This window comes from Vipera berus, assembly GCF_964194415.1.
Source record: "Vipera berus genome assembly, chromosome: Z".
NCBI classification, from domain to species: Eukaryota; Metazoa; Chordata; class Lepidosauria; order Squamata; family Viperidae; genus Vipera; species Vipera berus.
This window is the reverse complement of record NC_138205.1, coordinates 102,238,520-102,310,608: the sequence shown is the minus strand read 5'-3', so window position 1 is coordinate 102,310,608 and position 72,089 is coordinate 102,238,520. Positions and strand designations below refer to the sequence as shown.

Genomic DNA, 72,089 nt, shown 5'->3' with positions numbered 1-72,089 from the left:
GGACTTAGCTGCAGCCATCTTATTCTCCAGATCAGGGGTGTCAAACTCAATTTCATTGAGGGCCGCATCAGCATTGCGGTTGCCCTCAGGGGGCTGGGTGGGTGTGGCCTGGGTGGGTGTGGCCTACTGGGTGGGCGTGGCCAGCTCTACATTGTTCGCATCAAGGGTGCCTATGGGGTCCTGGGCAGGAGTGGGACAGATCTGAGGGTCTCTGGCAGGAGGAGGGTCTCTGGGCCAGGGTCAAGGCAGTGGGGGCCGTTCCTTCACTGTTTCCAGGATGGTTTCGCGGGCCGCATGAAACCACTTCGCGGGCCGGATCTGGCCCCCGGGCTTTGTGTTTGACATGTCTGCTCCAGATCATAAAAAGGCCTTGGAATTTCAATGCTTAAGAATAGTGTTTGTGGAGTAACAACTTCCCATCTTGTTATTTTTAATTTAAGCAATCTTAAAAATTAATTTGGGAGTCAGGTATCATGCTGAGTGCTGAGGGAGGGGTTTGGCTGCTTTATTGGCTCTTTATTGTGGACCACATTTTAGGAGGTGCAAAAGAGTTCATTGCAGAGACCTAGCCTGAAACGGTCTTGCCCCATTTGCATCTAACCCCGGCATAAACTTTTTCCAACTGTCCCCCCATCACCTCATCCAGAAAATCTTGAATTGTGCTTAATTGTAGTTCCTCTATACAGGTAGTTGTCTACTTACAACCACAATTAAGCCCAAAATTTCTGTTACTAAGTATAATTGTTTTGTTCCATTTTACAACCTCTCTCCTCACAGTTGTTTAGTGAATCACTGCAATTAAGTTAGTAACCTGGTTGTTAAGTGACTCTGGCTTCTCCATTGACTTTGCGTGTCAGGAGGTGTTCTCATGATACCGGCACACTGCAACAGTCTTAAATATGAATCAGTTGCCAAACACTGAATTTTGATCACATATCCATAGAGATGCTGCAACAGTTGTGTTATGTTGCGGGTTCTTCGCGCAAGAAAGGAGATGGGGCAAGTGAGTTCAACAAAGCTCATGGTTTATTGCTTGCAGGATCTGAACTGGGAATTGGGCTGCAACTAGCAGCAATTTATAGCCTAGCCCAGGGTTAGGCAACCTCGGTTCTTTTATGACTCATGGACTTCAACTCCCAGAATTCCTTAGTCAGCTATGCTGACTCAGGAATTCTGGGAGTTGAAGTCCATGAGTCATAAAAGAGCCAAGGTTGCCTACCCCTGGCCTAGCCCCTAGGCGGCAGCCAATAGGTTTAAAGCAACCATTGCTGCCTAGGGACAGCCAATAGCTGCAATGGAGACTGGATTCTGGGTTGCTGGAGAGCCGTTAGCTGTTACAGCTAACCACATGGTATTACAATTGAGCCCAATACATAACACCCCTCCCCTCTTAGATCAGACAACATCAAAGCAATAGTTGGCCTTAATACAATTAACAAGACTTAACATCATAGCAACCTTAAATAAAAAAACAATACAAGTTACAAGTGTTAACATTATAGCATCTGAATGAATCTTTCATTGACAGCACACTAGACAGTTATCATAGCATCTGAATGAATAGGCTTTCATTGAGAGTACGCTAGACAATTAACATCATAACTCCAGTTTTCAGTACAGCAACGAGTTACAGTACAGACAACATTATAGTTCTTTATTTTACAATGTAATCAGCAAGATAAGAAGGAGGCTTCAGTGCCCTTGTGTAACGCCACAGAGTTCCAGTCACTTCGTGGTCTACCAGCTTACCCATTGTACCAGGTAGACCATTGTCCTTTGATGCACCTGAGTCAAAGGAATTAGATGCTCTCTGGCTGGCCTCTCCAGGTTGGCCCACCCCAGAGTCAGACTGATCAGCAGAGTAGGCACAACGGTTGTTGAAGTCTGGTTGGCTTGCTCCTTCAGGGGATCCATGTTGCATTTCTGGACTCCCCTCTTCTACGCCCAGTTCCTCATTGGTTATGAAGGAAGAGTCTTGAGGGTCCATGTATGGGCTGGCTTGACCGCAGGTTTGCGGACCTTGGGAGGAACTCATGACACAGTCCTCGCTTAGTGGCCATTCTGGAAACCGTTTTCTGAATTGATCAGTGTGGTGTCTGACAACTCGCCCTCCCTCCAGCCCCACTTTGTAAGACGGGCCCAGATAATTTGGTAATTTTACCAGGAACCCACAGATTCCCATGACCATAGTTTCTGGCCCATACCCAATCGCCCATTTGCAGCCCCCTAGGGGATTTGGTCGAGAGGCTTCTGCTGCCACTCTGTCTGGATGCAACCTGTCCAGTTTAGTGATCAGACGCCTCCCCCAACACAGTTCTGCAGAACTTTTGCCTGTAGCAGTGCAGGGCGTAGAATGCTGGCAGAGTAGAAAATCTGCCAATCTGTGATGCCAGTCACCTGTTACAATGCGCTTGAGTGATTTTGTCCTCACCATACGTTCAGCTTGACCATTACTGGATGGGTGAAAGGGGGCAGACGTTGCATGTCTGATAAGATTTGCTCTGAGGAAAGCCTGAAATTCAGCAGCAGTGAATTGGGCCCCATTGTCTGAAACTAAGACATCTGGCAACCCATGTGTGGCAAAGAGTTTTCTCAGCACCTGGATGGTCCTAGCAGTAGTCATGTTTGCAACTGGAATTACTTCCAGCCATTTGGAGTGGCTGTCCACCACTATGAGAAAGAGCTGTCCCTGAAAGGGCCCAGTGTAGTCTATCTGAATTCTAGACCAGGGAGTGTGCGTTTCCTCCCACCTGTGAACTGGGGTGTGTGGCATCCCAGGCCTAGATTGCTGACATGTATAACAGCCATGTACCTGTGCCTCAATGTCCTTGTCAAGGCCAGGCCACCAAAGGTAGCTTCTTGCTAAAGCTTTCATTCTGACAATGCCTGGATGGCCCTCATGTAATGACTGTAAAACTCTGTCTCTCAGTGAAGAGGGAATTATGACTCTGTTTCCCCATAATATGCACCCCTTGTGGGCTGATAGCTCATGCCTTCTGACAAAGTAATTCTGAGACTCAGAACCTGGGCTTTTATCCAACCACCCCGTGTGTACCCAAGAAAGCACTCTCCTAAGTGTTCTATCTGTACGTGTTTCTGCAGCAATGTCCCTAGCATGGACATTAAGGGCTTTATTAATTGTACATTTATAGTCTGCACATATCTGAATTTCCCCGTTAGCTTTAAGTGGGGTGACTATAGGAGTTTCCCATTCCCCACCATCAACTGGTTGTAAAACACCCTGTTCTACAAGCTTGTCTATTTCTGAGCCAATTTTATGTTTGAGAGCAAAAGGGACTCTTTGTGGCTTAACCCTAATGGGAACTATGTTGGGGTCTAGCTTGAATGAGATAGGCGGGCTTGTGTATGTTCCTAGGGCTGAATCAAAAATGTCTGCAAAGTCCTCACAAACTGACGAGAGGTTTACAGCTTGTGTCTGGTTGATACCAGTAATCTGAATGCCTAAGGCATCAAACCAATTGAGTCCAATGAGACTTGTTCTCTGCCCCCCTACTACTATGACATCCAGGTGCCCATAAAACCCCTTAAATTTTACAGTCATGATGGCTTCTCCCTTAACTTTAACTTGAGCATTTTGAAAGTCAGTTAAAATTATGTCTGAGGGCCTCAGCTTGGCCCATTTGTTACTGCACCTGCACAGGTGTCCTGGGAAATAATGGAGACAGCAGAGTCCAATTCCATTTTACATGGGACTCCTTGTAGCTCTACCAGCAGTTTGAGTTTAGATTTGAGGGGGCATCGGGCCCCAGTGTGGCACACACTTCTACGGCTTCTGCAAAACCCCACACTAAATGGACTCCTGGTCGGATCTTCTGACTGGTGGCTGGGTGACCGGTCCCTCTGGCGAGCTCTGCAGACTGCTGTGATGTGGCCTGTCTTGCCGCAGGCCCTGTACATGGCTGACCAGAATCTGCAATTGGCGCGAAAATGGTTGCCGCCTCACCCTTTACATCTAGGTAAGAGAACTGCCTTGTAAGTGTTCTCTTGCTGTTTTCTGCTGTGTTGCTGCGCATCGGTTTGCTTGTGAAGCTTGTTGACTTCAGGATCTTCTTCCTCCAAAGATTCCTCTAAGTGCTTGGCGTCCTCGTGGTGGACTGTTTTTTCATGTTTCGTCATTTGGGCGGGCTGGACTGTTTGGACTGCGCCCATGGCAGCCTCATCTGCCATAACTTTGTCTTGAGCTTCTGAAAATGTTAATTTTGGTCTGGCAAAAAGTCTTTGTTGGAGCGTTTGGTTCCGCAGGCTGCAGATGAGCTGTTCTTGCAGTCGCTCCTCAAGGTTCGAAAATTTAGAGGTGTGTGGTCTGCCTCAAGGCCGCGATAAATTCTGATGCTGTTTCGCCAGGTTGATGTACTCGCTGATCAAACATTAAGCACCATGCAATTGCTGCTTTTGTGGCCTGGTCAAAAGATTTCAAAACAGGGAATGATGAGGTTAATTGCAATGCAACTCTTAGGAAAGAAAATGAATAGCGATTTTAGTTAAACAAACTTAGCTAGTTCAGACATGATTTTATATGATACAGGCAACATTTATGGCTGGTATTAAAGGTCTAAGTCCATTTCTGTTCAGTTAGCTCATTTATTTATTTACTAAGAAACAGGTGATATGTTATTTCTGTATTTAAACCAGCCTTTTGCAAGCTGATAACCATCTGAACAGTTTATGATATACATGCTCTAGTCTAAGAGTTACCCTTAAAGTTTTTGCAATGCTTTTCTTGCAGGCTGAATCATTAATTAACTAGGCACACCTTAATTTAAGGCACTAATCTTCTTCCTCCTATTTTCCCCACAACAACCCTGTGAGGTGGGTTAGGCTGAGAGAGAGTGATTGCTGCAAAGTCATCCCGCCAGCTTTCATGCCTATGGTGAAGCTAGAACTCACAATCTCCTAATTTCTAGGCTGGTATCTTAATCATTAGACAACACAGGCTTTCATCCTGAAGCTGAAGTCCCAATAATTCTTTATTCATTTTTTTTAATTTCTGTCAGTGCTTCATTTTTTTTGAGATAAAGTTTTAAATACAATGCATTACACAGGGGTCCCCAACCTCCGGTCCATGGACAAGTACTGGCCCCAGCATGCCAGCAACTAGTCCGCACAAACAAGGAAATTCCCATCTGCGGGATGCAGGTGCAGCACACAAAACCATGCCCCCTCCAGTCCATTGAAAAACCTCTCTCCACGTAACTAGCCCCTGGTGCCCAAAAGGTTGGGGACCTCTGCATTACACGTAGTCCTTGACTTACAACAATTTGTTTAGTGATTGTTTGAAATTACAACAGCACTGACTAAAATGACTTATGACTGTTTTTCACACTTAGAATGACTGCAACAGCCTCTTGGTCAGGTGATCAAAATTCAGACACTTGGCAACTGGCATGTATTTATGACAGTTATAGTGCCCTGGAGTCATTTGATCACCTTTTGCAACTTTCTAACAAGTAAAGTCAATGGGGAAGCCAAATTCACTTAACAATCATGTTGCTAATTTAACAACTGCACTAAGTCACTTAATTGTGACAAGAAAGGTAATAAAATGGGGCAAAACTCACTTAACAACCATCTGGCTTAGCAATGGAAATGTTGGGCTCAGTTGTGGTCATAAGTCGAGGGTTTACCTATACAAAAGAACACATGCAGAAATGTATTGCAATCCATTCTGAAGCGAAGGTCATGTCGTATTTCATAAAGAATCCATGAAGGGCAGGTATGAGTGGGTTGGAGTACAACCCAAAAAAATTATTTTCACGGCTAATCCAAACACACAACTGGGTGGATTATATTTGTCCACTCATTCTTCCTCAGTTGCCGACTTCACTCATTGTACTAAATCAGACATGTCAAACACAAGGCCCGGGGGCCGGATCTGGCCCGCGAAGTGGTTTCATGCGGCCCACGAAGCCATCCTGGAAACAGTGAGGGAATGACCCCCACTGCCCCCACTGACCCTCCTTCTGCCAGAGACCCTCAGATCTGTCCCACTCCTGCCCAGGCCCCCATAGGCACCCTTGATGTGAACGATGGAAAGCTGGCCACGCCCACCCAGTAGGCCACGCCCACCCTGGCCACGCCCACCCGGCCTCCTGAGGGCAACCGCAAGGCTGATGCGGCCCTCAGTGAAATTGAGTTTGACACCCCTGTACTAAATCATTGTTTTCTGAACTTGTTTGTATTTGCCTTTAAGTCAGCATTGCTGTTGATGACTGAACAAAACCTTGCAGGATTTTTTTGGCAAGATTTGATAAGTGGTTTGCCGTTGGCTGATGCTTTCTAGGGCTTAGAGGTATAGTTTACATACCATAGGTGTTGGTTTTGCCTACTGTACTACACTAAGCCAAGACAAACCAGACCACATTATGTTTCAGTGTAGTGAACAAGCTCAGACAACTAAGCTTTGTCACAAGACTGTTGTGAAGATGAAACAAGATAGGAAGAGAAGAACTTTGTAATAAAGAATCTATTCATTGAAGGAAAAAAGTATAATGAAAATCAAAATACATTATCTGGGCACCAGATTGTGTTTTGAGGCTGTCTGTTTTTATTGATAGATGTGGGACCATTCAATGGAAGTGTTTCAAATTCAAAACGTCCTATTTTGGGTTTAAAATGCCCTGTTTTGAGCCACGGAGCTTGAATGCAAAACAGACCATTCCCAGAAGTTTGGTAGTGTTTCATTCAGGTTCTTTCTAAAGGGAGATTTAAAACTCGAAGTGGGGACATTTGTGTGAAGGCTATTTCGGTCCTTCGCTCTATTTGCCACTAGTGAAGGACACACTCAGATACAGTACTATCAGTATGGGAGAATGTGTGGTTACCTGTTTATGTTTCACATTAAATGCACCAGGACATAATTTACACAAAGAATTGATAACAAAATATCATGTATTTTTTCAGCCTTGGGAAAAATCAGCTTTTTGTTTTTGATTCCAGATCCAAACTTCCCGTGAGTTGTACATGCCACATCTCAAATCCTTTTTCTTTTTTCCTTTTTTACCGCTCCTAGCATTGGGATGGCAAATGATGAGGCCTCGGTGAGGCCTAAAATTAGCTGCTTAATATCTAGATAAAACATTCCATTCATTTATGATTTTGGGTGAAAAGTCACAAAGATAATAATCTCCCTACCTGCCTTATATCATGGCATGTTTTCAAATGAAATTTCTTTTGTACAAACATCTACATGCAGTATAACAAGTAAAGCAGAGGCAAAGTAGCAGGGAGAAAAATATTTCTGAATTAAAACTTTCAGTTGCATACATGAAATGCTAATATTATCTGTAGTAGCTGTGTCCATGCAGTAGAGGAATAATTGAAATTATACTTTTAAAATGTGTTTTGAATTTTCCCCATCCTGCAAATGCTCGCCAGAAATTATTGCTTCCATTCTGTACTAATCACCTTGGACAATCTGATTTGTTTTATCTGAAGCTATTATTTTCAGATCAATCTGATTACACTTGTTTGACTACAGCTAGCTACTGTTTTTTATTTGTACATAGCTTCTTTTCTAATTCTCTTAGGTATTTTAGAAGGTCTTTATTCTTTTTATCCTAATTAACTGCAATTTTCTTGCTTTATTTGCTGGTCTATAACCACATAAAAACCAATTGATTGATTGATTGATTACCCGTAGTAAAGTAATGCTTTATCAGGGGCTGCATGTTTTTCCCCTTCCATCAACATGAGTATGACTGCTACTACCTGTCTGGAGAATTGTGCTGACAAAAAAAAATACAAGAGATGTCAACTGCACTTCTATAGCAGAATCATGGAATCATAGGTTTGGAAGATGGCAACAGCAATAGCACTTAGACTTATATACTACTTCACAGTGCTTTATAGCCCTCTCTAAGTGGTTCACAGAGTGAGCCTATTGCCCCACAACAATCTGGGGCAATCCTTATTTTACTGACCTCAGAAGGATGGAAGGCTGAGTCAACCTTGAGCTCAGTCAGGGTCAAACTCCTGATAGCAGGCAGAGTTAGCCTGCAATACTGCATTCTAACTACTGTGTCACCAAACTCCTAGTTCTTTAGAGATTAATCTGGCTCAAGGCAGGAGTCCAACCCAGTTAAATGGTGTCTAGTCTATTCTTCAAAACTTCCAGTGATGAACACCAACAACCCCAAGTTGATTAATTCCATTGATTAATTGCTCCCACTGTCCGAAAATCTCACCTTACTTCTAATTTGGATCTCTGTTTAACAAGCTTCCACCCATCATTTCTTGTCCTGCCGTCTGCTGCTTTGAAGAATAAGTCAACCCCTATTTCTTTGTGACAGCCTTTGAAGTACAGGTAGTTCCTGACTTACAACAGTTCATTTAGTGACTGTTTGAAATTACAATGGCATTGAAAAAAGTGACTTATGACTATTTTTCATGTTTATGACCATTACAGCCAGGGCTTTTTTTCTCATAGAACGCTCAGAACGGCGTTCCGGAACCTTTTTTTTGCAAAAACAAAAAACAAAAAAACCACCAACCCAGCTCCCTTATTGGTTTTCCTAAGCCTATTGCAGGGCTAGCAATCTTGGCTCTTTTTTATGACTCATGGACTTCAACTCCCAGAAATCCTGAGCCAGCCATGCTGAGGGGAAAGGGAGAGATTTCCAAGCTGAGCCATGCTGGCTCAGGAATTCTGGAAGTATAAAAGAGCCTGCACTAGAGGAGGACATTAAAATTATTTACAGGATTACTTCTTTAGGAACTAAACTTTTAGAATCTAAAACAGCTAATTCAGAAAAGCCAACAGGAAAGAACCTCACATTTTTCATCTGCTTTTGTCTTTTGGAAGGTAAAATTAGATAACAAAATAATCTATTTCTTATGTTAACATCTCTGCAATGAAATCAAAGGTAACAGGAAAGAAATGAGAAACATTTTTTCAATGTAATATGTCTAATTTAGCTGATTCTAGAAAAAAAAAGTATCTTGAAAACTATTTTGAATCTAAACAATTCTTAAGAATGAACAACATTTATTAAAAAGGCTAAAATAATTTCTGGGGGTATTATCTGTATAGCAAAATTTTGGACAAGCAGTGATCATGTTACATATGTGCATAAGTGTAGTCAGTAGCATATGCCTTTTTAAAAATATCAAACATGCAAAGAAACAAAAATAAGTCCAAAATATCTGCATTACATCCAGAAATGCCAACTTTGCAACCAATATTTCTCATCCATAACTATGGCACCCTAAGGATACCTGCATACATGCAAATGTTTCTCTGGGATCTGTAACACAACAGGGATTGCTTTTTCTTTCCAGTAACATATACCTAAAACCAGTTTATTGCATTTGGCAATTGTACTAAAAAAAATCTCATTCATTTAATTTGAAATCAAGTGAAAAATTGATTTAAATTATTTTATTAAAACAAATTAATGGCAATTCTTTTATAAAATGTTGCCTCAAACAAAATGAGTTTGACATGCCTGCTCTAGATAGTTGAATGCTCCAAAATAAATTCTAGACCAGGCCTGTACATGCAGCCTATCAAGCACCCTTGGACAGAGCACAGACTTTTTTTTTAAAGTAATAAAATCACCACCACTGCCCTGAAAGTCATGTTGCCTAGTGCCTCCATGGCTTACCATGACCACAAGCTCCAACACTGTAGATGCTCCTCTAGTCACCAAATCATTGATTAGCCCACCAGCATTCCTTTGCAGACCACAAAGATTTTTAATTTATCAGTGTGGGCCTTTCCTTTCTAAAAGATAATAATAATAATAATAATAATAATAATAATAATAATAATAATAATAATAATAATAATAATAATAATAATAATAATAATAATAATAATAATAATAATAATAATAATTTGGAAGGGACCTTGGAGGTCATCTAGTCCAACCCCCTGCTCAGGCAGGAAACCCTATACCATTTCAGACAAATGGCTGGCCAGTCTCTTCTTAAAAACTTCCAGTTTTGGAGCATTCACCACTTCTGGAGGCAGGTTGTTCCACTGGTTAATTGTTCTAACTGTCAGGAAGTTTCTCCTTAGTTCCAGGTTGCTTCTCTCCTTGACTAGTTTCTATCCGTTGCTTCTTGTCCTTCTTTCAGGTGCTTTGGAGAATAGCTTGACTCCCTTTTCTTTGTGGCAGCCCCTGAGATATTGGAACACTGCTATCATGTCACCCCTCACCCTTCTCTTCATTAAACCACATACCCAATTCCAGCAACCGTTCCCTATATGTTTTAGCCTCCAGTCCCTCAATCATCTTTGTTGCTCTTCTCTGTACTCTTTCTAGAGTCTCGACATCTTTTTTACATCGTGGTGACCAAAACTGCATGCAGTATTCCAGGTGTGGCCTTACCAAGGCATTGTAATGTGGTATTAGTACTTCACACAATCTTGATTCTATCCCGCTGTTAATGCAGCCTACCACTGTGTTGGCTTTTTTGGCAGCTGCAGCACACTGCTGGCTCATATTTAAGTGATTGTCCACTAGGACTCCGAGATCTCTCTCACAGTTGCTAGTATTGAGCAAGGTACAACCTATACTATACTTGTGCATTTGATTTTTCCTGCCTAAATGTAGAACCTTACTTTTTTCACAATTGAATTTCATTTTGTTAGATAGTGCCCAGTGTTCGAGTCTGTCCAGATCCTCCTGTATCTTAAGCCTATCTTCAGGAGTATTGGCTATTCCTGCCAGCTTGGTGTCATCTGCAAATTTGATGAGTTCCCCATCTATCCCCTCATCCAAATCATTGATGAAGATGTTAAAGAGCACTGGGCCCAGAAGAGAGCCCTGGGGCACCCCACTGCACACTTCCTTCCATGTAGATGCAGTTCCATTGAGGACCACACGCTGAGTACGGCCTGTCAGCCAGCTACGAATCCATCTGGTGGTGATGCTATCTAACCCACATTTTTCTATCTTATCTAGAAGGTTGTGATCTTTATCAAATGCCTTACTGAAGTCCAAGCACTGTTCATGATCATTGATCGAAATCTGGACACTTGGCAACCGGGCATGTACTTATGATGGCTGCATTGTCCCAGGGCCATGTGATTGATTGCCATTTTTGACCTTCCCAGCTGGCTTCTGATAAGCAAAGTCAATGGGGAACCTGGAATTTGCATAACAATCTCATGATTCACTTAATTGCAATTATTGACTTAGCAATTGTGGCAAAAAAGATCATAAAATTGGGCACAATTTAACCACCTTGCTTAGCAATGGAAATTCTGACACCAACAGAATTGGAAAACTAACTGTATAGTAAGGAGCATCAGCGTTTGGAACCTAATCAAGAAAGTTAAGTGCCAGGGCATCTGTTTGGTCCAGACAGACGAATGACTCAGTGAGGGTTAACAGCAATAAGGTTTATTATTCACATATGTCAACTGACAACTGTCAAAGTAACTCCGGCTTATATACTCGAGCTGTATGAACTGTATCCAATCCCTAGCCCGGGTTTTCCCGCCTTTACAACATTAACCAATAATTGCACCAGAATCTCCCGCTTCAAAGGAACCTTCTTTGCAACGAAGCTACTGACATAACACCCCTTCCCCCCCAGTTGATGTTATTTGTTGACGTAATCTCTCAAGTACTTGGGTGGCCTATGGACCCTAGATGGGTATCTATTGGGTTGGCTACGTAAGTCATTGTTAACTGACTGCCTGATTGGCTGGCTGATATTTAAGGGTCTGGAATTTTGAATTACAGGCTCTGAAACTTCACTACTGACTGATTGAGATTGCTGTTGTGTTTGTTGTTGTTGCTCAGGTACTGTTGGTCTGTTCATAGGGGACAACTCCCAATCAATTTGACAGTGTTGTGAGTTAGCTGCAGTCGCACTGGTTTGAGTTTCCGCTTCTCCGTTAACTGGCAAATTGTTTTGATTAAGCCAAGATGCAGTATCACCCCCGAGTACGTTTTGACCCCCATCAACTGGCATACTTCCGGCAACCCTCTTCCTTAATTGATCAATATGTCTTTTACTTACTCTATTCCCTTCCCCCTCAATGGTGTAAGACAACGGCCCCAATATGTCAGTGACTACCCCAGGAACCCATTTGTCCCCCTGTCCATAGTTCCTGGCCCAGACTAGGTCTCCAATGTTGAAGGACCTGTTTGGGATGTCAGGTTCAGCACTTGAGGATAGTTTGTCAGGATGTAACCTGTCCAGTTTAGTGGTTAGCCGTTTGCCCCACCTCATTTCCGCTGGGCTTTTCCCGGTAGCCGTGCAAGGGGTTGTGTGTTGAGTCAGCAAAAAGTCTGCAAGTCTTTGGTGCCAGTCGCCTCGGATGATTCGCTTCAAGGCATCTTTGGTGGTTCTCACGTTGCGTTCAGCCAAGCCATTGGTGGACGGGTGGAAAGGTGCTGATGTTGCGTGTCTAATCGAGTTGGCCCTGAGGAAATCCTGAAATTCAGCAGAGGTGAATTGTGGCCCATTATCCGATACAATCACATCAGGTAACCCATGAGTGGCAAAGAGGCCCCTTAAAACCTGTATTGTTCTACCAGATGACATTGAATTAACAGGCACTACCTCCAGCCACCGAGAGAAACTGTCCACCACAACTAGGAAGGTTAGGCCTTGAAATGGCCCAGCAAAATCAATGTGAATCCTAGACCAAGGATTCCTGGCCATTTCCCACTTATGTGTGCGTGCGTGTGCCAGCTCTGGTCTAGATCGCTGACACAGATAACACCCTGAAACGCATTCTTCAATATCTTTATCAAGCCCCGGCCACCACAAATGACTTCTGGCTAATGCCTTCATTCGCACAATTCCGGGGTGCCCTTCATGTAATTCAGATAAAACTGTATTTCTGTGAAGTTCAGGAATAACAACACGGTTACCCCACAATATACATCCCAAATGGGATGATAGTTCATTCTTCCTTCTAAAATATGGGATGTACTTGGGATCAGGGTTAGTGCTTGGCCAACCCCCTAGAACCCAGGTCATAATCCTCTTGAGAATATGGTCTTTCTTTGTAGCCTCAGCTATTTCTCTAGCTGTTACTGGGCATTCAGGAATATCATGTAATGACATAATTTGTCCAACTGGGGCAGGGTCCTCCTCTGTGTTGGTTAAAGGAAGTCTGCTAAGGGCATCCGCATGGCCCATTTCTTTACCTGGTCTATGTTGCAGTGAAAATGAATATGCTGAGAGGAAAATTGACCACCTCAGCATTCTAGGAGACATTATTTGGGGTGTCTGCTTATCAGTGGTAAACAGTCCCAATAATGGTTTGTGGTCAGTGAGTATGGTAAAGTTCCTACCATAAAGGTAATCATGGAACTTTTTTACTCCTGCCACAATAGCTCATGCTTCTCTATCAATTTGTGCATAATTCCGTTCGGCTTTAGTAAGCGTCCTGGAATAGTATGCGATTGGCTTTTGAATGCCCTGACTATCCATGTGGCTGATAACAGCCCCCACACCATAAGGTGAAGCATCACAAGCTAAATAGATCGGTTTGTTCTCAATAAAATGAGTAACTGTGGATTGGCTTGATAGGATATCTTTTAAAGTTTGAAAACTGACTTTATGTTTTTCTTGCCACTGCCATGGGGTTTTTCTATCTAATAGTCTATGTAATGGTTCCGCGATGGCAGCTTTATGTGGCAAGAATGTATGATAGAAATTGACTAATCCTAAAAAGGCTTGTAATTCAGCCTTGTTTTTTGGTTCTGGTGCCAATTTAATTGCCTTAATTTTATCAGCTGTAGGGTGAATTCCATTCTTATCAATCCTAAATCCTAAAAATTCTGTGGATTTAACTCCTATACAGCATTTTTCCCTTTTTAATTTAAGTCCAGCCTCCCTAAACCTTCCCAATACCTGTTCCAGACGCTCAGCTAAAATTTCTTCATTTCTTCCAGCTATTAGAACATCATCAAAGTAAGGGCATACACCAGGTAAAGATGCTAGCCATGGCTGCATTGTATAGGTTGACATCCCTAGTTAGGAGAATAGTGTTTATTTTTTTCTATCCCAGCTTTTCCTCTTCCTCCTCTTTCACTACTTTTGATATAAGCAATAAAGCAGGGGTGTCAAACTGGCGGCCTGAGGGCTGGATGTGTCACGTGCAGGCCATGCCCACCCTGGCTCCATAAAGGTAAAAAATGTCGCGATATGTCACAATATGTCACGTGATGCGATTGAGTTTGACACCCATACAATAAAGCCTATAGAATATAGTTGGGTTTATTGACTGCTGGGTTCCTTCTAGACTTTATATCCCCATCCATTGATACTGATCTTAGAAGAAAATGCATAATTCATATTCTAGTTTTAGAGGGGGAGAAAATCTTTGGAAAGAGTGTTTCATCAAAGGCAGTAATTTCAATATTAAAAAAAGTATTTCCTAGCTAGAATTTCATCATCTAGAGAACTTGGTCTCCATTAGCTAATTGACAGAAGTAAATAATATAGACTAGTAAAGGTATTTCAACATATATTTATACTAGCTCTCACAGCTATTTTTTCTCTTTTATAATGTATGGATATGAAGGATGATTCATATTGGCAATAGGATAAAGATAAGGTTAGCATTAGGCTTCCTTGAAATCTGTGATTCAGTTTAGTGTGAGAGATGGCTTTAAGTCAAATGTTTTTGTAGTTTTATACTTTGGTAGGAATTGTTTACTTTTTTTGTCTTTAGGTTGAAACTAGGGTTAGGCTTCTTTGAAAACTGAGATAATATTTAGTGAGAAGTCAGCTTTTAGATAAATTATTACTTTTATTGATAAATTTAAAAATTAATGTTAGGGATTTCAGCATAAAAATGTTATTGGCAAACCAATGAAATCAAGGAAAGGATTAAGTTTGTTTAAGGGCTATGACTTAACAGGAACATTAAGTGTGGAGTTAGTTTTTAAGATTAATAGTGGTTTTACCTTTATGGAACAGTAGTGGTTGCTGTTAGAGAAGCTTTAAGGATGAAAATTTGTATTGACACAAGTCCTTAACATGTTTCTTTAGGAGAGGTTATATCTCCTTTTCCTTTAGGTATAGATTTATATTAAATTATTAGCTAGTATTAGGAATTATTTATATTGATTATTATACTGTATTGTATAAGAAAAACTCTTATCCTCATATTGTTTTATTGTGATGATGGCTTTATATGATTTTGGTTCAGCTGTACTGGTCATATTAATGAAACTACTACTACTGCTGCTGCTGCAACTACTACTACTACTACCAGGGCTTTTTTTCTCATAGAACGCTCAGAACGGAGTTCCGGCACCTTTTTTGGATGGAACCATGTAGGGTAGGCAAGGCGGGTTGTATGACATGTGTGAGTTCCGGCACCTTTTTCTTTTACAAAAAAAGCACTGACTACTACTACCACTACTACTACTACTACTACTACTACTACTACTACTACTAATAATAATAATAATAATAATAATAATAATACTTGGATGTAATACATGTACAAAAACACAAATCTAACCTACAAATATTGCTTAGTTAGAAGAAAAAAAATGAAATAATTCTTGGATTCTCCATTTTGGAAATCTAAAATTCAGTTATAAAAGTCAAATCTATTTCCATCTTCAGATGTTTAGATATATACACAGACATAGAAAAGGAAATGTAAATAATGGGATCAAATGGCAGTAAATTCCCTTTTCTAATCAGCACTACTACAAAATAGGTATTCAGCAGTTCACTTTTCTCTGGCCAACCCAGAGCCACAAAACAGTGTGCAAATACTTAGGATCTCTTCATGAAGCAAGGTATGTTTACCAGGCAATAAGATATAAGGAGAATGATAGAGAAGGCAAAACTGCCATTGTTCCAGGCATGAATCAGCATTTACTTGAATGAACCTTTATTTTCAAAGTACAACCATGTATACATTGAGATTGGCTGAGCCTCCCTTCGTGCCCCCACCCCCAACTTACAGTGACACAAACCCTCCATCTTATTACAGCATGTGAGCTAATTGCACAACACACCGGCCTCGCAAGTCAATCATGCATAAAGTTTATAACATTATTTCCCGTTCAAAACCCTAACAGCCCATGGATAAAAGCTGTTCTTCAGCCTGCTGGTGTGGCTGGCTATACTCCTATATCTCCTACCCAATGGTAGGAGAGTAAAGAGATACCGTCCAGCAGTGCTTTTTTTGTAAAAGAAAAAGGTGCTGGAACTCACACATGTCATACAACCCGCCTTGCCTACCCTACAAGGTTCCATCCAAAAAAGGTGCCGGAACTCCGTTCTGAGCGTTCTATGAGAAAAAAAGCCCTGCCGTCCAGGGTGTGAGTCATCCCTGAGAATTTTCCTCACTCTTTCAAGGTAGCGAGCCCTGGCGATGTCATCCAGTGGTGTCAGGAGACAGCCTACAATGTCGTGTGCTGTGCTCACCACCCTCTGTAATGCTTTCCTATCCGCGACTGTCAGACCAGGATACCAAACCACAATACCATACGAGAGGACGCTCTCTATAGTAGACTGGTAAAAGAGGGTCATTAGCCATTGTTCCACCCTGTTCTTCCACAAGACCCTAAGAAAGTGAAGCCTCTGTTGGGCCTTTCTTATAGTCTTATACTTATAGTCTGGTAGCAGAAATATAGATTTTTTTGGTGTGTGTTTGTGTGTGTGTGTGTGTGTGTGTGTGTGTGTGTGTGTGTCCAAGAGCTAACAATGGTTCCTGATTCACTCCCATGAAGCAAAACATGTCCTCTTTTTTTAACAGGCCGGCTATCAATTTGTTAATTAATAAAAACTGAAAAGGCCACATGTTGTTTGTTCTGGAGATGGGCAGAGAGGAGCTCTGGAGAAAATGTGGCTGACTAGCCCCTCCCCCCATCTCTCCATGGGACAGCGAAATTCCCATCATGCAAAGGATGCTACTGCCTCCTCTTTGTTGCATCTTGTGGGCAGTGTACCAAGAGTTGTTTTAAATAATCAAACTGGGACAAATTTGAAAATCTCCCACAATGACTTAAATATAAACACATTAATGGCATGTTTCAATGTGTAATGTCAGACAGTATCGTTCTTAGCCAATCAATCATTACTATGATTAATAGTTAAGCTACTATGTTGGCATTAAATCTGAATTGTAGCTGGCACTGATGCAGGCCAGGAATATTTCAGTCTTCTGGCTAGAATAAATTAAATAAATAGGAACACCAAGCATCCTTGACAACATACTGAGAAGTCTTTAGATTTCAACCACATGTTGTCCTTGCCATTTCCTTATCAGAAATAGCTCTCTGCTTTAACTGTGGTATCAGGAGCCGCTTGAGAAGCTATGTTGTTATGGTTTACTGAGCTTAAAAATAAAAGGATAACCTAGCTTAGCATTTTGTTTGCATTTCAGTGTTCTGTCACTTCACTTGCAGACATGATCTTGAAATTAAGTTATACACCGTGGATAATTGATTTGTCTTAGAATTTTAGTAATATAAAAATTATTATTAATTAAATCAGAAGACCTGAATAGCTAATAGTGAGTGTTCACTGTCTATAAAATTGGTAATTATAGCTAGATTATGTTATTTCTTTCAGGAGAAAGCATTGTCTTAATAAAGATTTGAAAGACATTAAAACTGTATTGGTGTCACATTTCAAAATGTTCTACTAATTTTCAGTTTGAACAGTGTAAACACCTATCTTACATAACAGCAGGAGATTGTAAATAATTTCCTTCTAGTTCATAAAGTCATCAAGCAACATTAAAACACTACCTGAAAACCAAATTCAGATTGGTTAGAATATAAAATAAATAATAGCAATACTTTGATTAGTCACAGTTTTGGTCATCACAATACAAAAAAGTTGTTGAGACCCTGGAAGGTGTGCAGCGAAAACCAACAAAGATGATAAAGGATCTGGAGGCTAAATCATATGACACAGGAAGTTGAGTATGTCTAGTCTATCAAAGAGATTAGGAGGGACATGATAGTTGTTTTCCAGTACAGGTAGTCCTTGACTTATAATTAAATTTGTGTTGCTAAGTGAGAAATTTGTTAAGTGAGTTTTTCCCCATTTTATGACTTTTCTTACCACATTTATTAAGTGAATCACTGTAGTTGTTAAATTAGTAACCCGGCTATTAAGTGAATCTATTTTTCCCACTGACTTTGCTTGTCAGAACATTAGAAAAGATGGTCACATAACCCCAGTACACTGCAATTGTTATAAATATGAACCAGTTGTCAAGCATCCAAATGTAAATCACATGACCATGGGCAATGCTACAATCAGTGCTTTTTTTCTAAAAAAAAAAAAGGTGCCGGAACTCTCATCTTGGCGGGCGCAGGAGGCAGGTGTGTGTGTGTGTGGGGGGGTGCTGCTGCAGTCACAGGTGCGAAGGGTGTTGGCGGCGGGCTCCCCTCCTTGGTGCCGGAGCTGGCGTGGCTGGTGCTGTGGGAGCAGCAGAGCCCACTCTATATGGCGGGGCTACGCAATGCAGGCAGCAGAGGCGGTGCAGGCCAGGCGATGTTTTAATCTTATGATTTTAAAAATATATTTTTTCTATTGTAAGTTTCCCCAAACCTCGCCATGTGGATTGCATACAAATATTATATAATTGGTAAATAAAGGTAGAACATATGTCAAATCTACATCAAATGATAATATGCTTCCCTACAAAGTGAATTCTTGCTCAATGACAGACCAAGGAGTTAACTCGGAAAGGCAAGAGGAAAATCTAGAAGAGGTCTGTGCAGCTCTTCAACATCTTCATCAATGATTTGGATGAGGGGATAGATGGGGAACTCATCAAATTTGCAGACAATACCAAGCTGGCAGGAATAGCCAATACTCCAGAAGATAGGCTTAAGATACAGGAGGATCTGGACAGACTCGAACACTGGGCACTATTTAACAAAATGAAATTCAATTGTGAAAAAGTAAGGTTCTACATTTAGGCAGGAAAAATCAAATGCACAAGTATAGTATAGGTGGTACCTTGCTCAATAGTAGCAACTGTGAGAGAGATCTTGGAGTCCTAGAGGACAATCACTTAAATATGAGCCAGCAGTGTGCTGCAGCTGCCAAAAAAGCCAACACAGTGCTAGGCTGCATTAACAGTGGGATACAATCAAGATTGTGTGAAGTACTAATACCACATTACAATGCCCTGGTAAGGCCACACCTGGAATACTGCATGCAGTTTTGGTCACCACGATGTAAAAAAGATGTCGAGACTCTAGAAAGAGTACAGAGAAGAGCAACAAAGATGATTGAGGGACTGGAGGCTAAAACATATAGGGAACGGTTGCTGGAATTGGGTATGTGTAGTTTAATGAAGAGAAGGGTGAGGGGTGACATGATAGCAGTGTTCCAATATCTCAGGGGCTGCCACAAAGAAAAGGGAGTCAAGCTATTCTCCAAAGCACCTGAAAGCAGGACAAGAAGCAACGGATGGAAACTAGTCAAGGAGAGAAGCAACCTAGAACTAAGGAGAAACTTCCTGACAGTTAGAACAATTAACCAGTGGAACAACCTGCCTCCGGAAGTGGTGAATGCTCCAACACTGGAAGTTTTTAAGAAGAGACTGGCCAACCAACCACTTGTCTGAAATGGTATAGGGTTTCCTGCCTGAGCAGGGGGTTGGACAAGATGACCTCCAAGGTCCCTTCCAACTTCTTCTTCTTCTTCTTCTTCTTCTTCTTCTTCTTCTTCTTCTTCTTCTTCTTCTTCTTCTTCTTCTTCTTCTTCTTCTTCTTCTTCTTATTATTATTATTATTATTATTATTATTATTATTATTATTATTATTATTATTATTATTATTATTATTATTATTGTGCTGTTGTAACTTCAAACAGTCACTAAATTAATGGTTTTAATTTGAGGACTAACTTTATATGAGAGGAAGGATAGTGCACCTTTTTTCTTCCAAAGAAATTAAAATAGCAAGGCCATATTGGACACTTATGTCTTCTACCATTTCCATTACATTATTCCAATTCCATCAACAGCAGTTAGAAGTTGGAGCCTTGGTGGAGCAGTGGGCTAATGCCTCCTTAAGTAACACCATCTGCCTGCAATTAGTGCAGGTTCGCATCCCACCAGGCTCAAGGTTGACTCAGCCTTCCATCCTTCCGAGGTAGGTAAAATGAGGACCCAGATTGTTGGGGGCAATTAAGCTGACTTTGTAATAATGCCGCTTGGGGGGGGTGAAAGCCCTAACAAGCAGGCATATACATAGAATGAAGGCTACTGCTAAGCTTGTAAGCCGCCCTGAGTCTTCGGAGAAGGGCGGGATATAAATGGAATTTAAAAAAAGATGATCAATGATTGTCTTCAAAGCTGTTGATTTTGCAGCACAAAAAACAAGGAGCAAGAATCACTGACCCACAAAAACTTTCCCCATGGTCACTGGACTCCAAGTGGAAATAAACTGTTTGAATTCTCAGGTCCTTTTTTCAGATGATGTTCAGTACCATGAAAACAAACAAACAAGTAGCAGTCCCATCAGTTCTCACAAAGGGGAACAGCGTGTTGGCTGAAGAATTCTGGAGTTGAAATCCAGATATTTTAAAGTTCCCAAGGTTGGACTAGATGGCTGAAGGATGGTCAGAAACAGGAAAAGATCCTCAGAATAAAGCAAGAATTCCACAAATGGGATACAACTCAAATTTATCCACAAGATTCACAGAATTGCACTATAACACTTCAAATAAAATACAAGTTTAATTGGGATTTCAGATATGCTATTGTTAAACCAGAAATTAGTTCAACTCTAAAAATATAATGTCACAGATTCATAGAGGTTCAGAGTTGCTTTCAAAGTACTGAAGAGTTTTCATATACCATTCATGTTATACAAATGTTAATATATCCTACATTTTTGTATCTCCTCTTCCTTCCTTATAAATCTTTATAAATTCACACATGCTTTCAATTAAATATCAATTTGTGAATTTTGAAGTATGTGTTTCTTTTCGTAGAGTCCTAGATCAATAAAAGATAGCTAATTTTAAAAGTACATGGTAAACAAATATTTAATCAGTAATTTAAAAGGAGTACAGTATCAATAACTTCTGAATGCATAGTTATTGCTGAGAGAATAGCAATTGTTGTAATAGTTGCCCATTTTTGGTGTACAGGAAAAACTAAAATTTCTAACAATCAGGTTTGTAAAGACATATGTCATGGGTGATAATAATCATGAGTTACTATCTCAACCTCTATGTCTAAATATACATAAATACAAGTATTATATGGAGGAAGATATACTGTACCTGCGCTTTTCAAGCTAAAGTAAAAAATGTCCTGTGATGAGCATTGAAGTGCCCCACTCCACAATTCAGTGTGTTATAGTAATTGGTAGCTTTAATGCTAAAGCAGTTCTTCTCCAGCACTATAAAATATAAACTTTCTTTTTAACTGGTTACTCTCAGAACTTGAAGGCTAAGTTTTCTAGAGAAAATATAACAACTCTGATGTCACCACAGGAAAAAAAAGTCTCATATCTCCTTCAACCAAGCTTCTTCTGGAAGTAGACCATAAAGCCATTTCTCAGATTATGTATCTTGTTGCAAACCCTTTTGAGGCTCAAACAGTCTGATCTTCCATCTCTGGACATTTGGCCAATGATGATAAAAAACCTTGAAGCTCTACTGAAACACTTGATTTTCTTCTACTTGCAACAAACCTTGAAACATCGGGGTGGGGGTGGGGAGTGTAGCCATGTCTCATGATTTTGTGTTCATTTTGTCTATGGAGATTCTCAAATCATCCAGATCATTGTTGTCCCACAGGTGCTTTTTCCAAAAGGTAACTGGACTTTTTTTTTTGAAAACTGAAGAAGCTTCTTGGATGAGAAGCAAAAGGCTTTCAATGGGAAAAAAACCCACATGAAAGTCTAGTTGCCTTTTGCGAAAAGCACTTTTGGGTTGTCTTCTACTTGTTCTCAACCCATGACTGACACAAGCTTAAATTGCCTGTAGCCATACCAGCATTACAGTACTATTTACCCCTTATTGCAATACACTCAAAGGTAACAGTAATGTGTAAAGTGTCAAGGGGGCAGAGGGAAAAACAAACTTTAGAGAGGGTAATTTGAGTTAAAGACTTTTTTTTTTAAAAAAAAGAAGTGAGACAGGAAAAACAACATATGACCTATGCCATTTGCAATTTGAGCTCCAATTGTGCAACAGCTTCATTTGGACTATCAGATTAGTTTCACAAACCTGAGTCTGAGCAAAATCAGAAAGTACTGTAAACATTCCAAAATTTCATAGCCAAATACTTGGAGAGAAGGAAGATAATTCAGATGCTTTACCCTCCATTTACATATTGTATTTATAAACTAGCAGGTGCAATACAACAAAACCATTCAGTTGTTGTGATGTTCTATATTTGCCCACAAGAGAGAAATGTCCTTCACAGGTGCTTGAAAAGGCTCCATCTTACCTGCCTACAGTAATAATCTAACCAGAATTCCACAGAAAGTTGCTTAGTTGCTTCCATTGTAGTAAATGGCACACCAAATATTCCAATTCATTTGGGGATAATCAACAACTGATTATTATTTCATATTTCAAAGCAGAGTTTACATATTTCTATATATCTTTGATGCTGTTTCTACTGTTGCTATTATCATTATTATGGTTTGTCACACAGTCAGCCAAATGTTTAGACTTGGGTGAGCTTTTTTGTCAACCTGTCGGATAAGATGTTGTTTCATGGCATAAAAGGAATTCTCACAGAAAGATTATAGTGATGATCAGCAAGGTCAGCAAGATGTTTAAACTGTATGTGGCATTTTTATCTACCTTTTGAGTCCTTCCCAAGACCTGAAATAGGGAGAAGTTCTTTTTTAAAGTTATCATCGCTTGATATACGCTCTTACAAATAAAGTCATCATCATCATCATCTACAGAAATATGGGTCTATGTTTTGCTGTTATTGGACTCTAGTATTGAGTAGATTTCCACTTACACATCAGTTTACTTCCACACAATACACTCAAAGCTATTCTGAAAGTGAAAATTTTATATAGGGAGGAGCACCTTTATTATGATCATAATGTTTCCACTTACAGAAATATTATGCCTGCTATATTCAGTCAGTTTAACTTTCCACATATTATGTCCATTTATATAGCATTTCTTCACATTTATAATTTTGCATTGAATATATTACCTCAGTTACTTTTCCACTCAGGGACAGCATTATTCTAATACAGTGTAAATAGATACAGTATGTCATGCAGGAGGTATCAAAGGACAGTCATTTTGGAAACAAATACAACTTTGTTTAAAAGATGGCTACACAATTACTGACTTGGATTGACTCAAAATGTTTGAAGGTCCTTCCCTGATTGGTCCCAAAAACTGAAGTGAGGTAGGGGATGGAAGAAGAGAGAGCCTTTTCAGTAACTGATCCTTCTTACCAGAAGGCCTTCTCCAATGGAAGACATTATTATCTTTCTGGATTGAATTAAGGTTTTTTTTCTGTTCTCTTACTATCTTGCTACTACAGTTGAACTAAGATAAAAGAAGAGAGCACCATTTTGTTCTGCACTTTAGAATGGCAGAAATCTTGAGTCACCTTGATTTTCATCCACCTTAATGGACTAATGGACAGTGTGGGTAATTGTGGACAGAGAAAATAACATACATAACCAATGAAATCTCTACCTAATGGAGAAAATGATAACGGTCTATGTCAAAACCAAGCTAAGAAATTAGGTTTCCAGAAATGAATATGATTAGTTGCTGGTTTTGTTGAGAAATTATATCTGCTTTAAGAGCTTTCTTAGTTAATTTTAACAAATTTATGATGGGTAAAGTTTTGATGGTTACCTAATTCCTTGAGTGTATTTCTTCATACTGGCAGCATAGGTCTGCTTTGGTTTCACTTGACAAAATTAAGCATGTCAGAGAGTGGCTGATGTTTGCTTTACATAAATAGAACAGGCAGATCAGCATTGCTTAGTGTTAAAATTATCTTTGGGCTTGCAGGCTAGCATGCTTTGGGTAACTTAAAACACTCGTTCATGCATTTTATAAACACAGTGCTTGACCACTGAAAACAAGCATGATACAATCCCCTGAGGAAAACATGGGAGAAACCATTACACGGACGGCAACAGCCAAGCTAATGAAGAAAGCTTTTTTGGAGGCTCTACAATCAAATGACTATAGAACTCTGGAAGAGCTTTTGGCTCAAAAACAAATAGATGTGGACACGGTGTTTGAAGTGGAAGATGAGAATTTGCTCCTGGCCTCTTACAAACAAGGTAAAAAGCCATGGCAATGTTTCAGTTGTAAAATATTGAAAGAAGTTAACTATTGTGTGTTATGAGGATTTGCCCTTTGTGGGTCTTACTGTATTCAATAAATTTTCAGATCAAATCTGATTAAGCTGTATTCTTGAAGCAAAATTACTTCTATGGACTGTATATACACAGCATAGAAGAAATTGGCTGGACCCAGAAATTTTAGGACACCCTCAATATACAACTTCCATAAAATGCAAACCATTAAAATTGAAGCTGAACAAAGGAACTTTTAATAGTGATAACACTAAGACAGAAGAGAATTTGAGTGCCCAAGGATTTTTTTTCCTGGTGCTATTCCTGAAGAATATTTAGAAAAATCAGAAGTATGATATGTAAAGATTAGAAAGTATATCAATGACCAACAAATGCTTTGGTTTGGCTGTTGCTCCCCATCTTTGGTCAAATAGTTTTGCTCCAGGTCATATTTAAAATAGTTTAGGTAGAAATGCAAGAACCAGTTTGGTGTAGTGGTTAAGGTATCAGGCTAGAAACAGAGATATTGTAAATTCTAGTCCCACTGTGGGCACAAAACAAATGGATGATTTGGACCAGTCATTCAGCCCTAGGAAGAAGGCAATAGCAAGCCACTTTTGAAATCTTGCAAAAAAAACCTGTGGGAATTTGTTCAGGCAGTCATCAGGAGTCAAAGGCATGCACATGCACACACGCTCATGCACACACACACACACACACACGCAGAGAGAGAGAGAGAGAGTACACAAGGAAAATTGGCAAGAATAGAGGGTAGCAATTTCACTATGATTACACAATGTGCTCTAACATGCTGCAAATACCCTCTAGAAGTAAAAAGAATAGATGTAATGGAAGGTACTCTTACAATATATTACGGGGCATTACCTTTATTCATATGGAGACACACATACTACATACAGGATTCCTAAAATACTGTAGGATATGAGCTTTGGAAAACACAGCAGATTGCATATGTCACTTAAGTGATGTAATCATAAGGGAGGGAGGCTCACCCACCTTCTGAGGTGATACTCAACTACCTTGGCCTGATTCAGTTGGATCTGGCCCATTTTTAGCTCAAACTTCCCCCCCCCCACTGGCCTCTCTTACCAGATCAAATATGTATTGTTCTGTTTTCAGAAATGTATCTTGTTGATTGATAGCCAGACAGAATTCTGACCCTCTTACATTATTTTTTCTAGTATCCCATTGGGTTGGAGAAAATTAGCCTCTCTTTATGAGGAAGGATTTTTTAATCATAATAATAGTTCTTCTATCATACTATTTTCTTCAGTTAAAGTATTATTTAAAAGTTAAGAAGAAAACCATGTGACACAAGTCTGTTTACAGTTATCTAACCTTAAAGCCTGTGCTGTGCAGGTAATCCTCGACTTACAACAGTTCATTTAGTGACCATTCAAAATTACAAAGGGACTGAGAAAAATGACTTATGGCTGTTTTTTACACTTACAACTGTTGCAGCATCTCATGGTCAGGTGATCAAAATTCAGATGCTTGGCAAATGACTCATATTTATGACGGCTGCAGGGTCCTGGGGGTCATGTGATCACTTTTTGTGACCTTCTGACAAGCAAAGTCAATGGGGAAGCCATATTCACTTAACAACCGTGTTACTAATTTAACAACTGTAGTGATTCAATTAACAACTATGGCAAGAGAGGTAGTAAAATGGGGCAAAACTCATTAACAAATGTGTCATTTAGCAACAGTAATTTTGGGCTCAATTACAGTCATAAGTCAAGGACCACCTTTATCTTATAATTCAACCTTTAAGATACTGGATTGGAAATCAGCTATTGATCAGTCTAGTTTTGCTTGTATTGACTGGCAATTGAAAGCATAGTGTTATCCCAAAGGGTAGTAAATTACATAGCCTACCTCTTCATCATGATGGTACAACACTATATCTTACACCACTGCCTCACTGCCTAATAATCAATTTTGGTTTCTTGGTTTTTCTCCCAGATGTTTGAATAATTTCACTGTTGTAAATGTTTTCTATTTTTAAAAAAGTACCAACATTTATACATAGTTTAATATAAATTTTCTCCAAAGTTGCTTGTAAAACCTGTATTCTTTGTGGATTATTCAAATATTCTGCTTGCAATAATCTCCAATGCACACAGGTTTTTCAAACAATTTTCTCCAAAATAATGCATTTTTGAATATTAATAATATGAGTACAGTATAAACATTTCTCATGTAACGGAACCCATAAGCTTTGGTTAGCTGCCCTACAAAATTTGGCAAAATGGACAACTTGAAAGATAATTGAGTTTTGTTGTTGATCTTGGTTCAACAATGCAAAATTAGATTAGATCACATTCCAGTGCAAGTTAAACAAAATCCTATTTCTACTATCAACCCACCTGAAATATTTTCTCAGATTTAAAGGAATGAATGCACATAGCTTTTATCTATAACTCTGTAGAACTACTAGGCTGCACAATATTTATGCAGTCTTTTCTGGGATGAGGAATAAATATTGCTTCTCTTCTAGTAAACCACTGTGTTTCTCTGGGATGGGTGCAGAGACTAATGGAGCCCTTCTACTCCTATTCTGCTGACTTCCTGTTTCACTTGCATACTATTCCTCCTCACTGGGAAAGAATAGTTGAATATGAAGATATCTTCATTTATGTTTCCAGTTTTAGGAAATGAGATTTTTCTATGCACATAAGAGCTCTGTGTGCGCAGCAAAATAACACGGAACATGGTTAAGGGAAAACATGTAGAAACACATAAAATATATTCAGTTGCATAGTGAGTATAATTATATTCAATATTGCAAGGGAGGCTCATCCCTTCTGTACTAATCAGTAATCTGAAGATTTTGGAAAGCTATCATTCAATCACTTTTGTTTGTTTCTCAACTGAAACAGGATATTGGCTGCCTAGTTATAAATTGCAGCATTCCTGGGCAACAGGACTACATCTGTCTGTTCTGTACGGACATCTGGAGAGTCTGAGAGTCCTGCTGAAGCACAAAGCAACCATCAACTGCAGACCCAATGGGAAAGCAGCAATCCACATAGCATGTGAAGTTGCCAGTCTGGATTGTGTCAATATACTCTGTAGCCATGGAGCAAAAACCAACTGCTATTCATTGAGTGGGTTTGCACCCCTGCATTATTGTACTACAAAGATCTCCTTGTCTTGTGCACAACAGTTAATTTGGAGAGGTAAGTTATATAAAAACAGTCATAGTTTCAAGCTGCTGGAACAGACCTGCTTGGATGATGATGGAGATACAAGCAAATGTTGCATAGGAACATTGAATAAGTTCTGGTATCTTAAATTTGTTTTCAAAATATGACTGTGGATTTGGGTTTCAGGTAGCATAACATTAGGCTCCTTACCTCTGTTCCTCAAGAACACAATCCTTCCAAATTAGTTTATCAATGATCAAATTGCATGTTTTGTTCATCATAGTCATAGTCACAATCACAATCAAAACCATAGTCATAATCATAGAGTTGGAAGGGACCTTGGAGGTCTTCTAGTCCAACCCGCAGCACAGGCAGGAAATATATACCATTTTAGAAAAATAGCTGTCTAGTCTCTTCTTAAAATCTTCCAGTGTTGGAGAATTCACAGCTTCTGGAGGCAGGTTGTTCCACTGGTTAATTGTTCTAACTGTCAGGAAATTTCTCCTTAGTTCCAGGTTGCTTCTCTCCTTTGCTTCTTGTCCTACCTTCAGGTGCTTTGGAGAATAGCTTGACTCCCTCTTCTTTGTGGCAACCCCTGAGATATTGGAACACTGGTATCATGTCACCGCACGCCCTTCTCTTCATTAAACTAGATATAGCCAATTCCAGCAACTGTTCTTTATATGTTTTAGCCTCCAGCCCCCTAATCATCTTTGTTGCTCTTCCCTGTACTCTCTAGAGTGTCAACACCTTTTTTATATTGTGACGACTAAAACTGGATGCAGTATTCCAAGCGTGGCCTTACCAAGTCATTATAAAGTGGTATTGACACTTCACATGATCTTGATTCTATCCCTCTATTAATGCAGCCTAGCACTGTGTTGGCTTTTTTAGCAGCTGCAACACACTGCTGGATCATATTTAAGTGATTGTCCATTAGGACTCCGAGTTCCTTCTCACAGTTACCACTATTGAGCAAGATACCACCTATACTGTACTATGCATTTGGTTTTTCTTGCCTAAATGTAGAACCTTACTTTTTTCACCATTGAATTTCATTTTGTTAGATAGTGCCCAATATTCAAGTCTGTCAAGATCCTCCTGTATCTTAAGCCTATCTTCTGGAGCAGGGGTTTCAAACTGCTGGCCCATGGACCAGATGCGTCATGCCGAAACTGTGCCCACCTCAGTTTTGGCAATGGGGGAAAAAGTTGTGATTTGTCACAACACATCACATGACCTGGCAAGTCTGTTTTGGAGTGTTGTCTATTCCTGCCAGCCTGGTGTCTGCAAATTTGATGAATTAATGATGTAGTAGAGTTTGCTCCACTAGAAGGCAAATGAAGCTGCTGCCTCAGTTGGCATATAAAGTGAATCAGGACAGCTGTAGTAACTCCTCTTCCAGTTGGCAAAACTGTGGGTGTGCTGTGTCATTTGTCTTCAGACAATTTAACTGAATAAGTGGCCTACTGCTAACAGTCAAACAAACTTGACTGCTAGGCAGTTGCTAATATATCTTTTAATGAAAGGAGGGCACCATTTTTTTCCTGTCACTAGCAGCTCAATATTATTGGTTAACGTACATGACTTTAATGCTGCTAGCCTTTCTCAAAGTGTGATTTCCACATTGCTTGAACTTTGCATTCCATCAATTCTAGCTTGTGTGGCTGCAAGGTTGTACAAAGTTGTTGTGTTGAGTTCTGATAATGTTAATATTTAACTGTAGAAGATAGCAGTAACCAGAGATGAATCAAGTGCTCCAAAATATTTTGCTCAAAAATAAAATAAAAAGTCTACATTTTCCTATATTCTGTGCAGGTACGTGAAATGCTAAGCAAATGTAAAACTAAGAAACAAACATCATCAATAGAATGATACTGAAAATGGAGAAATTATCTTTACTTCTTCAGATCGTAGAATTAACTTGTCAATTTTCAGTTACTTTGAGAGCTTCCTGAGACTTAAAAATATAGATTTCCCCTGTCCAGTAATGTCCAACTCTAGGGAGCGGTGTTCATATCTGTTTCCTAGCTGAGGTAGTGTCAGTGTTGTCTGAAGATGCTGCTGTAGTCAGGTGGCCAGCATGACTATGTCCCAAAATGCATGAAACACTGTTACCTTCCCACCAAAGTGATACCTATGTATCTACTTACGTTTGCATGCTTTCCAACTGCTAGGATGGCAGGAGCTGGGGCAAGAACAGGAGCTCACTGCATTGTGTGATGCTTGGGTCTCGAACTGCCAATCTTCGGGTCATTAAGCTCAGCGTCTCAACTGCTAAGCCACCATGCTCCCTTCCTGGGATTTAGGGACTGAAATGTTTTCCCATTTTTCCATCAAGGTTGCTCATAGATCAGTTTCCCAGGAATAAACTTCTAAAAAGTAATTCTAAAAAAAATAAAAGAAAACTAATGAATAAAATGGATTTATTTATTTATTTATTTATTTATTTATTTATTTATTTATTTATTAGTTTTTATAAACCGCCCTTCTCCCGAGGGACTCGGGGCGGTGTACAGAGGAAGGAATGTATACAGATTGAACAATAAATAATAAGAAACACTAATGAAAACAAACTGGGACCCCAATTAACGCTATCATGCCAGGCCAGACTGCTGGAACAGGAAAGTTTTTAAGTCGCGACGGAAGGTACGGAGGTCAGGGGCCATCCGGATTTCGGTTGGTAAGCTGTTCCAGAGGGCTGGCGCGCCCACTGAGAATGCCCTCCCCCTGGGGGCCACCAGCCGACATTCCTTGAGCGGTGGCACCCTGAGGAGGCCCTCTCTGTGGGAGCGCACAGGACGGTGGGGTGCTGACATTGGCAGAAGGTGCTCCCGTAGGTAGTCCGGACCCATGCCATGTAGGGCTTTGTATGTCATTGTTAGCACCTTGAACTTCACACGGAAGGCAACCGGAAGCCAGTGCAGCGCACGGAGGAGAGGTGTGATATGGGAGTATCGGGAGGCTCCCAAGAGTGTCCGTGCCGCCGCACTTTGCACCAGTTGAAGCTTCCGAGTGGATCTCAAGGGCAGCCCCATGTAGAGAGCGTTACAATAGTCTAGGCGAGAGGTCACAAGGGCATGGGTGACTGTACGTAAGGAATCCAGGTCCAGATAAGGCCGTAGTTGGCGGACTAGTCGAACCCGGGAGAAGGCCCCCTTGGTCACAGCTCCTATGTGGTCTTCCAGGGAGAGCTGCGAGTCTAGGAGGACACCCAGGTTGCGGGCCCTATCAACAGGTGGAAGTAACTTGTCCCCAATGTTAAGCAGTGGGACGTTCTGAATATCCTGGCTTGCCGGTACGTACAGCCATTCAGTCTTGTCTGGGTTCAGTTGAAGCCTGTTTCTCCCCATCCATTCCCGGACCGCTTTCAGGCAGCGGGACATCACGTCTAGGGCATCACTGATATTGTTTGGAGTTGAGATAAAAAGCTGGGTGTCATCAGCATACTGATGGTACCCTACTCCAAAACTGCGAATGATCTCACCCAGCGGTTTCATGTAGATGTTGAACAGGAGAGGCGAGAGGACCGACCCCTGAGGGACTCCGCAAGCGAGAGGCCTCGGGGTCGACCTCTGTCCCCCTGTCAGCACCGACTGCGAGCGACCCTGGAGAAAGGAGGAGAACCAACGCAGAACCGTGCCTACCACTCCCAGTCCCCTGAGGCGTCGCAGCAAGATACCATGGTCAATGGTATCGAAAGCCGCCGAGAGGTCTAATAAGACTAGGACAGAGGAATGGCCCCTGTCCCGGGCTCTCCAGAGATCATTCATCAGAGCGACCAATGCCGTCTCCGTGCTGTAGCCCGGCCTGAAACCCGATTGGTACGGGTCTAGATAAACCGCTTCATCCAGGATCTGAGGAAGTTGGTGCGCCACCACGCTCTCAACAACCTTCGCAAGGAAGCGAAGATTGGAGACTGGACGAAAGTTATTCAAAGAGGATGGGTCCAAGGTGGGCTTCTTGAGGAGAGGTCTCACCACCGCCTCCTTCAAGGCGGTGGGGAAGTGACCCTCACTCAGAGAAGCAGAGATGACCGCTAGGAACCAGCCTCGTGTCCCCTCTCGAGCTGCATAGGCCAGCCAGGAAGGGCACGGGTCCAGTAAGCAAGTGGAGGAGCTCAACCTTCTCATAATCCTGTCCACTTCCTTAGGAGTTACAGGATCAAATTCTTCCCAGATGACGTCGACAAGACTGTCCATGTCTTGTTCTTCCATCTCAGCCCAGTTGGAGTCCAGGCCAGTTCGAATCCGAGCAATTTTATCCAGCAGATATTGACCAAATTCCTCGGCTCGACCCTGCAAGGGTTCCTCCCTCACCTCTTGGTTTAGTAGGGAGCGAGTCACCCTGAACAAGGCAGCCGGGCGATTATCTGCGGACGCGATGAGGGTGGAAAAGTAGTTGGATTTTGCCACCCTTATCGCAGCGAGATAAGACCTGGTGAGGATTCTTAGTCGCAATCGGTCGGATTCGGATCGACTGGATCTCCAACGGCTCTCTAGGCCCCGTCTCCGACGCTTCATCTCCCGGAGCTCCTCGGTGAACCATGGGGCTCGCTGGGATCTGCGCCGGGTCAGAGGCCGCAAGGGTACAACTCGGTCCAGAGCCTCCGTGGCTGCCTTTTCCCAGGCTTCCACTAAGGCATCCGCCGAGCTGTGGGCAGGGGGTGCGTGCGTGTCCCTAAGCGCTGCCTGGAACTTATCGGGGTCCATTAGGCGCCTAGGGCGGTACCATCTGACTGGCACCGTGCACCTACGGTGGGGGGTGGCAAGGGGGAAGTCTAGCCGCAGGAGGTGGTGATCGGTCCATGACAGGGGCATAACAGTTGTGGCACCCCCACCGATATCATCACGCCACCGTCCAGACAAGAACACCAAGTCTGGGTTGTGGCCTCTCTCATGAGTCGGCCCAGAAATTATTTGCAACAGGTCCATGGCCGCCATGGAAGCCATGAACTCCCGAGCCAGTTCGGACGATCCTCCCAGGGACGGTAGATTAAAGTCACCCAAGACCATGAGTCTTGGGAATTCCACCACCAACCCTGAGAGGACATCGAGTAGCTCGGGTAGGGCCGCCGCTGCACGATTAGGTGGTAGGTACGCCAGCAGCAGGCCCAACTGCGCCCCTGGGCCGTATCTCAGTAGGAGAGACTCACACCCGACCATCTGAGGGACGGTGGTCTCTCGCGGGCTAAGGGATTCCCTGATGATAACTGCCACTCCCCCGCCCCTCCCATGAGCCCGAGGCTGGTGCAGTACCTGGAAACCTGGCGGGCAGAGGTCAACCAGAGGAACACCCCCCTCTGGGCCCAGCCAGGTTTCTGTGATGCAGGCCAGGTCCGCATGCTCACTCTCCACTAGGTCACGAATGAGGTGAGCTTTGTTAGCTACGGACCTTGCATTCAGGTAGACCAGCCTTAGCATGGGAGGGTGCGCACCTTTGCTCCCGGGTCCTCCGGGGGAGAACAGAGGGTCGGAGCGTCTCACCGCTTGTACAGAGCGGAGATGACACTCCCGGTGACGATACGGCCCTCTGTCTGTGCACCTTCTGCCATTCCCCACCATCCTAGGGATGGGACGTATGTCAGTACGCCACTGGGTGTTATCGGCGACTGGTCCTTGTTGTACGCCGTCGCGAACGGCCGTGGGCCTGGCATGCGTTATGGTGGCTGGAAGGCGTGCCTTTCCCGCGCAACCATAGTCTTCTCCCTCCCCCCTCCCTAACCCCACAAAAAACTTAACTAAGAACTTAATCAGGGGCCTCTTGTTGGGCTTATGCTGGAGGCCCCTGACCCTGCCCGGCCATCTCTCAGAGGCCCAGTGGTTGGGCCCGTCATCAAGATTGGATGTGATGCAGGCGGGTCGCACCCAGGAGAGTGGGGAACCCCTGAGGGCGTGCAGTACTATGCTAGAGTATTGAACGAGCATAGTCACAGGTGGTTCCGGGAAGGCTGTCCCCTGGATGGTGAATTTGCAGGAGGGTCGAGTCGGGTAGGTGCGTTTCTGGATCGTCGCCCTGCCACTGCCACTTGGCCGGGCGAACCCCCAGAAGCAGGCCACTCCTCATCCTCTCACGATGGGTTGTGTCTCTGCTTCCGGAGGTGGTCCAGAACGTACTCTGGGTGAAGCATACCCCATAGAGCTCTCACCTCTATGGGGTTGCAGGTGTAAGGCCAGCCACTCTGCCACCGTGGCTAGCACCCAGGCCCGTTATGTCCTGTGGGGAGAGAATGGGCAAGGATGGTTGAGAGTGGGCAGAAGGCAGGATTGAGGGATCCATTAATTGGTGTCAGCTCTGGTGGTTCAGCCGCCCAAACAGTTCCCTCCCTGATCCTCTGGGCGTTGTTCCCGGCCGCAGCTCCATGGCCCCTACTGGTTGGGGACCGACCGGAGCGTGGCCTCCCAGAGGTATGGGAGTCCCTGGTGTCATGCCCCTGCTGTTGCCGTCTCCGATCCAGGTGTCTCGAGGAGGTGGCTCGGGGTGTAGGCCGCAGATGCCTCGCCTCGATGTAAAGCTGGTCTGCGGTGTCTCCTTGATCACTCGGAGACGCCGCCGCCATCCGGGAGCAGATTAGGCAGCCGAGGCAAAAAACAGCAGCTCCGGCCCCGCTCAGGATTGTTGCAACGGCCGTAGCGGTACAGGGGGCGGGCCGGAGATGCCACGCCGTCAGTGCTACCGCCGCTGTCAAGGCCCCTGGGTGGCGAACGACTAGGCCTGGAGAAACAGTCCCGGCCGCCGTCGTCTTCGCTGCCGCCACTTCCACCGCCCAGCTGATCCGCGGCGCCTCCTCTGATCCTCGGAGACGACGCCGCTGCCCGCTGCTGCTGCTGTTGGTTTCGTTGCCGGCGTCACCGCCGCATAGCAGATCTGCGGAGATGCCGCCCTTGCCCGGTGATCGGCATCGGAGGAGACCGCAGACCAGGGCTCGCTGGGCTCTCACCGCCGAAGATGCCGCCGCCACCCGGGAGCCGGTCAGGGGCAGAGCAGAGCCTCCGGCCCCTCCTGGATGGCTGCGACGGCTGTTGTGGTCCAGGGCTGTCGTGGTCCAGGGGCGGGCCTCTCGCCGCCGACGCCGCCGAAGATGACGCCGCCTCCGCCACCCAGCTGGTCCAGCTGGTCCGCGGCATCTCCGTCGATAGCCCGGAGACGCCGCCGTCCCCGGGAGCCGGTCAGGGGGCCGGGGCAGAGCAGAGCCTCCGGCCCCTCCTGGATGGCTGCGATGGCTGTCGTGGTCCAGGGGCGGGTCTCTCACCTCCGGCGCCGCCGAAGATGCCTCCGCCTCCGCCACCCAGCTGGTCCAGCTGGTCCGCGGCGTCTCCGCTGATAGCCCGGAGACGCCGCCGTCACCCGGGAGCCGGTCAGGGGGCCGGGGCAGAGCAGAGCCTCCGGCCCCTCTTGGATGGCCAGGGGCGGGCCTGGAGACGCCCCGCCGCCGCCGCCACCGCCGTTGCCAGGCTCCCTGGATCAACGACCAGCCTGGGGGCTTGAAAGTCGTCGCCGCAGCCGCTGCCATCCTTGCCGCCGGGGCCTCCGCCGCACAGCTGATCCGCGGAGGCGCCGCCCTTGCCCGGCAGTTTGACAAGCGGTGGAGGCAGGGCGGAGGTGCTGGCCCCGTTTATAACGGTTGCCAACGGCCCAGGCGGCGGGGCGGGGATGTCCCGGCAGCTCTGCAGCTGTTTCGGGAGGCAGCGGGCGGCATAATTGCCCAGCTCATTTGCCCGAAATTCTGGCCCCACCCCAGGGGTCCATTGACATCCCTGGGGGGCTCCTGGGGGGACGCCTTACTGTTGGGGGCTACGGAGCTCTCCCCAGCGCGTCCGCCATTGAAGCTTGTTGCAGAAAATAGAAAAACCATTAGGTGAATAAAAAGAATAGAATACAAAATGGACTATCTTCCACAAACCTGTGATAAATAATAGATTAGAAGAAGAAAAAATACCTATCATGCTCTCAGGAGAATGTATGATCTTGAATCCAAGTTTCTTTAGTGGATGGATTGCTAGATAAAGAGGAAACTGAATATATTTAAAAGCATTAATGTACATATTAATACAGATTTTCCTGCTGATAAATAGTATTTACTGAGTTTGACAGAGGACAAATTAATGATATTGTTTTTTCTTTTCATAAAGTTAGTAAAGTTCTTCCCTTGTCCTGTTATTATTAATAATCAGGGGAAAAAATCCAAGTGATCTGTGTGCATTTGCCAAATGTATTTATCCTATTATTATTAAATCAGACTGTATCTGTGAAGTATCCTGTAAATGTAGAATGTAGACAACCTTTTAGTTAGGCCCTCTGATCATATAAAAGAAATCTTAGCTGGTTACTCCTGTCATATTAGTTGGATTGATTTATCAATTTATATGTGCAGTTTAGTACACAATTTTGGAATCACCCTAATCTGGGATCTTTTACTTTGTTTGGATGCAGCCAAACTGCTTTCTCTTTCATTCTAAGTTATTCTGCTCACTAGAGCAGGGGTAGGCAACCTCGGCTCTTTTATGACTCATGGACTTCAACTCCCAGAATTCCTGAGTCAGCATAGCATAGCTGACTCAGGAATTCTGGGAGTTGAAGTCCATGAGTCATAAAAGAGCCGAGGTTGCCTACCCCTGCACTAGAGCAACCTAGATTTGGAACCTGGATTTTGAGTGGGCATTTTTCCCCTTTGTGTAATTAATTGCTCATTCATGCAACTTGCTTTGTTGATGGGCACCTGATGGTGAAATGAACTACAGTTTATTCCTTGTAGTTTCAGGTCTGTCAGGCCTGGAGTTGCCCCAGATCATGTTCTACATTGGCTTAGAAAAGAATTAAAGTGGTATAACAAGTTCTGATCTCAGGGCTGCCGTAGGCTTTTTTCACCATGGGTGCTGTTTTCCCATGCAAGTACATTCAGTTAAGAAATAAAAGAAAATTAAAAAGTTAACAACATAATAACATATGCCATTTTCCCATTTTTAGGAAGATATGAACTCATAGGAATCTTCCAGTCTTTTCTTTCTTTCTTTCATTATAGACAACCACCCAAAATCCCTTTGAATTTTGCCACCTATTTGCACAACCAGCATATCAACTTAAAGCTGCAAAATACTGGAAAGCAGCAAAGAGTTTGGATTTTCTGTATCTCTTTGTTTTTGTTCTTTTCTTTGTCTCCATATCAGTATTCACTCTTGGCAACTTGCTAAACAAATTCCTGCAGTTTTCTTGGCAAGGTTTTTCTTAGAAGTAGTTTGGTATTGTCTTCTTCCTAAGGCTGACAAAGAGTGAATGGTTTAACTCAAGGTCACTCAGCGGGCTCTGTACCTATGTCAGAACTACAACTTATTGTCTCCCAACTTTTACCGTTTCACTAAACCAGTTACGGTGCTCATTTGGATTTTTGCAGATCCCAGTGCTTTTTTTGTAAAAGAAAAAGGTGCCGGAACTCACACATGTCATACAACCTGGCTTGCCTACCCTACAAGGTTCCATCCAAAAAAGGTGCCGGAACTCCGTTCTGAGCATTCTATGAGAAAAAAAGCCCTGGCAGATCCAATCCAATGGTAATCCTAAACTAAGGTGATAACAATGTAGCTTTCACAAAGCTGACAGGTGAGAAATAATTCTGCTACACAGGCTTGGATTGTCCACTTGATGAGACTGTTACTTCAGTGGAAACAGCCACTAAAAGAAAGTTCTTGTAGGAGACTCCATATGACTTATAGTGCATTTATTTATTTAAGAAAATGTATATGTCTGCTCTCTTACTCTCAGTAATTCTGTGTGGCTTACAAAAGTAAAAACCCAACAGCCAGACAATAAAAAGCAATAACCCTACCCCTGTGGCAACAACAGCCAATCAAATAAGTCACTCGATGGGTTCCCCAGGCCTATTAGCAAAACCAGGTCTTCAGAGCTTTGCACAATTGTGGAAATCAATCTAATCTCTGTGGGTATGATGTTCTAAAGAGGGGGACCCACTGTGGAGAAGGTCTATCTTCTGGGTCTTGCCAGATGTATCTCCCTAGGTGAGATGACCAGCAACATTCTTTGCCTCCATACTCTGATGGGTTGGGTAGATGTGACCAGGAAAACACAGTTCTTCAGATAAACTGATGCCAAGCCATGTAGGATTTTAAAGGTGACAACCAGCACTTTGAATTGTACCTGGACGCAAATCAACGGCCAATGCAGCTTTTGAGCAGAGATTATCTATGCACATCTAAGCCTGCTCAAAAACCTGTTGGCCGCAGCATTTTAAACTTATTGGAGCTTCCGGATACTTTTCAAGACCAGCCCTATGTAGAGTGCATTGCAGTAGTCAACTCAGAGGGCAACTAGGGTATGAATGATTGTGAGCAGGAAAGAGCATAACTAGTGCACAATTTGTAATTGAGCAAAACCCTTCAGGTCATGACTGCCACCTGCTCCTTGAACAGGAGCTGTGAAACCAGGGGAACCCCCAGATTTTTGGGGGGGTCTTTAGTGCTCTATGAGCTAGATTGTTTTCTTGTAGACATTTCATCAACCAAATTCAATAATATCGTGAGAGCACTTACCTAGTTTGGGTAATGAAACATCTGGGTCTTTCTGGGGAAGTACCATCCCAGCCAAGACTAGAGGTGGCAATTCTCCCTGCACCAAATAACCCCAAAGCCAGAGATATTCTATCTTGCCAGGGTACAGTTTCAGTCTGTTTTTCCTGATCCAGCCCTTCCTCCAGTCACTGTGAGAAGGAGGTCAGGGCATTACTTAACATTATCCAGTTCTTTCAGTTTACTTTTGTTTGCCATACAAACAAACCACCCACTTTTCAAAATATTCAGAAATGTTAGCAGGCTCAAATATTAGCTAGTATCTAGAAGACAAAAACATATCATGCCAGTGGTTTTGCATCTGCATTGTCAGTCTGTAGATTTCTAAATCCAAACCAAAGTTTGGATTAAGTTTGAAAGTTCTGAATGTCCATATTCCCTAAGATAATTCATCTTCCCATACTCATATCTAATTAGATTTTAATGCTATATTCAGAAGCGTTTCCTTGAATCTCCTTATTAAAAGAAGTAACTTTTTGAATGAAAAAATATTTGATTTTTTTTTTAAAAAAATATCACATAATTTTATTCTTAAGGGTTTTCAGCATTTCTGAAGTTTTGCTGAGGTTTTTATATATTCATGATGATTTATTTTTGTTGCTATAGTAGTATCAACACTGTGCCATCCCATCTCATTCCCCCCTTTTCTTTGTGATTTATATACAAACAGGTGCAGATGTAAATATAAGATCAAACAATCAAGATGAAGAAACGCCCCTTCATACCGTTGCTCGTTATGGTATCCCTGAAATGGTTGCCCTCTATGTGGAACAAGGAGCTGTAGTTGATGGTGTAAATGCCCACCGAGAAACACCATTGTCCTGTGCAGTTTACTGGGCCCTTAATGGCAAGGAACAAACCTACAGCACAGATCACCACCTCATCTGCCGGATGCTCCTTGACTACAAAGCTGATGTTAATTCACGGGATGAAGATTTCAGGACCCCCCTCCACAAGGCAGCCTGGAATTGTGACCATGTACTACTGAACATGTTGCTTGAGGCAGGTGCTGAAGCCAACCTGATGGATGATAATGGGTGTGCCCCCCTGCAATATGTCCTGAAAGTGACAGACGTGCGTCCTAGTGCTCAGGCTGACATCTGTTATCAGCTGCTTCTGAATCATGGAGCTGCCAGGATATATCCACCACAATTCCATAAGGTAAAAAAGGGAAGATGGTGCATAGCGTATTATGTAGAGCAGGGCTCGGGGACAATGGCCCTTTTATGACTTATGAACTTCAACTCCCAGAATTCCTGAGCCAGCCAAGGGAGTTGCTTCTGGGAGTTGAAGTCTACAAGTCAAAGGGGTCTTTGTTCCCCACCTCTAATGTAGAGGAATACATGTACAGGATGGGATGGAGGTTTATCTTTTAAAACATGTCCAATTCAGTTTAAATAACTGATTGCAGAGAACAGAATCCTAAAGATGTTTCCTTAGTTTGGAATATGATATTGCAAGTTCTCATGTGAATCCTGTAAAGTCAGATAAGAGGTCAATAGTTATTGTTTCTAAATCAGAATGCAGGCCAGGCACTGTAGCAGAAAAAAACACCTTATAATGGCTAAGGTGTCAGAAATGTCTTTTTTTCTCTTAAACATGCATCCCTGGAAACAAACATACATAGGTTAAATAAGAGACTTTAAGAAACTTTCACCTATTTAATTATAGAACAAGAATTCCATAATATAACCATAATGGTTTCATTACACTTAAAAATATACACAGAAAGACAGCAATGACACATCTTTCATTACTTACTCCATTACTATCTTTCTAAAGTTTCCTGCTAACTATATATGATTTATATACAGCTGTATTTTCTGTATGCAAGAAATGCATGGAACTTATAAGAGAAAACTGGCTGAGGGGCTAGGAGTTAAAGGAAGCTTAGCAGCAACATGAATCTCCTAAGCCCATTTCAACATCTTAATTGAAATATGAGTCAGAATGGCACTCTGTGAAAGAATCCAAGTAGTCCATCCTTTTCTGACAATTTCCCATAATTTGAACATTACTCATGGCTACTCTGTACACATATGTGTATCCGAATCTACATTTTGCAAACAGAAGTATGAAGAAAGGTGTAGATGTGCCAGATTCCTGGTTTTGGGACTATTTGCCACAACAAGCATTTCTTCTTAATAATCAGGAACAGAAACTGCAATATAAAATTAAAGAACAGAGGAAAAATTCCCTTGGGTATACTAAATTCTGTACCAGATGTAGAATCTGTGGTTCTCAGGATACAGATAATCCTTGACTTCATTTATTGACCATTCAAAGTTACAACAGTCCTGAAAAAGTGACTTATGACCATTTTTCACACTTATGACTGTTGCACCATCCCCAAGGCCACATGATCAAAATTCATAGGGCTGGGCAACTGACTCATATTTATGATGTTTGCAGTCCCTTGTTGGTCACATGATCAGCTTCTGCAACCTCCTGACAAACAAAGTCAATGGGGAAACCAGATTCACTGAAAAACCGTGTTACTAACTTAACAACTGCAGAGATTCATTTAACAACTGTGACAAGAAAGGTCATAAAATGGGGTAAAATTCACTAAACAGATGTTTCACTTAGCAACAGAAAGTTTGGGCTCAATTGTAATGGTAACTCGAGGACTACATGTACACAGAGACATAACATCAATGGAGAAATCATTCGGCTAGTTTGCTATATAGGAACCTGAACATACTAGTATCTTTCCCTGGTAAAAGAGCTAACATGAATATAGCTATTGTTTAAGGTTGGAATAATCCTACCAGTTGGTATTTTTAAAAGATTAGATTTGGGGCCAGATGGCAGACAAAAGGCCGTGATGATGGCCTTGACCATGTAATCAAGACTCACTACTTATCAATGCAGATTTAAAGCTTCAGTTACAAGATCATGGTGACCATCTTAGCTTTTTTTGACCTCACATTTACAGATGCTCCTATAGGCCACAAAATGGCTTTCAGGAGAACAGTGACATCTATTGGGTAGTGATATGTTTCTGCTTATAGGTGTTGCAAGCTTGTTGTTCCTATCCCAGAGCAGTTGAGGTTATTGTGAATACATATGAGCATATCAGGTGCACAACAAAATGGAGAACAGCTATACCTGATGATATCTTTGAGGTAAGTAGTTTAAAAATACACAACTATATTAGAGTAGTGAATTCATTCATTGCATTAGGCCATAATGGTTTTTTTAATTATTATTTTAGCTTAGGATGATGTATAAAGCTAGCCAGAGTGGTTCAGTTTCCATGCTTTTAGCTTTGAACCCGAGATAAGTAAAACTGATCATTAAAGAAAATACAATGTATGAATCTTGTTAGTATCTTTGTTAAAAGGAATATTTAGCAGGAGATAAATATTGGCAACCTGAAATAAAAGTAGAGTTCTATGCAATTTATTTTATTTATTTTTACTTCTTAAATTCTAGGAACTCAAAGCAATATACATAATACTCTCTCCTATAATTTGATCCTTGCCAAGTGAAATGTCAGCTAGACAACCAAACAAAATATGGTTGACCTAAAACCACTCAGTTGTTTTTCTAGGGTCCAGCAGAACTTAGATATGTGAAAGTAAACTTATTCAGCCCATCTTCTTCCATCATCCTTGTCTCCCTATGTGAGTAGCCATTTTGAAAATCCTTCCTCCTCTCATCCAGTCAATGTTAAAAAAATAAAGGGGCCAAACAAAAGTTTAATGAAAACTGCCAGGCACTTGAAATAAAAGATGTATTAAAATCAAAAGTTTAGCCAAAATAGAACGATGGAGGAGAGTAGTGGTGCTATCTGTATTAAATTCACAGGTGTGTTCAGTTGTATCTAAAGCTATATTTGTTCTTGGGCAGATGTATTTTGCTGAATTGGGAGGCTTCACATTCAATGAAAATAAAATGATATATTTAAATAGATAGAGTCTAGAAATTAAAAATATTTGGCTCCAGCAATATTGCTTATAGTTACTAAATGGTAGCTGCAATAGATAATGGCAAAGCCTGGCACATTTTCTTCCAATGCTTTTGTGCATGGAGGACAGATATTAACTCCAAACATATTTTGTTTTGTCTTTGCAGACATACAGAACTTTCTACGAATCCCTTTTTGAGGCATGTGCAAATACACCACGATCACTAAAACATTTAGCCAGATGTGCTATTCGAAGAACATTGCTACATAAATGTCACAAAGGAATCCCTTTGCTTTTAATTCCAGCAATACTAAAAAGGTATTTGCTTTTAGAGCCAGAAGGAGTAATATATTAAGAAGTGTAAAATACATTTTCAGATAATTTAATTTAAAAGTGTTAGGATTCTATTCCCATGGGAGAAGTTAAAATCAAGATTTCTGTGACAGCATCAGCAAGAAGCAGAACTAATATTTCCTACAAAGGATATGAATTCAAACAGATGTACATCATTACTGAACTTTGAGCACAGATAATAGAATATTTCATTCCTAGCAGTTTACAGAAGCACAACAAGTGAAAAGAACTAAGGAAAATATTTCTAAGGAAAGAGAGAAAAAAAGTCAAAAGTATTGAAAATATTCAAAAGAGAATTATTAGTTTTCTCCACCTGGTAGCTGTTTTTGTTCCATATTACCACTACCGTATTGAATTAGGGTTATAGGACTTGTAGTCGAAGATGCTGAGGGGACAAGAGGTCATGCAAGACTATTGTGAATGTTAATCTTTTCATTTTGAGGCATGTTCTTCTCACTTCATAATAGAAGCAAGAAGTGCTGAGAAAGTGAAATTACTAAATAGTACATATACTTTTCCGCCCTTTTTATTATATTGTTGTGAGGTTTAATATATCATTTTGATACAATGGTATTTATACAATATTAATTAAAATTATTGACAGTTGTTTGAATAACTTACAATATTGGAAATAAAAACAACCTTCTATCAATATTAGTTATAATTTGGGATTTCAATATTACAAGCAAAAAATTATTTGACTTTTTCATCCAAAATGAAGTGTAATATCAAGAAAGAAAGACTACTGCAGAATGGATTGAATTATATGTTACATAATAAAGGTTTCATTCTTGAGCTGATTACTTAATAGAAATCAAGACATTAATATCCAAGAGTAGTCCCACAGTGAGATAGGCAGCAAATAAATTTAACAAATAAATTTAGCAAGCAAATAAATAAAAGATGGATCCCTAACTTTATTTGATATTGGACATATTTGGAATTGGGGTACAGGTCAAAATGGCTGCTGTGGTGAATACAGTCAATCACAAAATACCTTTTTAATCACACTGGTGAAGCCACACTGGTGAAGTTGCCAAACCATCTTCCATTCCAGCATGTTCTCTAGCCACTCAGTTGATGCCTTTTTTGTGGCCAGAAAATATTATGCCTTACAAAGTAATTGGCTAGGTTTGCACATCTTACCAAGACATAGTGAGGTTAATTTGATTTTGATTTAAATGCATAGGTATGCAAATCACAACATTATGGTCTACCAGGTATTTTCAGGGCTTTATTTTTATGAAAGGGGCAGCCATACAAATATGATGCATAAATAAGAAATATATTTTAAAAAATAAATGATTGTTTAAAGAATCTGGGTTTATTTTGTGTGTGATTGTAGTCATAATCTGTGAAGTGTTTTGTTGCTATTGCTAGCAGCCTTAAAACCTAATAAAAGGGGAAAAGGCACATCAAAAAGTTTATTTTCAACTTTTTCTGGCTTCTGCCAGACAGATTGGGGTTGCAAATCTTATCACCTTTCCCCAACATGCTGATTGTAGTCCAACACACTTGGAAAATGCATGCTGCTCATAGTTGCATTATCAACACACTATAATCAAGGGCTGTCACTGTTCCCAGTGGTGTGTATCTACAATAAAAAGGGCATTTTTTTTAATCACTGCACTAAAAAAAATGAAACAGACAGTAACTTCAACAACCTCACCACCATGGCTAAGGCTGCTCATAACTGAGAAATTAAAAAAGAGAGTTGTCGTCAAATGAATTTTCTGCAGGGCCAGGAAAAGAAGGAGAGGACTCATGTTTAAAATCTGCATGCATAATTTCATTCTTTGAGACTGTCAGTGTGTACACGTAGAATAGGGTGCGCAGAGAAGAACAATAAAGCCATGTGGCCCTGTCATTACAACTAAGACTCCCATGCTGAGAGAAGAATCTTTGCTACTGATCTTCTCAGACACCCCTCCTCATCTAGCAATTGCACTCCCTTTCATTATGTGGGCATCTAGCCTCACTCACCAGTTTTGTTCTAAGCAGGTGCTAGATTATACCCACTGTGGCATCTGACAGAGAACTCAGCAGGATCACTCTGATTATAGTTCGAAGAATTTGCAGTCTCTTCAAAACATGGGAGGATGTCATTGTCAGAATGAAACTGCATTGCACTCTTTTTACTGCTGTTTTTCATTTGGCTGAAAGGTCAACAGCCCTATGCCACCCCTTTCTGGATGCACATAGGTATGCATTCCAAATTTTCCTGTTTCTTGGGAGCAAAGAGCTGGGACATAGATATGTTACAGGACATGACTGTTGCACCTGCTGCTAACCTGCATTGATACCATTTTTCTGATACAGACAAAATTACATGAGGTTCTGCTGACTTCATTTTTGGTTGCATCCATGCAATTAATAACAATAACAATAACAACAATTATTGTGTAGCCAGTTCTTTGCAGGCATTGAGCGAGACGGAAGGTTCAAAACAGCAACATACTTTATTGAAGGTGAAACAGAACAGAAGCAACAAGGGAGTTGCTGTGCAGCTATTTATACAGTTGGCCGATAGGCGGCGACGAATAGGTTTGAAGCATAGGTTTCCCACCCAAAGACCTAATTAGCCGGCTGGAGACAACCAGTCTGAGCCGGATAGCAACCATTACAACATACACGTGAACTAGCACTTAGCAATTGAATGCAAGCAATTAGCAAGCAAACACAACATATACAAAAGGCCAATACATTACCCATTCCCCCTGGATGGAAAACACAATTATTTGGTTACAAAATCTTGAAAATATTTGGGGGGGTCTTCGGGCTTGTTCAGAGTGTCGAGGGGTTGCCGGGCTCTGTGGTTCAGTGGAGTCATAACAACTCGAGTCCCTTTGGCTAGCCTGTCCCAGTCGGCCTAACCCAAAGTCTAACGGTGCCTCTAAATTGGCATGGCTGCTGCTGGGTGTTGGGTGACTGCCCAGCCCCTGCGATCCAGTCCCATCCTTGTTCTCTATTGCGCAAAATGTCTCAGAGCGTCCGAACTGCTCTGCTGACGTGTGAGGTTGTGGGCTCCTGGTCTGCTCCTCCTGGAAGTCCTGAGCCAATGACTGTTTTGCTAGTTGCCGGCGCAACTGATCGACATGTCAGCGAATGACTTGCCCATCTTCCAGGACCACCTCATAGGAGAGTGGTCCTGACACTTTAATAACTTTCGCTGGTACCCACAACTGCCCTTGCTCATAGTTCCAAGTCCAAACCCAGTCCCCCACCTGTAAATGCCTAGGTGCCTTTGGGCATGCCATGTCGGAGGCTACTCTATCTGGGTGCAGTCTGACCAATTTTGTTATTAGTCTCTTGCCCCATCACAGCTTTGCAAGGCTCTTGCCAGTAGCCATACAAGGCGTTGTATGCTGGCATAATAAGAAGTCGGCCAGCCTGTGGTGCCTCTATTAATGCATTTGAGGGACTCTTTGGTTGTGCGAACCATCCGTTCTGCTTTCCCGTTTGACGATGGGTGAACGGGAGCTGATGTAGTGTGCCTAATGAGATTGGCCCTGAGGAAGGCCTGGAATTGGGTTCCATTGTTGGAGACTAAGACGTCCGGAAGCCCATGCATTGCAAACCGTGACCGCAACACCTGGATGGTCCTTGCAGTAGTCATATTGCGAATTGGAACCACCTTCAACTATTTAGAGTAGTTATCAACCCCTATTAAAAACAATTGTCCCTGAAAGGGCCTGGCAAAATCTACGTGGATCCTTGACCACGTTGTGTGCATTTCCTCCCATTGGTGGACAGGGGCCTGTGGCATCTCTGGTCTTAACTGTTGACACATGTAACACCCGTGTACTTGGGCCTTGATAGCTTTATCTAGCCCTGGCCATCAGAGGTAGCTCCTCACCAGTGCCTTCATCCAGAGGATGCCTGGATGGCCTTCATGCAAAGACTGGAGAACTCTGGGCCTGAGTGAACTGGGGACTACGACCCTTCTGCCCCAAAGGATGCACCCTTTGTGAGCCGAAAGCTCATTTTTTTTGACTGAAAAAACTCTGGAACTTGGGGCCCCCACTATTTTCCAGCCATCCTGTGTGAATCCAGGCCAACATGCCACTTAGGATTTTGTCGGCTGCCATTTCTGCAGCGACATCTCCTGCATGTAGGAGAAACTCTGGCAAGTCTTGAATTGCTAAAATGCATGTGGCTGGAGCTGGATCGGGCTCCATGTGTGGCAATGGCAATCTGCTAAGGCTGTTTGTGTGGCCCATCTCTTTACCGGGTTTGTGAACCAGCCTGTAGTCGTAGGCTGGAAAGAAGATAGATCACCTCAACATTTGTGGTGACAGAATTTGAGGTGTCTGCTTGTCCGTTGTGAATGAGCCTAGCTAGGGCTTGTGGTCAGTAAAGACCGTGAACTTCGTTCATTCCGCCGGGACCTGAAGACCTGGCTCTTTGAGCACTCCGGCCCAGGCTGAGAATTTTTAACTGGGGTTTTTATTTTTAGGGATAATTTAATCTTTTTAATTGTTTTTTAACTTTTGTATTTTGTATTGGTTTGGTTTTTAAATACCCTGTAAACCGCCTTGAGTCCTTCGGGAAAGGGCGGTATATAAATCTAATAAAATAAATAAACTGCCTCCCATACAAAGAGTCATGGAACTTCTTAACCTCGGCCATGATGGCCAAGGCCTCTTTGTCGATTTGTGTGTAGTTGCGCTCCGCTGAGGACAAGGTCCTCGGGTAATAGGCGATGGGTGACTGTCTCCCATCTGCCAACAAGTGACTCAGCACAGCACCAACTCCATATGGGGATGCATCACACACGATGCAAACTGGCAGCTTTTCATTAGTGCATGAGCACCAAGTTTGAGGACAATGCCTTGACTGCCTGAAAACTCCTTTCATGGAGCTTGGTCCACTGCCATGGGGAATTTTTGTCTAAGACCCAGTGTAGCGGCTCTGCCACTGCGGCCTGGTTGGGGAGGAATGAATGATAAAAATTCAGGAGGCCCAAGAAGGCTTGAAGCTCTCCCTTGGACCTAGGGCTTGGTGCCAGCCGAATCGCTTTCAGCTTTGACTCTGCAGGATGGATGCCCTTGGCATCGATTCTAAACCCAAGGAATTCTGTGGACAGAACCCCAAGCTTACATTTGTCTCTCCTTAATCTAAGTCCCGTGGTGTGGAACCAATGAAGGATGGCTCTAAGCCACTTAGCCAGAACTTCTGTGGACTCCTCGGCGATGAGTACATCGTCGAAGTAGGGGCAGACCCCCAGAATACCCTTGAGCATGCACTCCTTGATCGCCTGAAAAGTCCCTGGGGCTGCACTCACCCCGAATTGAAGGCGTTTTACCTAAAAGGCCCCCGTGCATAACAATCGTTTGTGCAGCTGCCATGGCCACATCCACCAGCAGCTGTTGGTAGGCCTGCACTAAATCTAATTTAGTGAACACGCGGCCAACTTGCAATGATGCCAGAATATGGCTAACGACTGGGACGGGGTATGCATGCTGCTGTAGTGCCCGGTTAATGGTACACTTGTAGTCAGCAAATGTTCATACCTCTCCGTTGGCCTTGAGTGGCGTTACAGTGGGGGTCTCCCAGTGCCCACTGTCTACAGGCTCTAAAAACCCCTGACTAACAAGCCTGTCCAGCTCTGCATCAATTTTATGCTTTAATGCAAATGGCACACAGTGGGGCTTAACCCAAATTGGTGCGACCTGGGGATTACGTTTAAAAGCTATTGGAGTGCCCTTGTACTCTCCCAAACTTGGGCCGAAAACATTTGTGACTACGGCTGAAAAGTTCCAATGAAGATGATGGACACAGCAGAGCCTGTGTCCATTTCCATTTTACATGGAATGCCTTGAAGTTTGACCTGTAGTCGCAACTTCTGTTTAAGAGGTTGATGGGCACCCATGTGAAAAATGTTCTGGCGGCTGGAGCAGAACCCTACTCAGTGTTGCCTCGGGGCCCCAACACCTCTCCTGAAAGTCTCATCCAGCTGGCGGTCCCTCTGATGACCTCGACAGATGGTGGCAATGTGGCCTGGTTTTCCACATGCCCAGCATGTGGCTGTCTTGAAATGGCAATCTGCATGTTGATGGCGGCCTCCACAGCCCAAACACCTTGGGAACAGAACCGCCTTGTCAGCCAGCCTTGTTCCTCTTTTGTGGTGCCACTGAATTTTGTCGACTTTGTGGTCAAAGTCGGTGTCTTCCACTCGTTCAGCGTCCTCATGTGGTTTCTGTACATGATGCGCTTTTGGAGGGCCACAATGCCTTCACAGCCCCTCCGGCAGCTTCATCTGCCATAGCTTCCTTTAAGGCTTCTTGAAATGAGAGAGTCTCCTTCGCAAAGAGTATTTGTTGGAACTCTCTGTTCCTGAGCCCACAGACTAAGCGGTCTCTTAGTTGCTCCTCTAGATTGGAGAAATTGCAGAGTTGCGAAGCTTGATAAAGCGGTACAATGAATTCTGTCACTGACTCACCAGGTTGTTGTTTGCGTTGATCAAAGGCGTGCCTCCACATTATTACTGAAAGCTTTGGTTTGAAACGGTCGCGCAGCTTCTTCTTAAGATCTGCATATGTGATGGTTTCCAATGGTGCCGGGGTGACCAGCTTCTCTGCAATATCGAAGGTGGCTGGGTCGCACACGCAGAGGAGGGTCGCGGCCTTCAGCCCATCTTCGCTGACTTGATTTGCATGTAGGTAGTTCTCTACATGGGAAATGTAGGACAACCATTTCTCTGGGTGTGTCATGTCGAATTCTTCGAGCTTTCTGACCTTTGCCATGGTGAGAAGTCTTTGCGACTTGTGTCTTGCATTGCCTCATGCTGCTGGCTTCTGTGTAGGCCCTGGAACTGATCCTCAGGGCAGGGTGGTCTCCAGCATGGCTTCCTAGGCAGACCAAGGATGGGGGGAATGCTGATCCCTACCAGGGTCTGTACTTCAGGCTCTTACGAAGAAGCAGCACATCCCACCTTCATTGCCAGTGTTGTGTAGTTGGTTCTTTGCAGGCATTGAGCGAAATGGAAGATTCAAAACAGCAACATACTTTATTGAAGGTCAAATAGAACAGAAGCAACAAGGGAGCTGCTGGCGACCAATAGGTTTGAAGCATAGGTTTCCTGCCCAAAGACCTACTTAGGCGGCTGGAGACAACCAGTCTGGGCTGGCTAGCAACCATTACAACATACACGTGAACTAGCACTTAGCAATTGAATGCAAGTAATTAGCAAGCTGTGCAACAAGAGCAAACACTTACAACATATACAAAAGGCCAATACATTACAACAAAAAAGTTGGAAGGGACCTTGGAGGTCAACTAGTCCAACCCGCTGCTCAGGCAGGAAACACTATAACATTTCAGACAAATGGCTATCCAGTCTCTTCTTAAAAACCTCCAGTGTTGGAGCATTCACAACTTCTAGAGACAGGTTGTTCCACTGATTAATTGTTCTAACTGTCAGGAAATTTCTCCTTAGTTCTAGGTTGCTTCTCTCTTTAGTTAGTTTCCTTCCATTGTTCCTTGTCCTGCTTTCAGGTGCTTTGGAGAATAGCTTGAATCCCTCTTCTATGTGGCAACTTCTGAGATATTGGAAAATTGCTATCATGTCACCCCTCATCCTTCTCTTCATTAAACTAGATATACCCAATTTCAGCAACCATTTCTTATATGTTTTAGCCTCCAGTCCCCTAATCATTTGTGTTTCTCTTTTCTGTACTCTTTCTAGAGTCTCAACATCTTTCTTACATTGTGGTGACTAAAACTGGATGCAGTATTCCAACTGTGGCCTTACCAAGGCATTGTGGTATTAACACTTCACATGATCTTGTTTCTATCCCTCTGTTAATGCAGCCTAGTATTGTGTTGGCTTTTTTGGCAGCTGCAGCACACTGCTGGCTCATATTTAAGTGATTGTCCAAGATGCCTCTTGCTATTGAGCAAGGTACCACCTATAACAGGGGTCTTCAAACTTGTGGGCCTAAACAATACCTGTGCATTTGGTTTTTCTTGCCTAAATGTAGAACCTTACTTTTTTCACCTCTGAATTTCATTTTCTAAGATAACGCCCAATGTTCAAGTTTGTCAAGATCCTTCTGTATCTTAAGCCTATCTGCTGGAGTGTTGGCTATTCCTGCCAGCTTGGTGTCGTCTGCAAATTTGATGAATTACCCATCTATCCCCTCATCCAAACCATTGATGAAGATGTTAAAAAGCACTGGACCTGAACAGAGCCCTGGGGCACCCCACTACACACTTCCCTCCAGGTAGATGTGGTTCCATTGAGGACCACAGGCTGAGTATGGTCAGCCAGCTATGATCCATCTGGTGGTATGCTGTCTAACCCACATTTTACTATATTATCAAATAAGTAGGTTGTGGTAAATGCCTTACTGAAGTCCAAGTAAATTATATCCACAGCGTTCCTCTGATTCACTAATTTTGTTACCTGGTCAAAGAATGCACTAAGATTCGTCTGGTATGATCTGTTTTTGACAAACCCATGTTGGCTCTTGGTAATGACTTTGTTTGCCTCTAGGTGTTCGCTGATTTGTTGTTTATCTTTTCCAGAAGCTTCCCAGGTATTGAGATCAGGCTGATAGGTCTGTAATTTCCTGGATCCATTCCCCCCCTTTTTTATAATAAAACATGGCAACATAAACTATTTTCCTCAGTTTTACATGTAATGTAACAAAGCAGCAAGTGGCTAGTTGACGCACACTCATTTAAAATGGGGATGGGTAGATTGTCATTTGGAATATTGTAGATCACCCAGTTACATGTTAGCGTTTTGTGTGAACTAGACATGCTAAACCATAAGGTTTATCTCTCTGGGCCTAGCATGTTATACAAACAGCAATTGCATTTTTGTTAAGCTGGATTTAAGGTTTATTGTGTGACTCCATCCTCTGTATCTTACAAGTAAGTTTTGTTTTATTGCTGTCTCTTAGCCATTTCTTAAATATCTTTTCCAAGATCTTCCCAGGTATTACGGTCAGGTTGATAGGTCTCTAATTTCCTGGATCCCTTTTTTGAAGATATTGCTACAACTCCCCCCCCCCCATCCCTGGCAACATTTATCCATTTCTTTAAAAGTAGATAAAAGAGAAGAAAGGAGAATGGTTTGGAACTCATAAATCACTACAATTCAAAAGCTGGCAGAAATATTTAATCAAATATAATTGTTTTGATTACAGTAAACAACTTTTTCTATGCTTCACTATGTGTGTCTCCATCTACCCAATGTGCTCACTTCATTAATTGTACTATTGTAGCTAGGCCCCAAAATATTGTTAATCTCAACTATGATGTATTTCAATGTCACTTTACCTCTTTAATTATTCAATGTATATCTTGCTTTTAATTTAGGAGTCAAAGTAGCATATAGAGAACTCATTTTAGTTTCTTTGATAGCCACTCTGGGAGGTCATTAGATTGAGAGACAGTTTGCCTTCATGGCTGAAGAATCTTGAAGCTAAGCTCAAGATTGGTCAGCATTAATCAGTTCCTCTTTATAAATAACATGCTATATGTGAACCATATCAATTGTGACTTATTCGATAAAGCAAGGTTAAACCATGGGTTTACATAAAGTACGATCACACCTGATATTTGAATGTGGCTATTGTAGCAACATAACAGAATCAGGAAAAGCAAAGGAAGTGTGTTAAAAGTAAAGGAAATGAAAATAAATCTGGTTTATTTGATAAGGTTAAAATATATATTTTATTTTTGGTCACTCTTAATGGACTTTTGCTGATTAGGACTAAATGATGAGGATTTAAAATTTGCTTATAGATAAGAGGTGAGCTATGGCAGAAGGTGGTTTTTTTTGTTGTAACATCAGAGAGAGTGATTAGTTACTGAAACTGTACTTGTACTTGTCTGTACTATTTTTTATATATTTATTCTTTTCCTGTTTCCTTTTCCTGCACTTCTTTTTTCCCCCCTTCCTTTTTATTTTTGCTTGTATTGGTTTTTATCATATTTCAGTAAACTTTAAAAGAAATGTTATAAAAAAGAAAATATCAGCATGTTACCATTAAAAATACTGTATTTTGGAGAAGGTAGAGAAATTGATAATGGCTGATTAATTCAACACTGAGCCACAATGTGGTTTAATTTTAGCTGAGATTGTTTATAAAAATTGCTATTATGTTTAGTAAACCATAACTGATGCCTTAGCACAGACATAGCAAACACAATGCCTGGGGGCCGGATCCAGCCCGCGAAGAGGTTTCATGTGGCCCGTGAACCCATCCTGGAAACAGTGAGGGAACAGCCCCTACTGCCTTGGCCCTGGCCCAGGCCGGCTGGGAGCCAATGTACAATTTTGTGGTGGCAATCTATGCTGAAACGCATTCAGTCTTAACTCCACAAGGCCGTCTGGAAACAGTGAGGGACCAGTCCCTGCCGCGTCGGCCCCACCCACTGGGCCCGTGCTGGGGAGGTATCACCCTTTGAGGAATGAAGAAATGCACTATTGCCTGGAAGTAGCCAGCACCTGGCCCTCCGTACTTCAGGCAGGCTAGGGGCTGGGCAGCATTGCGCAGATAACATCAATTCTCATGCTGCTCGTGGCATACCCTCCCCCAGAGCCCACCAAGCCGGATATGTGAAGTAGGCAAGGGCCATGTGCTGGCCACTTCCAGGCGATGGTGCATTTCTTCATTCTTCATAAAGGATGGACACTTCCCCAGTTGCATTTCTTGCCTGTTTTTCTCCCTCAACTATTTTCCCACCACTCTTGGAAGGAAGGAAGGAAGGAAGGAAGGAAGGAAGGAAGGAAGGAAGGAAGGAAGGAAGGAAGGAAGGAAGGAAGGAAGGAAGGAAAGAAGGAGAGGGAGGGTCTGAGGGAAGTCCTGCCTTAGTCCTTCCCTGCTGCCCTTTCACTATCCCCTTGCCCCCTCCTCCTGGCCTATCCTGGGGGGGTCTCCCATCCTATTGCTAAGGAAGCTTTGGATACAAAGCCAGGTCTCCTCACATGGAGAGAGTGGGCCTCCCTCTTGATTTTGCCCTTGTACCCATCATGAGCAACCTGGCTAAGGAAAGCAAGTACAGCAGCAGCAGCCTTGAGGAGGTAAGTGCAGCTGGGCTCCCCCTTGGGGAAGTGGGGCTGGGCTTAGTGCCACGGGTGCTTGAGGGCTGGGCTGGGCATTTGACCTCTGTCCAGCCCCCTCCACATGGCCTGAGAGGAACAGTGAGGCTCCTCCAGTGGACCATGCCTTGGCACTTGCCCCGGTCCCATCTCCTTCTGCCAGAGACCCTCAGATCTGTCCCACTCCTGCCCAGGCCCCCATAGGCACCCTTGACGCGAATTATGTAGAGCTGGCCATGCCCACCCAGTAGGCCACATGCACTCCAGCCACACCCAACCAGTAGGCTGCGCTCACCTGGCCCCCTGAGGGCAACCACAATGCTGATGCGGCCCTCAATGAAATTGAGTTTGACACCCCTGCCTTAGCAGGTAAAGTCAACCGACTGACATAGTAAGCAAATCAGGCCTTAAAATGTGTAAGTTCAAAGTTTCTTGTCTATTTAAGACATTCTAGGCAATGGTGCATTTCTTCATTCCTCACAAAGGGTGATACCTCCCCAGTACGGGCCCAGTGGGTGGGGATGACGTGGCAGGGACTGGTCCCTCACTGTTTCCAGACGGCCTTGTGGAGCTAAGACTGAATGCGTTTCAGCATAGATTGCCACCACAAAATTGTACATTGGCTCCCAGCTGGCCTGGGCCAGGGCCAAGGCAGTGAGGGCTGTTCCTTCACTGTTTCCAAGATGGGTTCAAGGGCCACATGAAACCTCTTTGCGGGCTGGATCCGCCCCCCAGGCATTTTTCTTTTTTTTTCAGTCTGATTTTTTCATAGGTACCACATGTGTCTCATGCCAATTTGATGTCATTTACACTCTCTTCCTCAGATTTCCTGAGGTCCAATAATACATTAAGAAGAGGGGGGGATTTAAGAAATTAATTCATCACTGTTTTTTTATGTTTACCAGTTTTATGAGCATTAAACTTTGTTATAGTTGTCTTAATGTTATAAATATAATAAGGGGATAATGTTGTTGTAAAATTGATGAATAAAAATGGCTGAATTCAGTTCTACTGTCCTTATGTTTTTCACCTGAGAGTATGGATTTACAATATCTCTAGTATATTTTCAAACAGTAATTTTGCTTACATTTCAGGCCTATATGTCTGTTTTATGTATTGTACAGTTTAGCATGAATTTGGTCAAAAGAGGGCAGCACTAGATCATTTCCTGATTGTATCTCATTCAGTTTGAAGAGCAAAAAGAAGAATATACTCCAAATTATTTAAAATAACAGAGAGGGCTTTTTCTTAGTATTTTCTGAAATGTTTTCTGAAAAGTGTACTAGACATACAAAACAGTAGGGGGAGGTAACATTACTTGAATGAAGCTAAGTCAGAGAAAACAGTCTGCACAATGAAAGGAAGGTGGGATAAAAGGGATACACATGCACTCCTATGCATATACGTTCAAAATTCAGAAACCATTTCAGAATAATGGCTTTAATATATATATATAGAGAGAGACTTTGGTCCAAACACACTTTTTCCCCCAATAAAGAAGAATGTGCTGGCAATTGTAGTGATGGATCTGCTTTTGTAGATTAAATAAGTTCTGAGATTTCTGTTTTGGTGCTTATATATGTATAACCTAATGGCAGAAAGTGAAGAAGAACTAAAGAGCCTCTTGTTGCAGGTGAAGAAGGAGAGTGCAAAACTTGGGTTGAAACTAAACATTAAGAAAACCAAGATCATGGCATCCGGCCCTCTCAATTCCTGGCAAATAGATGGAGAAGAAATGGAAGTAGTGACAGATTTTGTTTTCCTGGGCTCCAAGATCACTGCAGATGGGGACTGTAGCCAAGAAATTAAAAGACGCTTGCTCCTGGGGAGGAAAGCCATGGCAATTCTAGACAGCACACTAAAAAGCAGAGACATCACCCTGTCAACCAAAGTGCGTATAGTCAAGGCTATGGTCTTCCCAGTTGCAATGTATGGCAGTGAAAGCTGGACCATAAGAAAGGCTGAGCGCCAAAGAATTGAGGCCTTTGAACTATGGTGCTGGAGAAGACTCCTGCGAGTCCCTTGGACTGCAAGGCGATCAAACCGGTCAGTCCTAGAGGAGATCAATCCTGACTGCTCTTTAGAAGGCCAGATCCTGAAGCTAAAACTCAAATACTTTGGCCACCTAATGAGAAGGAAGGACTCACTGGAGAAGAGCCTAATGCTGGGAAAGATTGAGGGCAATAGAAGAAGGGGACGACAGAGAATGAGGTGGCTGGATGGAGTCACTGAAGCAGTAGGCGTGAGCTTAAATGGACTCCAGAAGATGGTAGAGGACAGGAAGGCCTGGAGGAATGTTGTCCATAGGGTCGCGATGGGTCGGACACGACTTCGCAGCTAACAACAACAACAAATATGTATAACCATTAACTTTTCAAACCAATACATAACAGAGGCAGTGCTGCTTTCTTCATACAACTGTATTTGAGCTATCCAAACCCATGTTTTTCCTCTTCCTACCTGCTTTTTCTTTCATTTCCACCTGATTGTCCTCTAAGAATAAACTTAGGTTGGTATCTAAATCTCTACTTTGACTTTTGTCAGATTTAGCAATAGGTAGTTCTCAGTTTACAACAGTCCATTTAGTGACTATTCAAAGTTAAATGGCACTGAAAAAGTGACATGACTGTTTTTCACACATACGACTCTTCCAACATCCCCATGGTCACGTGATAAAAATTCAGACACTTGGCAACTGACTCATATTTACGATAGTTGCAGTGTTCCAAGGTCATGTGATTGCCTTTTGTGACCTTCTAATAAGCAAAGTCAATGGGGAAGCCAGATTTACTTAACAACTGTTACTAACTTAACAATTGTTATGATTCACTTAACATCTGTAGGGTCATAAAATGTGCCAAAACTCACTTAACAACTGTCTTGCTTAGCAAGAGAAAATTTGGGCTCAATTATGGTTGTAAATCCCCTTCATGGATTACTGCCTTGTCGTGGCGAAGGGGCTTGCGTAATTCAATGAAGCTATGAGCTATGCCGTGCAGGGCCACCCAAGACGGAAAGGTCATAGCAGAGAGTTCTGACAAAACGTGATCCACTGGAGAAGGAAATGGCAAACCACTCCAGTATCTTTGCCATGAAAACCCTATGGACAGTACCAAAAGGCAAAACGATATGACGCTGGAAGATGAGCCCCTCAGGTCAGAAGGCATCCAATATGCTACTGAGGAAGAGCAGAGGGCTAGTACTAGTAGCGCCAGAAAGAATGAAGCGACTGGGCCAAAGCCGAAAGGACGCTCAGCTGTGGATATGTCTGGTGGTGAAAGGAAAGTCTGATGCTGTAAAGATTCTTTCTCCATAGGAACCTGGAATGTAAGATCCATGAATCAAGGAAAGCTGGACGTGGTCAAACAAGAGATGACAAGACTAAACATCGACATCTTAGGTATCAGCGAACTAAAATGGACAGGAATGGGTGAATTTAATTCAGATGACCATCAGGTATACTACTGCGGGCAAGAATCCCTCAGAAGAAATGGAGTAGCCTTCATAGTCAACAAAAAAGTAGGAAAAGCAATACTGGGATACAATCCTCAAAATGACAGAATGATCTCAGTTCGAATCCAAGGCAAACCATTCAATATCACAGTAGTCCAAGTCTATGCCCCAACCACCGGTGCTGAAGAGGATGAAATTGACTGGTTATATGAAGCCCTACAGCACCTTATAGAACTAACACCCAAAAATGATGTCCTTATCATCATGGGAGATTGGAATGCTAAAGTAGGAAGCCAAAAGATAACTGGAATAACAGGCAAGTTTGGCCTTGGAGTACAAAATGAAGCAGGGCACAGGCTGATAGAATTTTGTCAAGAGAATACGATGGTCATAGCAAACACTCTTTTCCAACAACCCATGTGATGGCTCTACACATGGACATCACCAGACGGTCAACACAGAAATCAGATTGACTATATGCTCTGCAGCCAAAGATGGAGAAGCTCTATATAGTCAGTAAAAACAAGACCAGGAGCTGATTGTGGCTCAGACCATGAGCTTCTCATTGCAAAGTTTAGGCTTAAACTGAAGAAAGTAGGGAAAAGCACTAGGCCACTCAGGTATGAATTAAATCATATCCCTGTTCAATATACAGTAGAGGTGACAAATAGATTTAAGGAATTAGATCTGATAGACAGAGTACCTGAAGAACTATGGACAGAGGTTCGCAACATTGTACAACAGGTAGCAACCAAAACCATCCCAAAGAAAAAGAAATGCAAGAAAGCAAAATGGCTGTCTGAGGAAGCTTTGCAAATAGCTGAGGAAAGGAGGGAAGCAAAAGGCAAGGGAGAAAAAGAAAGATATGCCCAATTAAATGCAGAATTCCAAAGAATAGCTAGAAGAGATAAGAATGCCTTCTTAAATGAACAATGCAAAGAAATAGAAGAAAACAATAGAATAGGGAGGACCAGAGATCTTTTCAAGAAAATTGGAGAGATGAAGGGAACGTTTCATGCAAAAATGGGCATGATAAAGGACCAAAATGGCAGGGAACTAACAGAGGCAGAAGAGATTAAGAAGAGGTGGCAAAATTACACAGAAGAACTATACAAGAATGAGCTTAATGTCCCTGATAATCACAATGAGTTGGTCACTGACCTCGAGCCAGACATCCTAGAATGTGAAGTGGACCTTAGAAAAGCTGAGCAACAACAAAGCTAGTGGAGGTGACAGTATTCCAGCTGAGCTATTCAAAATCTTAAAAGACGATGCAGTAAAAGTGCTACACTCAATTTGCCAGCAAATTTGGAAAACTCAACAGTGGCCACAGGATTGGAAAAGATCAGTTTACATTCCAATTCCAAAGAAAGGCAGTGCCAAAGAATGTTCAAACTATCACACCATTGCACTCATTTCTCATGCTAGTAAAGTTATGCTTAAAATTCTGCAAGCTAGACTCCAGCAGTATGTGGATCGAGAACTACCAGAAGTACAGGCAGGATTTTGAAGAGGCAGAGGAACTAGAGATCAAATTGCTAACATACGCTGGATCATGGAGAAAGCTAGAGAGTTCCAGAAAAACATCTACTTCTGCTTCATTGACTATGCTAAAGCCTTTGATTGTGTGGATCATAACAAACTGTGGCAAGTCCTTAAAGAGATGGGCATACCAGACCATCTTATTTGTCTCTTGAGAAACCTATATGCGGGCCAAGAAGCAACAGTGAGAACTGGACACGGAACCACCGATTGGTTCAAAATTGGGAAAGGAGTCCGGCATGGCTGTATAATGTTGCCTTGCCTATTTAACTTATATGCAGAGCACATCATGAGAAAGGCAGGGCTGGATGAATCAAAAGTTGGAATTAAGATTGCCGGAAGAAACATCAACAACCTAAGATATGCAGATGATACCACTCTAATGGCAGAAAGTGAAGAGGAACTAAAGAGCCTCTTGTTGCGAGTGAAGAAGGAGAGTGCAAAACTTGGGTTGAAACTAAACATTAAGAAAACCAAGATCATGGCATCTGGCCCTCTCAATTCCTGGCAAATAGATGGGGAAGAAATGGAGGTAGTGACAGATTTTATTTTCCTGGGCTCCAAGATCACTGCAGATGGGGACTGTAGCCAAGAAATTAAAAGACGCTTGCTCCTTGGGAGGAAAGCCATGGCAAATCTAGACAGCACACTAAAAAGCAGAGACATCACCCTGTCAACAAAAGTGCGTATAGTCAAGGCTATGGTCTTCCCAGTTGCAATGTATGGCAGTGAAAGCTGGACCATAAGAAAGGCTGAGCGCCAAAGAATTGAGGCCTTTGAACTATGGTGCTGGAGAAGACTCCTGCGAGTCCCTTGGACTGCAAGGCGATCAAACCGGTCAGTCCTAGAGGAGATCAACCCTGACTGCTCTTTAGAAGGCCAGATCCTGAAGCTAAAACTCAAATACTTTGGCCACCTAATGAGAAGGAAGGACTCACTGGAGAAGAGCCTCATGCTGGGAAAGATTGAGGGCAATAGAAGAAGGGGACGACAGAGAATGAGGTGGCTGGATGGAGTCACTGAAGCAGTAGGCGTGAGCTTAAATGGACTCCAGAAGATGGTAGAGGACAGGAAGGCCTGGAGGAACATTGTCCATAGGGTCGCGATGGGTTGGACACGACTTCGCAACTAACAACAACATGGTTGTAAATAAAGGACTACCTATATTTGACTAGTTCTATAATGAGAACAATACACATGAACGTCAGGTCAATTTAACTTAAAACAAGTCCCTCAGATATATTTGACCCATTTCTTTGCTGCCTTCAAGATGTAGAAATCTAAAGAACATATTCTGGATCAAGCTGTTGTTTAATGATTTTTTCCCCTTGCTAAGACACCTGAGCTGGTCTGTATAGGTGGATTCTATCATTGATAACAATTCTCACCAGATAGCTGAACTCATAAAAATATCTTTTATCATCCAGAAATACCTTTATTTGCATGCAGAGTAGATTACAGCAGATGAAGTGAATTAGATGATAATGCACGATATTTCCAAGGTCAAAGACAGTATCGACTCACAGTGTCTGCACGTGTGTCTGCCGGTTATGGAGGAGCACGTGTATCTGCCGGTTATGGAGAAGGAGAGTCCCCAGGGACAAGAAGGTGGAAGTCCATCCCAGAAAGGGGAGAGGTGTAAGGCACATGATCAGGAGGAGGAAATATGTCATAGGGAAGGAGGAGTTGGCTAATCCAGATAAGATAGCATATTATAATTTCCCCAAACAACCACGTGGTGGCAGCACAGAACAGCTGATGTAGTGAGTTTCTTGGATGTGGGGACCAACCAGGAACTGAAGTCACACCTAAACTCTACATACACAAATATATATTTAAAAAGTATTCAAACTGGATTTACACATCATATTAAAACAATATATATTTGGTATTAGTTATGTTAGTTATTAATATTAGTTATTAGTACTATGTGAACAAAAGTAGCTTTAGGAGGGTGTACTGGTAGTAATACAATTGTTAAGTGAATCTGACTTCCCCCGGACTACGATTCTCATAAATATATGCCAGTTGCCAGGTATCTAAATGTTGATCATGTGATCATGGGGACATTGCATCAGTTGTAAGTGTTAAAAACAGCCATAAATTACTTTTGTCAATGCAATTTCGAATAGTTACTAAATGAATGATTGTAAGTTCAAGGACTACCTGTAATGCATTGTGTTTCAAACTTCATCTCAAAAAAGGAAGCAAAGACAGAAACAAAAATATTTGAATAAATAAGTTTTGGAATTTCAGTTTCAGGATGAAAGCCAGTTTGTTTTAGTGGTTAAAGCATCAGACTATAAACCAGGAGACTGCGAGTTGAGACCTCATCTTATACAAGAAAGCCAGCTTAGTGCTTTGGGGCCAGTCAATCTCTCTCAAATGATGTCACCTCATATAGTTGTTTTTGTGGGGAAAATAGGAAGAAGAAGGAATATTAGGTATGTTTACTACCTTGAGTTGGACAGAATAACAGAATTGGAAGGGACCTTGGAGGTCTTCTAATCAAGAAGGAGACCCTATACCACATCAGACCAATGTCTGTCCAGTCTTCTTTTAAAAGCCTCCAGTGATGGAATGCACAACTTTTGAAGGCACGCCATTCCACTGGTTTATTGTTCTCACTGTTAGGAAATTTCTCCTTAGTTCTAGGCTGCTTCTCTCCTTGATTAGTTTCTAACCATTGCTTTGTGTCTTGCTTTCTGTGCTTTGGAAAATAGGCTGACTCTGTCTCTTCTTTGTGGCAAACCTTGAGATATTGGAACACTGCTATCGTGTCGCCCTAGTCCTCCTTTTCACTAGACATACCCAATTCTTGCAACTGTTCTTCATATGTTTTAACCTCCACCCCCATAATCATCTTTGTTGTTCTTCTCTGCACTCTTTCCAGAATCTTAACATCTTTTTTATATCATGGTGACCAAAACTGGATGCAATATTCCAACTGTGGCCTTACCAAGGCATTATAAAGAAGTACCAATACTTCATGTGATCTTGATTCTATCCCTCTGTTATGGCCTCTTTTTTTGGCTGCTACACACACTGCTGGCTCATATTTAAGAGATTATCCACTAGGACACCAAGATCCTTCTTGCAATTACAGTTATTGAGCCAAGTTTCATCTAATCTGTGTCTGTATATTTGGTTTTTCTTGCCTAAGTGGAAAACTTTACTTTTCTCTACACTGAATTTAATTTTGTTACATAGGGCCCGGTGTTCTAGTCTGTCTAGATCAGGAGTGTCAAGCTGCCAGCCCGCAGGCCAGTTGCATCATACAGAGCCTGTGCCCAGCACAGCTCTGGCAATACGAAAAAAGTCATGATACATCACGTGACCCATGATCTAGATCCATCTGGATCGTGAGCCTATCTTTTGGGGTATTGGCTATTCCTGCCAGCTTGGTGTCATCTGCAAATATGATGAGTTCCCCTTCTTCTAAATCATTTATGAAGATATTATGGGTTTAAGACAAAACCATAAGATATCCCCCTGCTTACTTCCCACTTTATAAATATAGTTCCATGTTGAGTGTAGTTTGTTAGCCAGTTTCGAATCCATGCGGTGCTGATGCTGTCTATCCCACAGTTTTCTAGCTTACCAAAAAGTAGGCTGTGGTCTACATCAGGACTTTTCAACAGGTGCTACATGTATCATTGGTGGTACATCGCCACCTGGCAGGTGGTATGCTTACGATGGGTTGAAAAGCACTGTAAAAAAATGTTTTAAAAAAGTGTAAAAGTGTAGCGTGGGGATGAACTGAACCAGCAGCAATATAGCACAGGCCTGTGGGAGAGTCAGCTAGAGCCACAGTGTTGCCAGGGCTCTGCTGAGTGCCCAAGATTCATGCCAGGCTCCAGCCGACTTGCACTTCCAAAAGCTGCCAGCAGACTGGGAAAAGGATTCAGCTGCAGCTACACCAAAGACAAAAGGAGGAGAAGGAGAAAGGAGAAGTTGTAAAATAGACATGCCTATGGGGTGTTTACATTTGGCCCAAGGTCGCCCTGGAGACAGCGAGGGGCTGGCCCACTCCAGCCCACAATCAAAGGAAAAACCTGAATCCAGATGGCCAGAAGGCAGCCCAGCCACCGCACCCCTCCATTTCCTTCTCCTCAGCCCCTGGGCACAGATACAGTCACTGCTCTTCACCATAGCTTGGGCAGGACTTGCAAGTACCTCTTCCGCTTCGTCCTGCAAAGCGGCGCTCATCCGGCACTCCCACCTGCTGCCATGCCAGCAGCCCCAACTAAAGGCCAAGCACTCTAGCCTCGCCCTGCCAAGGAAAGGGGTGGCAGCTTGTCAGAGGCGCTGAGGAGAAGGAACTGGAGGGGCGCAGTGGCTGGGCTGCCTTCTGGCCTGCTGGATTCGGGGGTTTTCCTCTGACTCTGGCCGAAATGCAAATCCCTCTCTAAGCAGGGATTGGGAGGCTGAAGGCCTCTGTCTTTGTAGCCATGCAGTTCTAAAATCCATGGGCTGCTGCTGAGGAGGAGCATCAAAATAGGGCAAAACAAGCATAGTCCACCATGGTTTATTAATTGCAAAGTTTTCCTCAGGTTTTCCTATCCCTTCCTGGGCTATCAAAATCACATTGGCAAGGTCTGTACTGAAGACCTGGCTGCAAACTACTCAACCAGATTTTAGCCTAGCCCCTTGTACAATCCCAGGCCACGTTCTGGGAGGTAAGAAGATGTAGTAACAAGAGAGCTGCAAAATTGTTTTGTTATTTATTCTTGTGTTTAGCAGCAATAACTACATTCTTTGACGACTTTGCTAGCAACCTGAAGGCTGTGAACTTCCCTTTCCCCCTTGGAAAAAGAATTCAGAAGTGCTAGATTTATTTTTCCTGCTAAATACAGTATACCTTGTTGGTTTTTAAAGGAGCTTATGAGAAAAAGATGTGTCTGAAAATTAAAGGATGTATGGATTGAGTTCTGAGACAGGAAAGGGAAGTTTAAGGGACTTCCAGTTGCTGACAGGTGTGCCACTAATATTCTGACTTGATACCTACATGCTCTCAGGGCCCAAAGATTATCTTCATTCTTCATAAAGCAGTATTGTGGATTAACTAAATTTTTCTGTGTTCTGATTTTAAGGTGAGTATTCTGAGCTACGGAGACCTTTGATCTTCTTCTTAAATACATAATAATAAAATAATAAGAACTAAAGGCTCAAAGGCAAGGAAGATTAGAAAGAAGAAGACCTTTTGAGGTCTTCAATTCCCTTCCTGTTAAGAGTTCCTTAATAAGGTTTGCTCTTCCTTCCTAACATCAATAAAGGTGGTTTTTCCAAAAAAATATGTGAAGAGCTGTAATTAGTGATTTAACTTTTTTTTTCTTTTCGGCTATGTTTTAGCTTATATATAATGTATGTTTAATCAAGGAGGTCTTGGAGAGGTAGAAGTGGCCAATATGGAGGCTGCACCTTGCCCTCCAGATCTCTGTCTCCCCTCCAGATCTCTGGAGAGGAGGAGGGGGTGGCAGGGGAGCTCTGTGAGGGAAGGCTGCCCCAACAAACCAGCATCCTTACCATGCACAATTGGAAATGGGAATTCTCTTTCGAGAAGGGCCAGCCTCCCTTGTGCAGGACCCAGGAGCGCTGCTCCTCTGCCACCGCCTCTTGCTCTCTAGAGATCTATCAAGACATAAGTTGGACTCGGAGGAAACTGCTTCCTGCAAAAGTCCTCCACCTCCTGGTTTGCCGGGAGGGGGCACTGGAAACACCAACAATGTCTGGGATTGGGGAAAGAACATCTCTTTAGCATGCTACACACACACACACACACACACACACACACACACACACACACAAATATGTGTCCCCACATTGAGTTAGCCAGTGTGACTTGTTCCGTTCTGACCCAGCTGTCACAAGTCAGTTGTGTCCAGTGAGTAGCATCGAGCAGGCCACACCCACCTGCATGGCAACTGGTGGTACTCGAATATTGCCATATCCTAAAAGTGGTACAATATCTGAAAAGGTTAAAAAGCCCTGTTTTACATTATCAAATACCTTACTGAAATCAAGACTAGATACACAGTATTTTGCTGGTCCACTAATTTAGTCTCTTTGTCAAAAAATGAAGTTATTTATAAAAAATAATGAAGGTGGAATAAAAAAATCTGAAAAGAAAAATCTTGAACATATGATGAAAGATTCATTCCTCTTGAGCTAGTTCTTACACTGTAGTCTAATTATATATCTAAGTATTTCTGTATAAAAAGCCTTTTTTATTACAACAGCAACTTCGATTTTATTTACATTGCACACATTAAGAATTAGAATAGCTACAAATTTCATTGAAGGGCAGGAAGAAGTAAATTTATGACATGGCAAACTGTCTTTTTATAATATAGCATAGGTTAATACTTGGCCAGTACAGAGCTATATACGTCAGAGTGCGGTGCATTTATTACCATGGTAAAGCAAGAGTAGAAAAGATTCAGTTCCAAAGATACTGGTAAAAATCTATCTTTGTTGGGAGAATTCCTTTGGAAAAACAGGGATGCAAGAAGCTAACCACAATATAATATAGTACGTGTGTCGTGCAGAAAGTGAGGAAACATTTTTAGAAATTAGCATGAAATTGTGAGAAGAAGGGATGAGAGAGATTTGACTTTCTGTTCTAGGAGATACAGAGCATGACTAGCCTAAACTCACTCAGCAGCTCCATGCATAGGAGAGGACTGTGTATATGCACATATAGATGACTTTTGATTGTATTTAATAAAACAGGGAAATTGGGGGGGAAAAGGTCTTATTCTCCTGTATTTTGAAGACAACTGTGCACCTGAAAGTCTGACTGGTGGTTTTAAAATGATGCATGGTAAGGAAAGGATAGAACTAGTTTGGTATAGTGGTCAAAGAATCAGGCTAGAAAGAAGACTGTGAATTATACTCCCAGTTAATGATTCCTTTGTGGCTTTAGGCACAAAGCCAGTTGGGGAACTTTGAGCCAGTTACTCTCTCAACTAGGAAGGAGGTAATAGCAAGCTACTTTGGAAATCTTGCCAAGAAAATTTAGCAAGCTACTTTGGAAATCTTGCCAAGAAAATTGCAGGGACTCATCCAGCAGTCTCCAGAAATTAATGCTGACATGAAGACATACATACACATCTGAGTCTTTTTAAAAAAAATAAAAAATAAATAGCCAGCTTGGTGTAGTGATTAAAGCAACTAGTCCTGGCGGGTGACCTTGGGCTTGTCACTTTTTTCAACCCTACAAAGAAGGCAATGGCAAACCACTTACAAAATCCTTGCCAAGAAAACTGACTTTGCCTGGAGTAAAAACTGATTCAAAGTTAAAAAAAGGAAAAGGAAAAGGAAAAGGAAAAGGAAAAGGAAAAGGAAAGGAAAGGAAAGGAAAGGAAAGGAAAGGAAAGGAAAGGAAAGGAAAGGAAAGTGTTGAGGTAGCAAATCAGCATTTCTTGCCTGGAAAATCATTCTCTCTTAACCTTTGACTGGGTAGTTTAAATGCTAAGAGGAAATGCTTTTGTCATCTGGTAATTTAGCCTACTTTTCTGGTATTAGAAGAATTTTCTTGGTCTGATTTTCTGAGCTTTTCTGAGCTGAGTCACAAATAAATACAAATGGGCAGTTCCTTGGCGGAGCAGTGGGCTAATGCCTCCTTAAGTAACACCAGCTGCCTGCAATTAGTGCAGGTTCGCATCCCACCAGGCTCAAGGTTGACTCAGGCTTCCATCCTTCCGAGGTAGGTAAAATGAGGACCCAGATTGTTGGGGGCAATTAAGCTGACTTTGTAATAATGCCGCTTGGGGTGTGTGTGTGAAAGCCCTAATAAGCAGGCATATGCATAGAATGAAGGCTACTGCTAAGCTTGTAAGCCGCCCTGAGTCTTCGGAGAAGGGCGGGATATAAATGGAATTAAAATAAAATAAATAAATAAATAAAATATTCCATCAGCCACATACAGCAGTTGAAGGTAGCCTACATCATTAAGGGTCTACCAGTAAACTTATATATCCTCTCGCCTCTCCTGTTCAACATCTACATGAAACCGCTGGGTGAGATCATTCGTGGTTTTGGAGTTGGGTATCATCAGTACGCTGATGATACCCAGCTTTTCATTTCGACCCCAAACCACCCCAGTGATGCCCTCGACGTGATGTCCCGTTGCCTGGAGGCAGTTCAGGTCTGGATGGGGAGGAACAGACTTCAGCTCAACCCTGACAAGACTGAGTGGCTGTGCATTCCAGCATCCCGGGATATTCAGAATATTCCACCTCTCTCTATGGGGGGGTGAGCTTTTACCCCCCGTAGATAGGGCTCGCAACTTGGGAGTCCTCCTAGATTCGCGGCTTACTCTGGAAGATCATATAGTAGCTGTGACTAGGGGGGCTTTCGCCCAGGTTCGCCTGGTGCGCCAGTTGCGGCCCTATCTATACCGGGATGCCCTGTGTACAGTCACTCATGCACTCGTGACCTCTCATCTGGATTACTGCAATGCTCTCTACATGGGGCTTCCCTTGAAGACCACTCGGAGGCTCCAGCTGGTACAGAATGCAGCCGCGAGAGTTGTCTTGGGAGTCTCCCGGTACTCCCATGTTACACCTTTGCTCCGCGAGCTGCATTGGTTACCAGTTGTCTTCCAGGTGAGATTCAAGGTTCTGGTAATGGTCTTTAAGGCCCTACATGGCATGGGTCCGAATACCTCGGGGACCACCTGCTGCCGGCGTCAACTTCCCTCCGCCCTGTGCGTTCCCACAGAGAGGGCCTCCTCAGGGTGCCTCTGGTCAGAGAGTGTCGGCTGGTGGCCCCCAGGGGGAGGGCCTTCTCTGTGGGCGCTCCGGCTTTATGGAATCAGCTGCCGGTCGAGCTCAGGATGGCACCTGACCTTCGCTCCTTCCGACGCGGTCTGAAGACCCATCTATTTGAACAAGCCGGCCTGGCCTGATGGGGGATATGTTGGGGTTTTAATGGGGATTTTTATATTGTTATTGATTGTCTTAGCTGGGCTACTATTTAATTCTTTTTTAATTTTTGTATTTTGTATTTTTTATATGTGCCCTGTTCACCGCCCTGAGTCCTTCGGGAGAAGGGCGGTATATAAATATAATAAAACTAAACTAAAACTAAAAAACCAAACTAATGACAAGTGGGCTTCAAAGTTTAGATCTGGAGATTGAATGCTTCTGTCTTGGGCTTTGATCCTCAGGTGCATGTTGGATGAATATATTAGAATAGTGATGCCGAACCTTTTAGAGACCGAGTGCCCAAACTGCAACCCAAACCCCACTTATTTATCGCAAAGTGCCAGGACTGCATCAGTATTGTGGTGTCCTAGGGGGGGCAGCGGGGTAGGCATGGCCCACTGGGTGGGCATGGATGCGGTGGTCACGGCAGACTGGGTGGTCATGCCAAGGGTGGGCATGGCCACCTCAATGGTGCTCATGGGAGGGACACCTGTGGGGGCCAGGCAGGGTTGGGGGAGATCCAGGGGGTCTCTGGCGGGTGGGGCAGTGGGCAGGAGGTTCGTCCTGTGGGATGAGACAAGGCAGGGGCCAGGGTGGAGGTGCATTGCTGCGGGGCAAGGTGAGGCAGAGGCCGGAGCAGCTGCTGCCTGATACCATCGGCCTCCGCACACAGAGGCCAGTGAGCGCATGGTGGTCAACAGTGTTTGTCAGTAGTCACAGCCTGCCGGCCCCTCAACCAGCGCACTCTGTGGCTCTGCAGCCTGCTGCCAATACCAGCCAGCCCTCCAGCAGCAGGCAGAGTAGGGGAGGGGTGAGGTACATGATGCAGACCACCGGATGTGCCTACTCTATCCCGTCTGTTTTTGCTTGCAGCTGGAGAGCAGGTTGCTGATGGTTATGTCCTCAGTTCCCTTGCAGATCTTGCCCTTGGCAATGCATGGAGCCTGTTCCCCTGATGCACCCAACGCACCTTGGCCCCACCTCGGGCCGGTGCTACCAGCAGCTCGCGCAGGTCCATTAGATTGCCGCCACCACCCAGAGCGCCTGGCCTGCCCAGCACAAAAGAGGCAAAATGGCCAGCTAGCAAGCTTTATGTATCATTACTTTTTTCTCATTCCCAGCAATGGGGTGGGTGCAGTTTTAGTGTGATGCATCTGGCCTGTGGGCTGGTAGTTTGACACCCCTGCTCTACATCAACTTCCCCAGCTATGCTGTGGAATTTATGACACCACTTTCATAGAATACATGTATCACACTACATGGTTTTTATGGCTGAACTTGCATTTCATTTCTTTTTGCTTTTGGAGTCACGTCACATTGCTGGTTCACATTCTGTTTGCAATTAATCAACTATTATTACAGGTTGTTTTTTTTTTACAAAAGCTACTAACAAATAGGCATCTCTCATTCTACACATCTGCATTTGGTTTATGTTTCCTAAACGAAGACTGTGAACTTTGTTATATCTCTAATGTAGCAAGATTTCTTGGAATGTTATTTCTGTCTTCCATGATATTAACTATCTCCTTCACCCAATTTCTATTATTTAATAACCATCCTTTCCACTTCTTCATTTTAAGTCATTAGCAAACATGTCAAAGAATGCAGGGTCCAAGAATGAATTAGTTATGGCACTTCACTCTGTTCTGATATGGAACAATTTATGAAGACACTCTAAGAATGATTTTATGAGCCAATTACATACCCACCTGATAATCATGCCATTCACACTTAGCCAGCTTGTTTAATTCCAGAGTACTTGTTAAATTCTTTGCTACCTTTGAACAGCATTCATAAGCTACAGCTAGTGCAGAGTCCAGCAATGTGGGCAGTTCTTGGGGTCCATGTAAAAACACTACTCCACAAGCTACATTGGATAACAGTCTGGGTGTAATGCAAGGTGTTGGTAATTACCTTTAAAGCCCTTCATTGGTTCATCCCATCTATGCCAGCAGAAGACGCATGCTTTGGGCCTCATCAGGGGCCCACAGCATGCCTCTTCTGCCGGCATGGGTGGAATGCACCATTCACAGTAGGATGAGATGGTCCCTCAAGTAGCCTAGACCCATGCAATGAAGGTCTTTAAAGGTGATTACCAACACCTTGCATTGTACCTAGAAGCAGACTATGGGTGGACTCCAGGAGAAGGGACTTCTCTGCTGATGCACCTGCTTTCTGGAACATTTTGCCTCTCCCCCTCCCAATGTGATGTCAGCCCAACCTTTCTGACCTTTCATATGGAATTAATGATCTGTCTGTGCCTGGTACTTTGCAACCCAAATGGAGGAGCTTTTTGATTGATTAACTACAAATCCCATGTCCCGCATCCTGGCCCTGCCCTCCCTATCTGTAATTGGATTATTCAGTTTGTGAATATTAATTTGTTTTTAATATATACATAAATATAAGCATGCATGCTTGTTTGTTTGTTTATCTTTTATTCTTGTAAGCCACCCTTGTCGTAAGGTGTGCGGCCAATAAATTTTGTAAATAAATGAATAAACAAACAATCAAATAAATTAAAAAGATATAATAATCACAGAATTCCCACAATGCACAACAAGAGTCACCCAATGAAAAAGTGAGAAAAAGGTAGCTAAGCCATATTTGTTATTGAAAATCCATGCTGGCTTTGGACAATTTCCACAATGTTTCAAAATGCTTACAGAATGATTATTTAGATGTTCCCAGGCATCAATGTCAGACTGATAGTTTTGAAGTTATGTCACATTTCTTAAGGCCACTTGACTCCAAATCTCTCTGGGCAGGTTATACTTTAAAAGTGAAAACAATGAAAAATCTTGAAACAGATTATTGATGTTTAGGAGAGAACAGGAAGTAAACAAAACAATAAAAATCACTGAACAAAATCAGCTCTGTTTGTGCATGTATGTGCAAGTGCTTCAAGTCAGTTTTTGACTTTTGGCAACTATAGGCCTCCTACTCTGGCTAATGGATGGGCTAAGCACCTCTCCAAACTGGAACTGGCCATCAAAAAATAAGTAACATCATTGTAGTACAGTATACCCTGTAGGATGTGATCAGGCTGAATCTAAGGGAGGGGTCAAGTGCATCACCAGTTTACAGTCCCTTCCTGACCAGAAGAGATCTAAGTCCAGCCCACCTTGAATTCTGTTGATTCTTATCTATTGCCAATTTGCTTTGATCATTACTAGTTTCGGTTTTTGTAATGAGCATTAGCATGCAATAAACCTGTTGTCATTTGAACGACCTTGCTTCCTGATTTATTGCATCTGACACCTCCCCAATTATGCATATGTACCTGTGGTGGTTTATTGATAGGTAGATAGATAGATAGATAGATAGATAGATAGATAGATAGATAGATAGATAGATAGATAGATAGATGATATAGACAGATGGATTAATAGATTAATTTGGTTTTGGTTTAAGATAATTTTAGAAATCAAGGCATTGTAGATTTAAACTATGATTTCATGACTTAATGGAGTATATCCATGGTGGTGAACCTATGGCACGCGTGCCACAGGTGGCACGCAGAGCCCTCTCTGTGGGCACATGCACTGTTGCCTCAGTCCTAGGCCTTCAGCTGGATTTTATAAAACCTTTTCGCTTTAGGCATCTACCACCGTGTGCAAAAAAAAAAGGTTCAATCAATCAATTTCAACTTCTCACGGGGAAAAAAAAGATCTTGCAAAGTTGGAATTGATTGATTGAACTTTTTAGTCCCACCCAATCTGCCGTTACCACTGCAGCCATGCCCATCCAATGGGTCACGCCCACCCAATTGGCCACACCCACCCAATGGGCCACGCCCACCAGTACCCGACAATACATAAGTGGGTTTTGAGTTTCAGTTTGGGCACTCAGTCTCTAAAAGGTTCGCCATCACTGGAGTATATGAACCCAATCAAATTTAGTTATTCAATAAACTCTAATTAATGGTTTACCACTAGATGCAATTTGTATATGATGGCTGTGAGAATCTTTAGAAATTCTGTAAAATTAGCAGATGAGGAATAAAGATGATGTTTTTCAGTAATGGGAAAACTTTAGACCAGACCAACTTTAGACCAACCCGCGGACTGCAGGACGCATGCAACCTTAGGCAGCTAGTTAAATTAAAAATAAAGGATGTTTGTTATTAATATATACTAATATTCTTATATATTTTATATGTGGCACATGACTATTCCTCTTCATTCAGTATGGCTCAGGCAAGCCAAAATATTGGATAGTTATGTTTAGATCCTAACCTGTAATACAGTTTGTTTTGAGTTTTAAATATATTATATGGATCCATCTATTGTGACTTAAAATTACTTAGGAACTAGGCAATCCAGTGGACCATCAAATCCAGAATGCAAAAATTCACATAGAGACTATTAGTTAATCAGCATGAATTGTCAGATATGAAGAATCAGGATCACAAGTAAGTTCCAGTTCAGAAGATTTATTGTTCAGGCCTATACACAAGTGTTGATCCATGGGAGGCTTGGCTGCCAAGGTAAGCTCCACCCCCTCCGCCCTAGCTTGATTTTTAAATGTGTGCCTTACCCCAAAACTAGGGCTTATTTTTGGAGTAGGGCTTATATTATGCCCACACCCCAAAATCAACCTAAGGTAGGTCTTACTTTCAGAGAAACATGATATCCACTCCTTGTTGTCTGTTACCATCTTAGGCCATCAGAGGTCTTTTAACATGCTATGCAGCATTTTGAAAACTTCCCCAGTGGTGTAGTTATTGTGACAAAGATGCAAACCTCTTCTCTCAAAGGTAGGGGAAATCACAATTCAGCCCTTATTTTTCAAGATCCCTACATCCATCAAAAACAGGTATGCAGTACCTGGTGGTGTTCCTTGAGGTCATCC

At 42.6% G+C, this 72,089-nt stretch overlaps 1 protein-coding gene across 1 annotated transcript; it reads left to right on the top strand.

Moving 5' to 3' along the window:
- The first annotated feature begins 23,985 nt into the window (after positions 1-23,985).
- ASB4 (ankyrin repeat and SOCS box containing 4) lies at positions 23,986-43,567 on the top strand. The gene is made up of 5 exons (XM_081344161.1): positions 23,986-24,221; positions 27,140-27,439; positions 38,657-39,147; positions 41,001-41,114; positions 42,067-43,567. The coding sequence occupies exons 1-5, from the start codon at positions 24,020-24,022 to the stop codon at positions 42,253-42,255; spliced, it is 1,296 nt and encodes a 431-aa protein (XP_081200287.1). The 5' UTR covers positions 23,986-24,019; the 3' UTR covers positions 42,256-43,567.
- Positions 43,568-72,089: the final 28,522 nt, after the last annotated feature.

What these genes read in the sequence shown, in the direction of transcription:
- ASB4 (XM_081344161.1), top strand. Translation starts at nt 24,020, where the DNA reads ATGATACAATCCCCTGAGGAAAACATGGGAGAAACCATTACACGGACG. An exon ending in ACAACAGTTAATTTGGAGAG is followed by an intron (nt 27,440 to 38,656) that starts GTAAGTTATATA and finishes ATATACAAACAG; the next exon opens with GTGCAGATGTAAATATAAGA. An exon ending in ATCCACCACAATTCCATAAG is followed by an intron (nt 39,148 to 41,000) that starts GTAAAAAAGGGA and finishes TTCTGCTTATAG; the next exon opens with GTGTTGCAAGCTTGTTGTTC.